The 56,374-nt window shown below is 40.8% G+C and overlaps 1 protein-coding gene across 1 annotated transcript; it reads right to left on the bottom strand.

Moving 5' to 3' along the window:
• Positions 1–31,517: 31,517 nt before the first annotated feature.
• TRHR (thyrotropin-releasing hormone receptor) lies at positions 31,518–46,096 on the bottom strand. The gene is made up of 3 exons (XM_009869873.1): positions 45,302–46,096; positions 32,320–32,706; positions 31,518–31,523 (listed from the first exon to the last, which is right to left on the bottom strand). Exons 1-3 carry the CDS (start codon positions 46,094–46,096, stop codon positions 31,518–31,520), a joined length of 1,188 nt encoding a protein of 395 aa, XP_009868175.1.
• Between the last annotated feature and the right edge of the window lie 10,278 nt (positions 46,097–56,374).

The following is a 56,374-nucleotide window of genomic DNA, read 5'->3' as shown; positions in this document are numbered from 1 at the left end:
CGGCTGCCGCACCAAAGGAGCCCCAAAGAGGAGATACAAGGACTCCCTGAAACAATACCTCGGTTTTGGCCATATTGACTACCATCAGTGGTCCACTCTGGCCTCCAGTCGGGAGACGCGGAGACACACCATCCATAACGCTGCTGCCTCCTTTGAGAACGCTCATAGAATCAGTCTCAAGGAGAAAAGACAACACAGAAAGAACCGTGCCTCGCCAATACCGCCTAAGGAGACTTTCCGCTGTGCCTTTTGCAACCGGACTTGCCTATCCCACATCAGCCTTTTTAACCATCAGCACACTTGTGGCAAGTGTGGGTAGAGTCCTTCTTATATCTTCATTCACGAAGCCTAGCCATGATGATGATTTGTGCTGCTTTGTAAGTAGTTAGAAAGTATCTCTTTCCTGATGTTCACATTTTTTAGTCTTAGATGTTAAAATATCCTATTAAAATCAATATTAACTTCTTTCATTACTGAAGGTAAAGTTCCTCCGGGCTCTGTTCTGGGTCCAGTGCTGTTCAATACCTTTGTCAGTGACATGGACAATGGCATCGACCGCACCCTCAGCAAGTTTAACGACGACACCAAACTGCAGAGGAAGCGATGCCATCCAGAGGGAACTTGATAGGCTTGAGAAATGGGCCAGTTCAAACTGCATGAGATTCAACAAGTCAAAGTGCAAGGTCCTGCACCTGGGTCAGGCCAGTCCCAGACACAGATATAAACTGGGCAGGTGACATGGACAATGGCATCGACCGCACCCTCAGCAAGTTTAACGACGACACCAAACTGCAGAGGAAGCGATGCCATCCAGAGGGAACTTGATAGGCTTGAGAAATGGGCCAGTTCAAACTGCATGAGATTCAACAAGTCAAAGTGCAAGGTCCTGCACCTGGGTCAGGCCAGTCCCAGACACAGATATAAACTGGGCAGGAGTGGGTTGAAAGTAGCCCTAAAGAGAAGGACTTGGGGGTGTTGATAGATGAGAAGCTCAACATGAGCCGGCAGTGTGCTCATGCAGCTCAGAAGGCCAACTGTGTCCTGGGAGGCATCAAGAGGAGTGTGTCCAGCAAGCCAAGAGAGGTGATTCTCCTCCTTTACTCTGCTCTTGGGATACTTCATCTCGAATACTGTGTCCAGTTCTGGTGTCCCCACCATAAGAGGGATATGGATCTGTTGGAACAAGTTCAGAGGAGGGCCAGAAACATGGTTCAGGGCATGGAGCACCTCTGCTGTGAGGACAGGCTGAGGGAGCTAGGATTGTTCAGCCTGGAAAAGACTCAGGAGGGACCTTATAACTGCCTTCCAGTACCTGAAAGGAATCTACTGGAAGGCTGGAGAGGGACTTTTTACAAGAGTGTCCAGCATTAGGACAAGGGAAAATGGATTTAAGTTAAAAGAAAACATATTTAGTTTGGGTCTCAGGAGAAAATTCTTCAGTATGAGAGTGGCAAGACTCTGGAATAGATTGCCTGGAGAGGTTGTGGATGCCCTCTCCCTGGAGATGTTCAAGGCCAGATTGGATGAGGCCTTGAGCAACCTGGTCTAGTTGAGAGGTGTCCCTGCCCATGGCATTGAGGGTGGATTAGATGATCCTTAAGGTCCCTTCCAACCTAAGACATTCTATAATGCTATGAAGCAGAGTCATTAAAAAATTCCTTTAGAGCCATCAATCGCTCTTACTCATGGACTTGAAAATACATACTTTCTCCTTTTGTAAAAGCGAGGTTTTTGTACAAGAGTCCTTTCCTTTCTTCTGTGTCTTTTCTTTGGCCAAAAAAACTGTCAGAAAACATATGCACTGGAAACTGCACAAAGGTGAGTTCAAAGCAAATATACATGGAGCTGTGCCTAGCAACAGGGGCATATCAAAAAACCATTGAGATGGGATTTAGGCACAAGCAACATTTTTGTTTCCTCTTTAAACTTGAAAAAAAAAAAAAGGTTGGAAACTTGAATCTTCCTTTTGCCTAATGTGATTTGGGATGGCCCCTTTCCCTGAAATCCCATGACCGGTTAGTCTCTCCAAACATCTTATGAGGGATGTGGATGACTTTACTGTTGGGGCTAGAAGTTCTCCTTGCAGAAAACTGTTGAAACCATTTGTTACAGCTCTGGAGTGGGATCTGTATGAAGAATATTCCAGCTATCACCATAAAGGAATATAAATGACCTGGCAAAGCTGCTGTTTTCATTTCAAGAGAGACTTTGCAAAGCCTGCATGCTCTAACCCACATGAGCTTGACTTCTCAGTACTATGCTTTCCTAGAAAGAAAAGATACATAGTGAACAGTAACAGTGCATCACATTTTTTATTTAGATTTACTCTGACTGAATATTAATCATATTCATGTGAGAGTACTATCACTAAACTTATAAAGAAATGTAATCATATTTTAGCTGTAAATGGAATTGACAACTAGCAGCATTCAATGTCTCCAGTAACCCAAACAAACACCTTTACTAAGTGTCTTGATAAGATATCAGTGAGATTATTCTTCATGGGTAGCATGGCAGGACCGATGTTGGTTTAGCTGAATGTGTGGATAGGCTCTGCAGAGGCCTGACCCTGGCCCAGGTTGCCTCGCAGGCCTCAGGCAGAGCAGCAGCCTGGAGGGTTCTCTCAGGGCTGATGGGCAGCCTGAAAGCAACCACAGAGCCACCTCCAGTCAGGCAGCTCCTATCATACCTCTGACAGCAACACTCAGCTGATGCATTTATCAACTCCTGGCTCTACCAACATTCTTCATCAAGAGTGAAGCACCTGTAAGTGTCCTGTCTGAGCATCTGTGTGTTTCTTTCCTAAGAAAGGAATAATTTGTTCCTGAGACCCTTCAAAAGAATCATAGAATGGCTTGAGTTGGAAAGGACTTTAAAGATCATCTAATTCCAACCCGTCCTGCCAGGGTCAGGGACACCTCCCACTAGATCAGGTTGCTCAAAGTCTCAGCCAGCCTGGCCTTGGATACTTCCAGGGATGAGGCATCCACAACTTCTCCAGGCAACTCATTCCAGTGTCTCAACACCTTCATAGCAAAGAACTTCTTCCCAATGTCTAATCTAAATCTACACTGCTCTAGTTTAAAACCGTTGCCCTTCGTCCTATCACTACATGCCCTCACTAGAAGTCCCTCTCCAGCTTTCCTGTAGGCCCCCTTCAGGTACTGGAAGGGTACTACAAGGTCTCCCTGGAGCCTTCTCTTTTCCAGGCTGAACAGACCCAACTCCCTCAGCTTGTAGTGGTAGGAAAGATGTTACAGCCCTCTGATTATCTTTATGGCTTGCCTCTGGACCCTCTCCAACAGATCCATCTTCTTGTGCTGGGAGCTCTAGAGCTGGATGCAGTACTCCAGATGGGGTCTCACAAGAGCAAAATAGAGTGGCAGAATCACCTCCCTTGACCTGCTGGCCAGTCCAGGACATGGTTGGCTTTTTGGGCTGCCAGCGCATGGTGGTGTCTCATGTTAAGCATTTCATCAATCAGCACACCCAAGACCTTCTCTGCAGGCCTGCTCTCAATCCACTCGTTGCCTGGTCTGTATTTATGCTTGGCGTTGCCTTGACTCAGATGTAGGACCTTGCGCTTAGCCTTGTCAAACTTCATGAGGTTGGCATGGGCTCACCTGTCCAACCCGTCAGGATAAGCACTGCCTGGGTGCTAGTGAGTCATATGGAGAAATGGAAGTATGAGTTGCCTTTTCCCTTACACATGCTGGTTTAGCTGCAAAGATTATAGCACTTTGCAGCTGCTAAGGTTTCTCCTTCCTGGAAGGGATTCAGACTTACTCATCAGATTTACTCTTTCTAGGATGAGGCAAAAGAAAAGCTGAGGACAGCTATAGGCCAGTATCATTAATGAATAAGCTCTGGAGTTCATCACTGCAGCCATATATGAAAGAAAGAGGAAGGGCTGTTTGACAAATGACATGAGAAATAAGTTAGTGGTTTTCTTTCCCAGTAAACTACATTTTAAAAAGCATTTGATTTATCATACTAAACAAGTCTTAGTGAAGAAGTTTTTTTGTGAAGAATGCCCAACTCCTCTCTAACTGAAAACGTACTAAAATTTACTCCGTAAATGGGGGCTGAAGACTCTCCATCCCACCTAGCTCCCCTTTTGAGGCTTAGATTTAGATATTTCTTTACAGTTACTCTTCAGTGAAGTAGCTGAGAAGAAATGGTGGTGTTCTTATAGAAAGCCCTGGAGGCTCACGTCTAAGGTCTCCTGCGAGGTGAGGCCAGGTTGCTGTGAGACAAGGCCAGGTTGGAGGGAGCTTTGAGTGACCTGGTTTAGTGGGAGGTGTCCCTGCCCCCAGGAGGGAAGGTGAAACTAGATGATCTTTAAGATCCCTTCCAGCCTGAACCGTTCTGTGAAAAGTGAAAATGCAGTTCTTCTGGAAATCTCATTTTTTCAGTATATTAGGCTCTATGCATGGACCTTACCTGTCCCTACTGCCATTTTCTATGGAGCCAGAGACATCCCTCCCAGCTCTGTCCTGCTCCTAAGACTCCCACCCAGAAACCATCAGGAATGGATTAATTCAGAGAGATAATTCTCTGGTAGGAGAGAATTTTCCTTTGCTGCTTCCAGAGCAGAAAATATTGAAGATAATCAAAACAAAGGCAATTTTGGGGAAGGGGGGGGGGGTGTACATTTATTGGCAGCAAACCATCTCATGAGATCTCACTTTCAGCTCACCCAAATAGCTTTGTCTGCCTGGGAAATTTTGCATCTGAGGTGGGATACTAGAAAGACCTGAGGGGAAAAGGAAAAATAAAAGATCAATCTGAACACCTGAGAAGAAGCACAAAAGAAGGATCTTTTATGTATAGAAGCATCACGTCTTTAGGAATAAAACCTATTACCCCTCTCTCTCTGACTCTTCTAAAGGCTCAAGTTAACAGACTTTTTTGATGTCTTGCTACATCAAAAAACATACATCTCAGGAACCCAGGTTTTTTTCTCTCTTTTTCATCTTTTTATTCCAAAAAGAAAAAATTATGTATTTTCTGTGGTATACTCAGTGATACAAAGGCTATACCTAGAATGTTGCACACTGGCCGTTTGTTCTCCCTGAAAGGTATCTTTGATCCTTTGATATAACATGGCTTTCAAGTACCATTTGCAATTGTTCTTATTAAATTTTTGGAAGATCAATATTTTTCAAGAAGTGTAAAGGATGCTCTCAGCTTGATTATGCTCTCAGCTAAATTTAAAAACATACATTCTTACTGAATGAAAGTCAGTTTACTTCCTGCCTGTTTTTTATGTTGGCTGATTTCAACAGAGACATGAAGGACTCCATAAAATAAGAGTCACATGAATTTTATTAAAGCGAGCTGCTGGGAAAAGGAAAGAAACCCTAGAAATATAGCTGAGACAAAGGCATCAGTCAGGCTACTTTACTTTCCCATCAGCATCAGGAAGTCCTTCAAAGGAATTTCTAAGAAATAAGACTGATTTCCTTATTCTTCATATCCGTGGAAGATTTTTTTTCCAAGACTATGTGTGTATCATTAACTAAATCCTTAAAAAAAAAGAGGCACAGTCTATGTCCGGTCCTGAGTGCAACTGAATTGCAGAGACCATGTGGAAGTGCGTGAGGAAAGGCTATCAGGCTGCTGAGCAGTGTGGATCTATACTCAAGGAGAGTTTTAAAAAAGATCCTGATACAGTTTACCTATAACTGGCCTTGAACATCAGCTTCATCAGACAGATGCCACTCTGTCCCTCCTTTGTATATGCTGGCTCATCTGGAATGCAAGAGGATTTTCAGGTGAGGTAAGGGCAAGAGTACTTCTGCTGTGATTATGAAGAAAAAAGGCATGCTGGAGTTCCCGAGCACTCTTTGCTCATTTAGATGGCTTGCCTTTATTTACGGAGAGAGTGGGTTTGTTCAGCCTCCACTTTCAGCAGTGATGACAGGAAGACATCACAAATTATGGCTAAAAATCTAGCTAATTATGTAGGTCTGGAACTAATTAAACCTCTGTCTTTTCTGATCCTGACCCAGTTGCCTGTTGATGGGTTGGTTTGTTTTTTATTTTATTTCCTTCCCTGCTGCTCATATCTGTTTTCTGTCACTTCATTTCTGGATATCGTCTGCTTTCCCCTGCAAGTCTTGAGTGATGCAACAATCTGCTTTAATCTGGTCTTTCCTGGAGGTCCCACTTCCCATGCATCTCCACCCTGCCTGGTTTGGGTCTGAAGTGCCTGAGAGTGACAGGTCACGTGCTAATCACAAAGCTGCCTTAACATGTCCAGAGATGACAGCAAATTTTTCAGGACTATTTCCCTGGTGTCCAGTACAAGGTTGGTCACCACAACAAACAAAACATGCACTGTGGCTTGAAATGCTAACCTAACGTCACTCCTGTGCATTTATTTATTCTGACCTGTGAAGGAATGCAGCGGTGAAAACTATGCAGTGCTACTGTGTCATGGGATAGGGCTCAGCTGGCCACTAGACAATGAGAGATGCTCTCTATTAACCTCTCCCTTCCCAAAAGGGAAGAGAAAGGGCATATGAGAGAGAGACTTATGGATTGGAAAAGAACTAAACCAGCTTAAATGAAAAGGTAACAACAGAAGGAAAAGATAATACTATTCATAAGAAAATAATGAAATATATACAAATGTACGTAAAACCAATACCAAAACTCCCCTGAAAAGTCACCACTGACATTGCAGGGCAGACACTAGGGAAGTCTCAGCCTGGACTCAGCAGCAGATGAGAACTGCATTCAGGAGATGGATTCAGGACAAAAAAACCCGCAAAACCAAAAGCCATGCATGAATCTGGATCAAGGACAGAAGAAAGGACAGATTTCTCCTTGGATACTGGCCAAAGAAGAGGGGAGCTTGACCCTTGTGATCCCTCAACTTTCTACTGAATATGATATATACAGAATGGAATACTTTGTTGGTCAGTTGTGTGACACCTGTCCTGTCCTGTCCTCCCTGGAGATATGACTTTTTACTCCCTTTCAACCCTTTTATTTTATGGCTCCCCAACATGGGGCACAAGATTTAGCAGTGACCTTGATTTCTACAGGAAGCAAGAGCCTTTCTGCATACCAATCCCTGGTAGTAACTATAAATATCAAATGTTATTACTTCTAGTAGCAGACACTCTCTGAAAAAAATACCGTGTTGTTAGCCAGAAAGTGCAGTCTCTTAGAGGAGACTTAGCTGAAAAGTAAGATCACTGAACAGAACTGGTTCTGTTCTAGCTCAAACCAGGAGAGAGTACCTGTCAGCTTGCTCTCAGGGGCAGATCTTGCCCCTCAGGAGAAATGTGGGGAGCCCAGGCTGGCTGTACCATCCCCCTGCCCAGCTGCTGCCCGAGGATGCACACCAGAGGAGCTGGTAGCTCCTGAGGGCTGCACAAAATGTAGGGCCCAGCAGCTTGGGGGCAGTTTCATACTGAAACAAGAGTGTTGCAGATTGCAGGATCAAGCTCCATTGACAGAGGTTTCTACTGTCAGAGGGTGAAGCTGCATGGTCCCAAACCCCTTCACCAAGGGTCCTACACTTCAGTGGTGGGTGAAGCAACTGATGTGCAACATAACCTATCGTGTTCATAGGGCACCTGAGGGACAGTGTAGCTGAAGGGCTTTAAGGTTGAAGAGTAGCTCTAAAGTGGAGCTTCCCATTTCTATTAGATATTCCCATCCTTATTATAAAGAGAAGAAAGATAGCTCTTAATTGTTTTTGTTTTCTGCCTGTTGTTTTTGCTTTCCTTGTGTAATGTGAAGGAAAGGATGAGAAATCCATTTGAGGAGAGAACAGGCAACATTTGGTAACAAAAATTCCAGCTTGACAGCAAGCTACCAGAGAAGAAATTATCCTAAATAACGGTGCCAGATAACAGAACATACTTAAAAGTAAAAGTTATTAAGAATATGTTGTTTTCTCTTCCAAAGTTAAGATGTGATGCTGCCTAGCTCAGAAAATAAGATTGCTAGGAGATAAATGAGAGTTTTAGAAAGATATTTGTCAGTAAAGGTGCAGCTACACAGTGGAAGTTCTGCTAATACCGTGCAGAACTAGATGATAGGGAGGCATGCCAAATAGCCGACTGTCATGCACAAACTTAATTTTAAGGCAAATGGATAGCAAAATCCACTCTCTGCGAAGTAAATGGCAGTTGAGTTAGGAAATCTGAAGAGCTACCACCCATCTGTTTTAAAATGTTTTTACTGGTTTTGTTTGCAAGTGTTTCAAATAAGAAAATTCCAGTTTTCTTAAAACAACGAGATTAGTTTTCAAGCCTTAGACATAAAAAAGTTTGTAAAATTCTAGGCAGATGATAAATTTCTCCGCGCATGTCCTCCCTGGGTAATAACCTCTTTAGATGCTGGGTCAGTGTGCACCTGTCCTAGGTGAAAAGATTTTCCTGATTCCAGGGGGAATAAATTTGGCTCCTACTGCTCAGGCAACTATAGTACTTCCTTACAAACTGCATAGTTCTTCTTAAATAACAACAAAAAAGTATTTTGAAATGATATGCAGATGTCACACCTTGGGACATTTGATGAAACTGGGATTTAACGGATCCCAAATTTTCCCTGATTTAGGGAAATCAGGAGGAATTAAAGTTACCTTTAGAGTAACTAGGCCCTAACTGTGTGTGTATGTAAATGTTCTATGCAAAATGTATGCATGTTATGCATTGTATGTATAAAATGTAGAATAATCTGTAATGCTAGATCTTACTGGCCTTCAATCTCCATTTGTAATTTATTATGCAAACTGATACAGCATGAAATCAGGCTCATAAAGGTTCTGTGCTAATTAATATACAATAACCACTTCCAAATCACCATCTGTTCTTTACTTTGCTAAAATCACACAGAGTGATTTCCTTTAAAGCATTTCTTTGTGACTGATTTTTAAGCTTTTGGAGATTTTCCTTGCAGTGCCATGTGGGATATCCAGCTGAAAATAGCTGGAAGTTGTTGACTTTCTTTTCTAGATGTTTAGTTCAGAATCCATGGGATTATCTGTACATTTGTCTACTTCTTGGATAAATGACCTCGACTTCTTGTTGGAGTCTTCCATGATTGTATCAAGTATATTCTTACTTTTTCCTTTTTTTAACTTTACCCTCAGACTCATTGTGTTTTAAGCATGTGGCAGTGGTAGTTAAGTGGAGAACACCACAGATGCAAATTTGCAGAAAATATTGCAAGCATGTGTGGTTTATTGTTCAAATAACAGGCAAATACGCCGAGAAGTCTTAGGAACTAACGCGGTTTAATTTCCTGTTGTGCATGACTGCTGAGGGTGAGAAAAATATTGCTTACAATAAAGACACTGTTACAAACTACATTACAAGGTCATAATGTATTTGCAATAAATAATATCATGTTAATGCTATATTACACTTGGCATTGGCTGATCCAGCAGCAGTGTCACCCAACATAATCCCAACATATTTCTTACGCACTGTGATAAGACTTGAACCCCAAACTTCCAGTGTTTCAAATATAATTGACAGCATCTGTTTCACAGGTTCCTGTTGTGTTGTGCTTCAAAGATGCTTTGATCTAGATGCAGCTGCTCAGTTAACAGGACACCAGCTGTGTTCTTCTGCATCTTCTATCAGCAGCACATTTCAATAAGCACCTCAGTTTGCAAAGTACTTGGATGTGATGTACCAAGTACATGAATGCAACTTGAATAATAAAAGACTTTGCAGATTGCACTTCTTGTTAAGGCACCAACTGAAATGCTAAAACCCTGTGCGGATTGTATAGATCTAAATTAGATCTTCAGAATTGATATTTTAGGATTATTTCTGCTGATGTGTGAGGTTCCTTTTGTATTGAAATAAAAAAAGCCTTTTTTGACCTGAATTAATTAATAAACAAACAAAAGTATATTAATTAATAAACAAATAAAAGTATATTAATTAATTGTAGAATAATTAAATCAGAGAACAACTTCAGTTGGAAGAGACCTTCAAGATCATCAGGTCCAACTTTGTCTCAGCCCTGTCAACATCACTAAACTAAGTCCGTCAGCACAACATCCACCCATCTCTTAAACACTTCTAGGGACAGGGAGTCTACCCCCTACCTGAGCAGCCTGTTCCAATGGCTGACAACCTTCTCAGTAAAGAAATTCTTCCCAATTCTACCTGAACTTCCCCTGATTCAACTTAAGGCCATTTCCCCTTGTCCTATCACTCGCCACTAGGGAGAACAGACCAACCCCCACCTCGTTGCAACCTACTTTCAGGCAGTTGTAGGGAGTGATAAGGTCTCCCCTCAATCTCCTCTTCTCTACACTAAACAGCCCCAGATCTCTCAGCTGTTCCTCACATGACACATGCTCCAAATCCTTTACTAACTTAGTAGCCCACCTCTCTGTCCTCTCTAGCACCTCAATGTCCCTCTTGTAGTGAGGGGCCCAAAATGACACAGTACTTGAGGTACAGGCTCTCCAAGGCTGCACTTGGAGTACTATTATTTTGGACTACCTCTTCCAGCAGCCTTGGGTCAAACCAGTAGTGCAGTTAATTAGGATTGCTACCGAAGCTCAGTTTCCAGATTAGTTTTATCCAGAAAGGATCTACATTGCACTCCTCCATGGTTTTAGCTGGTAAATTTTGGTGTCCAACCAAATAAAAATTACTTCTACTTTTAGCTGAGCTATTGTGATCATACTTATGCTCATAGTATTAATGAAAGTGACTTGGGGAATAACCTTAACATTAAATATGTCAAGTATGTGCGTGTCAAATATGTACATCAATCCGACATGGAGCAGTTTCAAAGCTAGCAGATTTCGTGAATCTTTACCAGTGTCTGTACACTACAGAGGTTCACAGACTAGAGACAGCCTGAATTAATGAACGTGCAACTACATTAATGTCTTGGGTCTCCTGAAGTGAATCTCTTGGTTAGCCCCGTTTACTACAGCCTGGTTCGCACCATGAAGTGATTTTGAAAAAGGCAAAATTGGTTCAGATCTGTAGCACATCTGTGCTACAGGAGCTCATGTGATGTGCTCTCACTGCTACAAGGCATTCAGTTCACAGGACCAGACAAGAGCTAGTCCAAATAGACCTCTCATGCAATATGAATGTCAGGTCCTCAGCAGCTCCTGTTATTTCAAAATGCTTAATAATGAAGACACAAAGTCAGCTCAGAGCATTATAGCTAGGCTGATTCCCAAGCCAAATAAGGCTGCTTGGTGCCACATGTGAAGAAACATAAATGTCGGGGGGGAAAAAAAAGGAAAAAAAAAGAAAAATAAATGCAAACACCCTTCCTTCAGAGTAACTTCATCTATTTCAATAAATTCTCTAGAGCTCATGCCACAGGATATCACATTAAACCTACAGCTGAAAAACCCTATAATATAAGACTGAGTGTAGCTACTCCAGAGTATATGTACGGTCTCCTGCAAATGCATGTTTAATCTCTAATGTGGGAGATTTAAAACCCTCCTTGCTGGTCTGTTCCAGTGTTTTGCCAACTTAAGGATTATGCTCCAAAATAACTCTCTAAGAGCATCTCTGATGCAAATGATCTGATCCTGGCCTTCTATAGACTTGGATCAGATCCCTATGAATAGAAAGATAATTGTCTTGTCACATTTCAGTCTAACTTTTTCTACACCAAATCTCAAATCCTGCAACCTCCCCTTATGAGTCCCTGTTTTTTTATGCTCTTGTCATTGCTAACAATCTACTTCAGGTTCTTAGTTTGTCTGAATCTTTCTTGAAGTTCAGCATCCAAAACCAAACACAGTGTTTTAGCTGAGGCATTCCTAATGTCACTGAGACATTGATGGTTACTCACTAGAGAAGACGTTTTTCAATGAAATTTGTATTATATTAAATTGTTTTTTTCTAGAATTTAATTCCTTGTCTGGTTGATGAGGATATTATTCTAGACAATGGCAAAATCCCTCAGCTTCAGATATCAGTGTAACTCTTTTTGATTCCTGTTTTGTTAGCTGCTGAATCTATAATTTCCAATGCTGCTTTCTTCCCTTCTAGTAAAAGATAGGCATTGGATCTAGTTTTCCTGTTCCTACTGGACCTTCTTACAGTAGAAATTCTTAATCAACGCAGATTGAAACAGAGAGGAAGCAGTAAAAGTGCTGTCTTCTAAAAGTGATGAAGAGTTTGTTGCAAAGTAACAGTTCTCTATAGAGGGATCCTTATAGTTGCATTTGATGGAAAAATTGTATTCATAGTTGTAAATTCTACTACCTTGCTATTCATTCATAAATCCATAGAACCTGTTGTTCTCATTCCATCAAAAGTTAAATGACACTGCTACAATTCTGAGAGAAAAGGGATTTTATTTTAAATTACTGTGTTTGTGTCAACAGCAATATGAATGCCAGGTGTAAATAGCCAAGCTAACTTCAACCAACCAGCTCTAGAACTGAAGGTACCATAGGTATACACACGGTGTATCATCTGTGTAAGTCTACGTGCAGTTCTTCCAAAAGAACTTGCCTGAAACTACTGTAGCTGAATGGCATTTGCCACCTGTTTGGGTATTTTAGCACTGTGCCCTAGTATTATTTGACTCTGTGCAGGCTACGCCATTATTCAGATTATATGGAAATGTTAAATGGTAGCTGTACCAATTTCCCTGTGTAATTCTGGGAGTCAGACATTTTAGGTATCTACTTTAAATACCACTTAATTTTTTGACATGTCAAGCAAGATGCTTGTACTTAAAGCTGGAGAATCAGAGGGAGATCACTCTGGAGTCATACATTCCTAGACTCTAAAAGGAAGCCACCTGTAGAGCCTAGTCTGTAGCATATCCTTAATGCTTGCCTCCCAATGGTGATATATTATTCTTGCAGAAGAGTCAGAACTGAAAAGCACTCCACAAGTACTAGGCATTGATGATAAAAATTATCAAGTCCTCCTTTAATCTGCTATTCACTGTGACTGAAGCAGTTGTACCTGATCTCATAGATTTATTTTTAATCTTTCCTATCTGAAACAAATGGAAACTCTGAGGAGCACAACCACTGCTTAAGAGACTTTTTCCCCCAACTTGGATTATTTTGAAAACCAAAACTTCTGATAGGAGAAAACAAATCCTAATTCAAAGCCTAGATACATGAGTCTCTTTAGTTCCTTCTCTCTAGCTTGACAGAGTCTTCAAGATGCTAATACTTAAATATTTTGCAAATTAGGTCCTGAGTATCTCATTTTCCAGAGGAAAACATGTAATTTTAGTTATTCAGCTGAACATGAAAATGTGTCTAGCTCTAAGCAACGAGACAGTCTGCAACTCTGATTAGCCATACAAGCATAAGCATTTTGCAACTTTGATTACTCATCCTGTTAGGAATAGCTTCTAGTTCTAATGCAGAAAGATGATATTTGCAGTAAAATTAAGGGAAAAGTTTGATTTGAAAATCACAGAGATGAAGTCTTATTTCCTCTTCTCATATGAGGCATGATGTGCTCTGGCACATTTGATGCTACAACATGGAGAATTAAATGTATTGGCTTTATTATAGAGAAAGCTACAGCAGGTTTTTTCTGTAGGAGATGCATCTGTTGAGGTTGAATTTGTTATAGTCAACTTCACCATAATTCTCAAAGTTCTAGAACTTACACCAGAAATTTTAGTTGGTGTGACGGGCTAAAAGGCACAGACTCAGCTCTTGAGAGAAGCTAAGACAAAGTTTATTAGCAAAAGCACTATTTATGGGTTACAAGAAGCAGAGCAGACTATGCAGCCAGGGTTGTTGTTAGCTCATGTACTGCTTCAGTCAGTCTCTTATCACACAGAGAAAACAGATGTTCCCAGGTCTGTTTTGATCATACTCTCCCATTTACTCCCTCTTGCATCTTGTGTGCAAGAAGTGTCTTGTCTGTCCATTCTCACAAGCAAACTCTCAACGTGAGCTATACTTGGCTGGTCACCATCTCTTTTGATTATAAGCTAGCAAGAGTTATATACTTGCTTAGAAAAATCTCAAGGATGAATGTCTTAATTTGGCAATGCAAAGTTGCCAGCATAACTACCTGTAAAATGTAGGGTATCTGCAATTTCAGATTTACTTAAAGAGATTTTTTTTTCAGACATGTTGGACTATTAAACACAGCCTATTGAACACAAGCTTCTACTTTTCTGTGGGAGGATCTGGGATCTGATCTATTGAGCTCCATGACTGCACAGGGGCAGTTTGAGATCCAGCACATCACCTTGTGTCAGTTCTTCTCCATGAAGTTCTGTTGGGCCTGCTTCAGCCTCTCAGCTTCTATCCTGGGATGCAGTGGGGAAATGTGTGCAGCTCTGCATGCCAGGCCCCTAGTCCAGGAAGAACATGCAAGTGAGTCCCAGGATGCCCCATGTGAGTCTCCATCAGGAGTAAAGGCTACATCATTAGACTATGTCTTCCCTGTAGTATACATCTTCCAAGAGACTCCTTGTTGGAAGACAAGCCTCGTAGTGGCATGACGCTTCAGTGTCTCTGCTGCATGGCTCCATATCTTGGACAAGCTCATCACTTGTAGATGGCCATAAATCACTGCAGCTGGGAGAAGTTGAAGTACTTTGAGAGGAGGAGATATGCAAGAAAGATGAACTGAATGAATTTCATGCATAATATGTAAGACTTAATATAGTTTGTTGTGTCCTCAGGGATTGCAGTACCAGAAGGTGATTGTTTCAAATGAGTGATGTGCTCTTTATATTCATCATCTTTCTTTATCATTCTATTTGAAAGCAAAATTCTTATTTAGCAAAGCACTAACATTAACTTAAAGGACTGAGCAACTCATAGATCGTTATCCACAACAGCTTTCAGGGAGCACTGAAACAGCCACATAGAACTAGATCTGAAATAAAACACCTTTTTCTCAATGTGACCTTGAGGTGTAATTAGCATAAAAATTGTAATGTGAAGCTATGTAAAAATTGTAATGCGAAGATAGAATATATCCTTCCTCAGTATCATCATAAAACATGGAACTACTGCAAGTATGCAATAGCGTTCCTCACTTACGTAGTCTTTATTTTTTTTTACTCACTGGGAGTTATTCTTTTATAGTGAGTAATGCTTTTAAGTCCTGAGGCTAAAGCCACCTACTAGCAGGTCTAACACTCACTCCCTAGCTACATCCATTTAGTCATTCATCACTGCACTTCACTTGGATGCAAGTACAGGATCTGACATTGCAGATGGCAATAATGACTGGATTTTCAATTAATTTTGGTATTTTACATTTTTGAGATGCTAAGATGTGTTACTTGAAGAAAGTGATTTCTGAACTATTTAGATGTTTTACTCAGAGCACATCCGCTGTTTATCTGATGTGAAAGAGTCTGTAACAGAAATGGCCTGTTTATAATCCTTGACCAGCCCTCATGCTGAGCGATTGAAGAAGTGATGGCAGCTGAAGGGAAGCAATGGGAGCTGGAAGTGGTGCATGCGATGATGGATGCTGTTATCTTTAAGGCTTTGGGGAGCTACGTCTAGAGACTTGTTTCCTCTAAGTTTGCAAGTTCAGAAACATATTCTTGATATAAAATCTGATTTAAAAATATTTCTTATCACATTTTCAATTATCTGATTTCTTACGACATTATGAAAGGAGACAAATATAGCATAGTCTTCTTGTTTCCCTTGCTCCAACCCTTTGCATTTCTGAAACTACCCATCTCAAAAAGCAATTGCTGTGCTACACAAACCTTTCACTGCTTTGTTTCATTTCTACTACCATCTGGATCAACTGTAGGAATAATTGCTTTATGCATAAGTAATTAATGCTGTATCTTTCAACCAAGTTCTGAAACTCAGAAAATCTCAAACCAGTTTTTGACCTATTTCTATTTATTGATGGAATTGATGGTAACAGATGTAGAAGCAGAAGGTGTTTTGTCTTGCCCTTCCATTCCTGATTAGTAAGACATGCCTCTAATTTTCAGTTAATTTCCATTAATTTTCAATTAATTTCCTCAAATGAGGGACTGTGAAAAATCAGATTCTGACAAAATATGGCAATGATGTATTAGGTCGGTAGAGCTCCTAGTCCTGCTGGTGGGCAATGATTAATGTGATATTCTCTCTTCATGTAACAAAAATAAGGTTTAAATCCCTTAGTCATTCTGTGAAAGATGACACAGTAACACACCACTTTGGCCTTTACAGTGGTTTATAATGCAGTTAGAGAGAAATGTCCCCCTTCTTCCCCACAATACTCATCTCTTTTTTTACAGACTTGCTACCTGGGGAAAATAAGCAGCAGGAGTAGCTGTACTGATGATCAGCATTTCTATTACTCCTTTCCCAAAGGAGCTTTGCAAACCTTAAGAACTGGAACTGCATAGAGACATTAATGCAAAGCACTTGTTGATTATCCATATGCTTTGCAATGCAAACCTTTGCCTGTTCCAGGCATGTTTTAGAGGAAACAACAAATAAACAATTCAAGAAAATAAGCGAGGTAAAATCTAGGACAGATTAATAAATACACAGCGTTTTTCAGTATTGGAAACTTTCTGGAAAATGAATGTACAAACTGGGAGAAATTTTCTGTTGGGCACCGTGGCAGTTGCATCTTCCCAGACACCCGGGCCTGCAAAAGATCTGACTCCAAGGACCTGGCAAGGATGGCCATTGAGGCCTGATGACTTTGCTTACCTGAGGACTGTTTTACTGGCTCCTGAGCTAATTGGAAATTGAACACAGCCAAACTCGATTCAGGTGTAAATGGGGCCCTGCCCGAGAGCCAATTTGAGTCGGTCCCCCTCAGAGCAGTGGGTTTGCAGTCAGGGACTGTCCCCTTGGATTGGGATCCCAAGGAAACTTTTCCCAGGATTGAAAGCACCCACCACCTGTCACTGGAGAGAGAATAAGAAAGTCTTTCAAATGAATGATAAAACAAGAAGGGGAGCGTGTGGGGTTTTCATGTTAGTGATGGAACAAAGAGGAGAGTGTCCTTCATGAAAGAGAGAGTCACAGGATGCAGTCTGTAAGGAGAAGATAATGAGACACCTTGACTATTAGGGCTATTAATTAAGTCAACAGGAAGGATGCTCTAAACTTTTGAACTTTGAAAAAGGCTTAAGAGGCCTATGAATATTAAATTCTCTGCCCTGGGTGGCATAAAGCTGGAGTTAATGAAACATGTGATGTATGTTGTTAAGGGGGTACATGTTAAGGGGGAACATGGAATAGGTGGATCGGGAAGTCTCTACCTTCTGAGTACCTCAGCCAATGGGGAAAGGAAGAGGGTTTCACACAGCTGGGAAATTAGGATAAAAGAAAGCCGCATCCTCACCAATTTGAGAGACCTCACTGGGACTTGGCAATCCTGGTGAACTCTCACTTTATTCAAATAAAGTTAAGACTCCTCTGCCTTTGTGAACACTGACCTCTGGCAACGTGATTTTCCGTACACAGGTGAACGAGACTTCTGGATGCACCCTTGAGAGAGCTCTTGCTCCCCTGTGGATGATGATTTGCTGGGTACCCACGAGGGAGAGGTTTTTCCCCCTTTTAGTGAGTGAGTGAGTGAGTGAGTGCACGTTTTTGGTCATATTTCTAGAAGAATAATGCCAAATTCCTAAATTCGGTTGTATAGTGGTAATTCCCAACTTGCATCCAAATCTGTAATATACTTTGACTGTTGGAATGTGTGGTGGTTTGGGGGTTAGAATAATTTTATTTTTTTTTTAGCAGCCCTGTCTATTTTGTGGGTGCATCTGCAATATGCACTAAGAAGACTGGAATCTTTAACCAAAAGAAGAATTTGCATGCAATTACAACTACCTCATCTGGCACCCATAAAATCCTTGGAGAAGATGATTTCTTCAGTATCTTTGCACAGAGAGCGTTCCCCTGACATGTCCCCCAACCTGGGAGCCTGCAGCAATGCCTTGAAGGCAGACACTGCCCTGCAGTGTGGGGCCAAGGAATATGAGGCAGTTCCTTGTGCTGGCATCTCCAGTTCGGGGCTGAGGGTGGATGCAGTGTAATGCAGAATAACACAATAACAATTTACCAAAGATATCTACCTGCCAAATATAGGCCTTATACAAAGTCCACCTCTTCAAACAGCAGCTTCACAAAGGAGCGATTTTCTGGAGAGCTGAAGGCACACTTAGCTTGTGGGGGCTTGCACTGGTTTTTGTGTGCTTTGAGAGTTTCAGTAGTGAACCAGGGAAACCAACCTAAATCAGGAGTCAAATTCCAATTCTCTACCAGCCCCAAACCATCAAATGGCATTTACAGCTTGAGCAGCACAGGCAGGGGATAATAAATGGCCTAGAGCAAAATGGAAAGCATTTTGCTTTTGAGGAGGAACTAAAATAAAAATCTTTCTGATGGGATACTAGAGGAAAGAAACTACCCTTCACTCAGAAGTCTGTTTTCCTGCTGCAGAGTTTGGAGGTTACCTGTTGTTCATTTTTCTTACAGATGTCAATGTGTGCAGATTAAACCCACTGTTAAACACAGGTTTTAGTGGTTAGCCTTACAAGATATACATTACAAACTTGCATTTAACTGCCTTGCTGATGGCAGCTTTCCTACATATCCAGTCTGTTCACTTGAGTTTACTGAGGGATGTTGCTTCAAAGAGTCTCTTTTAAGTACTGAAATAGAGGGAATTAAAATAATTCATTTCCCATCTGAAATATTTTTTGATGCAGTCTTTCATTTCCCACTGTGTATCTGATACATGAATGTAGATTTACTGGTTCTGGCACAGTCTTAGAGATGAGATTTCTGAACTACTAACAAACATCCAGCTTTTCTGCTAAAACCATAATCAGAAAAATCTGATTTCTTACAGCTCTCATTAACTGGAAATAGAGAATTCTTCCCAGTGTCTTCTTTTACTGTGACAGTTGTCCCCAGAACGGGATTACTGTTTAGGACTAAGATCCCATCAGGCTTGACAAGTCTGTGATGCCTTATTGCGAGGTAAAAGCAGAAAATAACCCCTTCTTCCAGATTTAGACTTACATTTTAACAAAAGATGAGGTTTATTTTATCAGAGGATGGAATTTATGTGCTGTTCTGCTATAGGCATCCGAGGAATGGTGCTACCATTTCTGGTAGCATCGCAGCTCCTCTTTCATCAAGGTATGCTGCAGTACACTCATGACAAGTGGGATGGAAGAGCAGGAAGAAGGGGGATGAGCTCTCTGCAGAGGTGCTGTCTCCATGTGGGAGGTGGTAACGCTCGCCCGGTGCAGTGAGAGGTCTCAGGCAGAGGTCGAGAGCTGACGTGCATGGCCAGGGAGGAGCTGTGCTGTGCTCTCTTTGGCAGAGAATGGGACATCAGCAGTAGGGTTTTTGTGCCGGAGGCAGCAACTGGAGTCATGAGCTTGACCTACAGGGTTGCAAAGGGATTCATCTCCCTGAAATGAGAGTGCTTATATATGCTTTCTTATTTAAAAAGAAAGTTCCAGTTCATTAGCTAATGGTGTCCTGCAAAGCTTTTAAGCCCATAGAGGTCACTAAGCATGTGCTTGTTTGATGTATTTGGTGGTAGGAAGAAATTTTATAGCATTTCAACACGAACTTGGAATCTTTGAGAAATGCACTTACAAAGCTGTAATTAGTTCCTGGCATTTACCCTTTCTATAGTGTTTTTAACCATGTTCAGTTGGTCTTCTTTCTTTGCATTGTGCTGCTTATTTCTCTTATCTTTTTATTATCTTCTGGTGAACAATACAATCGGCAGATGGCATAGAACACTTATTTTATGAAAAATATAACTCCATGTTATAGTAAAGGGTTTTTTTTTACGGAGAAATAATACCCAGCCAAAGTACTTATTTGGAATATAGACAGGTCAGGCTAATTTCTGCCCTTTTCATGAGAGTGTTACTTGCCATGGGGCTAGACGTGCTCCAGAGACTGTACAACAGTTTAACGCTGTTGGTGGCAGCAGAACAGTGCCCATGCTGAGATGCTGCTTAATTCACTACTGTTCACGACATGCACTTACCACCTGCAGAAGAGTTTTCCTTAATACCTAAATATTTAATTTAAGAAATGAAAATAAGAAGTAGCCTATTGAACTTCAGTCTGATGCTCCAGAATGTCTTATCACTGGGGAAATTAAACTACAGTCTGTAATTTAGAAAAATACAATCTTCTTATTTGAGCTCACTCCATGCTTCCTCCTGTTTTAGCACACCAGACACAACAGTCTCTTTCAAGCAGCTCGGCGCATCCTATTTTAAGTGTAACAGCAGTGACTTTTGAAATTTCTTTGACGTGCAACTTGTTGCTAGACGTGACCTCTAAAAAGTTAGACTAGCCTGTCCTCACTGGAGAAGAAAGAGACACTGCCATCTGCCTCTTGCACACATCCACTCTATCCTTTCACAATGTTGCTTGTTCTTTTAATTGTTGTTCTCTGTAAACAAGATAGGCTCCAGTATTACATTTAAAGATTTCGTGTTTACATTACAAAGTGTCAATTTTTGAAGATCTTTTCCCATTTAATATCTAAACATGCGTCTTATGTGCTGAATAACTCACTGACCCTTTGTAATTTCTTCTCTTTGTCCTACTGACAGTCTGCCCAAACAGCCTGTGCTTCAAGAAACCATAAATCTTCTCATAATTTCCTTCTATATGTGCTTTGCTGTATTTCAGATGTAAATTGGTGGCATATGAGACTGATCTGTCTTGAATTGCTATTTCTAGTTCCTCCAGACACTGGGAGCTGTCTCATAATTTGTGTTCTTACACGTAGTTATTGTCCAGTACTTGAAAGAATGACCTCTCTGTGAACAAAAGAGATTTGTTTCATTGTTACAGGATCTCTTTCTGCTGTGGAGCTAGCAGGAGACTTACATCATTACGTTGTGAAATTTATATAAACTCAGGGTATGCCCATCATAGACAAGGATAGATCTCTCACCTTACAAACAATCCTTGTTGGATGGATGCCACTTAGGGCCACAAGGATGATCCAAGGACTGGAGCACCTCTGCTATGAGGACAGGCTATGGGAGCTGGGATTGTTCAGTCTTGAAATGAGAAGACTTCGGGGCAACCTGGTAGCTGCCTTCCAATACCTGAAGGGAACCTACAGGATGGCTGGGGAAGGACTTTTTACAAGAGTGTCCAAGGATAGGACAAGGGGAAATGGGTTTAAGTTGAAGGAGGAAAGATTTAGATTGGACCTTAGGAAGAAATTCTTCAGTACGAGGGTGGCAAGACTTTGGAATAAATTGCCCAGAGATGTTGTGACTGCCCCCTCCCTGGAGGTGTTCAAGGCCAAGCTGGACAGAGCCATGAGTAGCCTGATCTAGTTGAGAGGTGTCCCTGCCCATGACAGGGAGGTTGGATTAGGTGATCTCTAAGGTCCCTTCCAGCCTATGCCATTCTATGATTTTAGACTCTACCTGTTTTCCGTACTTTTTTTATTGGAAGCTGTGAATCGAAGCTTTTAATCTTAATTTCGTGATTCCCTATTTGCATATATCCAAGGATATAAATGGTTGTTACCTATAAGAAAGAGCATTCATCCACCCTACACTCAACAGAAATTTATGAGACTATGATTATTTTCCATGGCTTCTTGCACTCTGTCTTTGCCTCATGCTTTGGTCTTGGCAGACTGAGAGTTTTTCTTGCCTGCCCATTTGGATCCCAAACCTGTACAGAGAAGAAATATGTTGCTATCTGATGGACCACCATGCACTCAGGGTACAGATCTGCCAGCAAAGATGCAGCTTTGCTTTTCCCTAATTTTTCCCTGCTGAAATCAGGTGCTGAATGAAACTCCAAAGGCCAGCATGAGCCCAAGAGCTCTCCGGACAGCGGGAGATTGGATTCTGCACAAAAGAGAAAAGCTCCATCAGCCACTTTTAATCTGTGTAGCTCAGTGCCACTGTAGTGCGTTTCTGCAGAGTGCCTGGGGGTGTATTATACCATGGTGTTGTGTTTGGGAATAAGGTCCAAAGCAGGGTGTAAGCTCACGTGTTTCAGGAGGGAAACTCGGCAAGGTGTAAGCTTTGACTTGGAGATCATGTGGCTGAAGGATGCTGAGGTTCTTGGGACCCTGGGTGCAACTGGTCCTCTGCCAGACACTAATGCCCTGCCCTACACTGCTGAGCACTCCCTCCCCACCAGCAGCTCAGCACTCTGAGATCAGGACATGTTCCCATGTCTGAGCTGTCACCAGACAATGACCGTGAGGGACAAGTTAGTTTGAAGCTTAAACAGGTATCAGTGACTTTGCTGGATCAAAGTTCACAGGGGAATTGCCTCCAAAGTTTAATGTATTTAGCTACTCTGTTCATTTTATATTACCTAATGTAAAATTTTGCAAGAAAAAAAATGAATTTCAAAAAGGGTTAATTTTTAAAGTGATTTGGTCTCTTTCTAGTTCAGTACAACCGAAATTAGCTACTGATTTTGCTGCTTATTGCAATTACAGATAATCCTATTTTTCTATTAACCACTAAATTTGCAAAGTTACCTAGAAATTGTATCCCTCTGATGAAGAAAGATTCCACATGATTTCACATTAGGTCAATCAAAACTGTTTAAATTTTGAATGTAAGTGGCTCATGAAAAAATCTACATAAGCTGCAAATCAAAAAGTTTTTTGTTTTGTCTTTATTAAACTCGTGAACAAAATTTGACCAAATTCTTTCTTTATGACTTTAATCAATGTCTGTGTGGTTTATAACCAATAATTTTCTGTTCTTTCTGGTGTCTACTTCCTGGAAAGTTATTAAATCTCTGGTAACAGCTATGATTACTAGGGAAAACTAAAATATTTTTGATGCTCTGTTTCCTATTACGTAGGAGAAATTGTTACATTTGTACTAGAAGTGAGACTGTGTCGTATCTTCTCTTTCTTCCCTTGAGGCCCTGGCATTTATACACAGTCTGGACAGGGTCATTCTCTTGTCCTTTAGCTGAGAAGTTCTTTAAGTTCCCAACTTAGGAGCACGATTTTCTCATGCTCTGTGCTAAGTGTCTGACCAGCATTCATTCCCCTGAGAAGCAGGTAAGAAAAAGAAGCAGTTTAACTTGAAATAATGGAGCAAGCCTACAAAATAATTCATAGATGCTGAATAGTCTTGTTACAGGGCAGAGAAACACCTGCAGTAGCACTGGAAATAGAGGCTTCCTATAGGAGCTTATAACTGGGATAGACTCAGAGCCTAAACATGTTTCTCTGCAAATATTCCTGATACAGATTATTGCTCAGAAAGTCTGCGAATGGGAGCTGCTGGTCCAGAAGGAGGAAATTTTTCTTCCATTTCTGTTTCTTGCATCTTGTAACAGCTGTTGAATTATTATCAGTCATAAAAAAATATTTGAAAAATCAAACTAAGGTTTGGGTAATAATAGTTTTTCTTCCATTTCTAGCTGTTAATGTCTTTCTGAAGAAAACACATTAACTTATACTGGACTTAAACTAGCCAGTAGAAATATGTTTGATTTAGTTCCAAAATGATGCTCTTCTCTTTTTTCCCCACTGTTTTCTTTGTTACATCTGTATCTTATTTACAAATGTCTAGTGATTCACCACTTCCATATTAATTAAGGTGATTCATAATTAATTCAGGTGATAAAGTGTATATCTTTTGCTATCTGAAAGTGCAGTCTCAGAATGGGCTTGAGTCTGTCTCTGCCTCTTATCATCCTCTGAATAATTTAAAAATCGTAATAGCATTTGTAATTAACTGCCTTTTCAAATTACATTAAAACCAAACTAAAATAGATTTTACAAGTAAAAATTAAGTTAAAGAGAGAAGTCAGGCTGTTCAACTCTTACAATATTTGGTACTTAGAACTTGTCCTCTTTTAGAAGTTCTGCTGATGTTTTAATGGAGACAACTGAAGTTCTCATTGTACATTACTTGCTTTTCAGGGCAGATTTGGTGACCATGTGTGAAGCTAATTGTTGTCGATATTCTTTTCTTTTCTTTGTTTGTATGGATGTCCTCCCAAATGTTCCTTCCAACAGTGCTTTCTTGACACTGGCCACCTCCAGCATAGCAGGAGAAATGTACTAGGAGCAAAGAAATCAACAAACTAAAAACAGTAACATAATTTATATTTCGTGCTTTGTGAGTCTCTTGTGGAGCCAGCACATGACCAGTTTGTACATAAAAGGAGAAAATATGTGGAAAACCCCAATACACTGAATGTTCTGCTGTGTTTCTCAGAATGCACCACAACCCCTGCAAGCTATTAACTCCAATTTTCCAGGTGACCTGAGACAGGTTCTAAGTGGTTTCCCCAAGGCAAGGTAACAAAATCTATGGTAGAACTCAGTGTAGTGAGAGGATCAGAGGTTACTTTTGCATTGAGTTCCTTTCCAGACTAGTAGATTTGCCCATCAGAATGACTATGAGAAACAGCATTGCTGTGTTCATGCCTCTGAAACACCTCACAGGTCAAATCCCTTTCCTGACGTTTCTTGAGGGCCAGGCACCTTGAATATCCATCTCCTAGGCTCCCCTAAAACTGAAAGTTCGAATAACCAGCTCTGAGGCTTTCTTTTTTTTCCAGCTCTGTCCCTATGGAAGCAGACCAGAGGTGGATGAGATGTTGGGAGGGGAAGCAGCCAGGAGAATTGACCCAAACTGACTAAAGGGATATCCCATACTGTAGAATGTCATGCCCCATGATAAAGATGAGGTTGAGTTTTTGGTTTCCAGGATGGCTGTTGCTCAGGCATTGGTCTGCTTGTGGGGCGGGAGGAGTGACCAATTCTTCGTCAGTTGGTTTCCCCTGTCACCTTTTAAATTGACTTTATCTCAATCTGCAAGTTTTTTTTGCTTTTGCTCTTCATTTTCTCTCTACCATTCTGCTGGGGTTGTGGGGAGAAGGAAGCGAGCAGCTCTGTGGAGATTTAGATGCTGGCTGAGGTCAACCCATCATGGTGCATCACCACCATAGAAATTGGTTGTGGTACTGTGAAATTTACCTCTGTGTCTCTACAGTTGCTCAAGCAAATGCCACCCCAGATTAATATGTCAGGCTACATATGGATCCTCATTCAGACCTTCACTGAAACTATTCTTCTCACTGCAGTCTTATTCATCGAGTGAGTTTGGTTAGAGCAGATTTACAGCTTGCAGATCTCTGCATCTTTTACGAGCCCATTCATGCTCATTGACTTCCTAGGTCTGAAAATATTCATGTGCCTTTTCAGGAGATTATTTGAGATCATATCAATGATCTTGAAGTAGCAAAAGGGACTTGCCTACAGTGTATATTGGTGCATCTCATAACTTATTTTCTATATCCTGGACAGGGGTTATTACAGTATTTGGGTTTGTCTTTCAAACAAGTATTTGATGAGGCACAACTTGGTGATGGGGCTATCTAAGTTTTATCCCCATGCTGGATCTTGTGACCTCAAACTGCATTCTTGCACTTGTGCCACCTTCTTGAAAGGGATTTCAAGTTTATTGACATTCCTACACAGTCCATAAGCTCTGTAAGGTCTTACCCATATTTTTTGTTCTGATGAGACCCGTCATATGAATAATACTAACCTATGGCCAGCAGATAGTTTACTTAAGCACATCCCTTTTCTTTAAGCTATTGGTTGTTCTGTTTTTTGGGGAGGAGAGGTTTGGTTTGGGGTTTTTTTGTGGGTTTTTTTAATGTATTTTTTTAGATGTCCATTCCTCTACTTCATCTGCTTTTATTAAGTCATGACAAAATCCGTCTGGCTAGCTGGCCTGTCATCAGCCTGCTAAGATCTATCTGATATCCCTCAGCAGCTTTATACAGTTGTTATAAAAGATTACAAGCAAGGATTTTATTTTATGTTCTTTTCTGAATACTAACTTTAAACTGAGAGCTCAAAAAACTCACCATGTTTATGCAAATATGTGCAATAATTGCAGGTTTAAAAAGAAATAATTTGACAAATACAAATAATTCTTGGTAGCAGCACTTTTTATTACAGAAGATTTGAGAGCAACACCACTGGTCTCGGAGTCTTCAGTGCTAGTACTTTAGCCTCTTCTCCATCTGTGCAACCAGTAATAGCTGAAGTATCATGAACCTCAATAAGTGTGTGTGTATGTCACAGAATCCCTAGGGAGTTGGAATGGACCTCTAGAGATCATCTAGTCCAACCCCTCTGCTAAAGCAGGATTGCCTAGAACACATCACACAGGACCACAAACAGGTGGGTTTTGAAAGTCTCCAGAGATGGAGACTCCACAACCTCTCTGGGCAGCCTGTGCCAGTGCTCCGTCACCCTCACAATAAACAAGTTTTTCCTCATATTTACATGGGATTTCCTGTGTTGTAGCTTTTGTCCATTGCCCCTTGTCCTGTCACTGGACACGACAAAAGAGTCTGGCTCCATCCCCCCTGCACTCACCCTTTAGATATTAATAGACATTGATAATGTCTCTTCTCAGTCTTCTCCTCTCCAGGCTAAATAGTCCTCACTTGCCCAACCTTTCCTCACGAGAAAGATGCTCCAATCCCCCAGTCATCTTCGTTGCCCTTTGCTGGACTCTCTCCAGTAGTTCCCTGTCTCTCTTGAACTGGGGATTCCAGGACTGGACACAGTATTCCAGGTGTGGCCTCACCAGGGCAGAATAGAGCACTTCCCATGGCATGTTGATAAGCCATGTACATGAGGGAAGATCTCCTCTCAGGAGTTATTTTCCTGCCCAGAGGAGTCCATCTCAATGACTTCTTAGAAATCTCGGAGCCATGCAGGCATGTTCTTTTGACACAAAAGCATAAAAAAGCAAGTTATGATATCAAATATTGTGATATTTTCCTCTTACTCAAAAATTGTGGCAACAGCTGATACTGAAATAAAACTAAAATGTCTCTCAGGAAAAATATTTTATAGACCTATGTGCAAAAGTGGCAATAAATGGGAACTTGAATCTTCTGAAGTAGCACACATCATTATGCCTTAGATAGTAACAAAATATACCAAATGACTCTTTCCTCCTTGTTTAGCTCTATACATCAAATCATCAGTAAAAGCACTTGTATGGTAAACTTCACAAATTCAAGTGATTATTCAAAAATTAAAGCTGCAGTATGATTATCTTGCTCAACATTTTATTAGATTAGCAACAAAAATCCATTGCAAATTAATTTCCATAGTGGCATGCATCAAAGAATTACAAAATGCTTCTTTTGAACAAAAATTGTTCTTCATTTGTAGAAGGACTACATTTATCACCAGTACATTTCTCTGAACAATTTCACAATTGTATTAATGAACAAATTTATGAAGCACATGCAGTGACAGAATAAGATGAGATGTGAATTTGTATTTCCAGGTTTCAGCTCCCAAATGACGTGATTTTTGAGTCCCAATCACTTTGGTTTAACCAATTCACTGGTGTTTGCTGTATCATTGTATCCCAGTAGTAGAGAAATTATCAGGAGGAAACAATCTCTTATTGAAAAGAACAAAACAAAGAAACAATTCTGTCTGAAGAAGAGATAACAAAATACTGAAACATCGTTTTGAAATTTCACTGCAATTTGTAACAACTAAGACAACTGTACATAGTAGTATTCATACAATAGTGGAGAAATGAGTAATCATATATGGCATTGTGGAAAGAACAATTTAGCTTTGCACATTCTTGAAATAATATTTTTTCCATGCTGACAATGTTTAGATCTTGGTTGGTTTTTTTAGAACAGCTTTCTGAAAAACAGCCAAGAAATATTTGTCTACTTCCAGAGACCAAGTAACTGATCTGAATGTTCACTGTGTAGCAGGGGAGATACAGTAGCAGCTCCTGAATTAGGATCAATCATTTGGCTGGTTGTATGGGATAACTGATTTTGAAGGGAAGCTAGTGAGAGCTTTATTGTTTGACTTGTGTGGTTCGCCTCCACAGGAGCATCATAAACCCCTTCACAATACATTGGAGCTCCTTAGGTGTATCCTTAAGTCTGACCTCAAAGAGGTCATGCACTAATTTGAGCCAAAGTGTGTTTTAAAGTACACCTAACCTTTCTCAGCTGTACAATTTACCACCACTGGAGCTTCCAACATCACAGAATATCACACGGGAAGCAGTGCAGCTCCAAAAGCCAGATACTACAGCAGCATCTCTTCTGTTACATGCAGGAGTGGTTCCAAATAAAAATGCAATAAGAATGCAATCTCTCACATCAAAGCCATTAAATGAAGATATAGGCATGGATTTCAATGTAGCTACCAATCAAACAATTCTTTCAAACTAATATTGCAAAGGAATTTGTTATCCACAAAATAAGTATATAAATAGTTATATTACTACAGTATGTAGTTGACATACAGTCAGTTTCACTTCTAGCAAAAAGAGTTTACTATATTAATAAACTTATTATCACACATTTGTTTAAATAAATACATGCCCGCTTATCAAATCTACAACATCAAGGCACAGTGAAAAGGGTTTGTTGCTGTTATAAACGGAAGGACAAACACAGAAATAGATGTAAAACCACACTAGCAAGATACCTAGCAAGGTTTCAGAGTGTTAGCTGTAGGAATCAGTTCAAAATGAGCGTGGATTTAACGAAGAACATCTATAAACACATAGTTATGGCCCATTACTAGTTAAAATCACAACTTGAATCTGTGATTTTAGATACTGCATTTGTGTACACAATTTTGCATGTATAATCATTTCTGTTTGCACAAACAAATATCTGCATGAAATAATTCTCTTTCATTTGTTATTCCAAGTGATGGTGCATACAAAATCACATAGATTTTACATAGATTTTAGCCCTTGATGAAAGCTTACTATTGAATGTGGGCTTAAATACCTCACCTGAGCATCTGAAAAAAAAAAAAAGAACTATGGAGACAGGCTGAGAAAGCAGGAAGTTACTTTTTGAGCAAAAAGGCAAATAAAGCAGAGAATTTACTTCTCATATTCTTAGTCTGTAAGAATTGTAGTAAGGTCTGCATTCTGAAAATGGTCAAGACAAAAGGCATGAGTTTGTGTTTTTGTTACTGCAGAAACACTTATCTCAGTTCTCAGCCCAACCAGCTGTGCTCCTAACGTTATAACCAGGTTTCCACTGCAGGCGTTCGCTTTGCCCACTGCTTGTTCTGGAGGTCTGCTCGTTTTTTAAGTAAGAAAAGGACCTCGTTCTGGCTCCTCTTTGGAAAGTCTGGGAAGTAAGTCACGGCCTGAAAGCACTAGTTTTGCTGGCATGTGCTGGCTCCAATGGCAGCCTCCTCTGCACCCTCTCCCTCCAGTATCAACCCAGGGATCTTCTTCAATCAACTGTGAGTGTTGCTGGCTGACTGCACCCCAAGGCTTTGGTTAGTCAGATACAGGAGCTTGCTTTTACTTTGAATATGCTTTTTGACTAAGTAAGTGTACATGCCTGTGTAAGACTTCCTAGATAATTTCATTTTACTGTGATGGTTGCTTTTGAGGAAACGTTACACAAATTGTGGTACCTCTCCTTGACCTCCACTTCCGCTGGCAAAATAGCTTTAAGCAAGTGTGAGCAGAAAAATGCCATAGAATTCTGTAATTTCACATCACAGAATCATAGAATCATAGAATATTTTGGGTTGGAAAAGACCTTTAGGATCATCAAGTCCAACCATTAACCTAACAATGCCAGGTCCACCCTAAACCATGTCCCTAAGCACCACACCTACATGTCTTGAACACCTCCAGGGATGGAGACTCAACTGCTTTCCTGGGAAGCTTGTTCTGGTGCTTGAAAACCCTTTTGGTAAGGAAATTTTTCCTATTGTCCAATCTAAAGCACCCCTGGTGCAACTTGAGGCCATTTCCTCTTATAACAATTTGAGGTAAAATTCTCAAGAAGCAGGATACCCCTGTGGTCTTGCCCCCTCTGCTTGCCAAAATGAAAAGGCAAGTGCTGATGGAAATAAAAGATAGAAAGAGCTTTCTGGAGGGAGTTTATCATGTCTGTACTACTGGTTAAAAACCTCCTGGTGTTGGTCCCTTCCATGCTCTGCCATCATTCTGCTGAGCCAGAAAGTGCCTGGGGAGCTAAAGCAAGGATACAGATGGAGCAGGATCTGGGCTGCTTGCTTCCTCCTGGCCATCCAGAGAACACTGAATGGAGGTTTTGGCTGCAGCAGACATGAGTTCACATTAGATTTAAATCTGAAACCTCTCAGGCTTTTTTTAGTTCTCTTTAAGTTTGCAAATACAACTGAATGTAAGTTAAAGTGTTTTGAACTGGGGAAACAACTGTATATGCAAAGGGAAGCCTTACATTCTTAGTGAGGCCACATCTTTCATCCCACACCAGACAGGTTTTTTAATAGAAATGTTAGGGGGTTTAGAGCTTTTTCAAGGTCATTTACAAAAGCTGTGCAAAATGTTTACAGCAAGAATACATGGGCATCTTCCTCGGTTTCTGTTACTGCTGCACAGGAATTGGAACATATAATTCTGGCAAGAATCCAAGCTGGTCTAGAACAAAGCCCAAGTGCTAAGTTATGTTTTAACTGCAACTACAGGGATCATGGCCCTGGACTGCTTGTCACAGACCCATGCAGGAAGAACGTGCAAGCGGCCACACTGGCAAGTGAGAAACCATGGTGACATCTCTTCTGACAACACTTTTTATGTCCTGAAGTACTCTAACCGATAACCTTTGAGATGAAAGATGGAAGAAGTGACATTTTTTATTGAATTTTTCTCTTTTTCCCTAGACATTATCTATATTGAAGCTCTAAACCCCCTGTAGCAGTCTGAGCCACAATTACTATTGAACCAAGATAAAATTGCCAGGAAAAACCCTGTTCAATACTCTTTAATACCTGTCAACTTCTGACAAGGTTCAATATTAGCTGAGAGCTACATTTGAAGTGGTACATATATAAACTAGCTTGCTGAAAAATAAAAGAGATTTTTTTAAAGCTTGCTAGTGATGTTTTGTTTATTCCCTACTGCAGATTCATTGAATGCTCTTCCTATTTCATGCTGTTCAAGGTAAAAAAAAACCACCAAAAAGTAAAGGAAAAAAATAATTTTGTGGTCTTTGCCATCAGGTATCTGCTTATTGAAGCATGTTATGATGCCTGCAATTAGAGGTGCGCTGCTGTGGGTTGAGGGAGTTGATGGCAGGTAACTACTGTAATCAGCATTGGTTCTGGTTGCCCTCGGAGGGTCCCTGCTGGTGCTGCCCAGGGTAGCTCTACCGGAGGGCAGCTGCTCGCCGAATGTCTCACTGTCAGTGGGAGCATCATCCACTGCCTCACTCTGCCTCCATGGAGATGTGCTGGGCATCCTTACTCTTTCTGAGAATGCAGACCACCCTTTGGCCAACACATGGGATGAAGGATTTGGGTATTCCACTGACACCAACTCACCTGCTTAAAGTTAAGTGCTTCGTTCAGTCAGACTCGGTAGTGTATTATTTCCACTCCCCAAGAGGCTTCTTTTTCTTCTAGGATGCAGACAGATGTGTAGATATATGGTGACTCCTGCAATTCTGTGAGTGGAAATTCCTTTATATTTTGTACAAGTTAGTGGGAACAGAGCACCCAAAGGTTTTCTCTGACTGCATACTTACAACAAGGTGAGCCTCACGCCTGAAAATGAAGAGAGAAGCAGCAAACTGAGAAATAAATCTTTTTCATTCTCTTATCATCAGCAAAATGAAGTGAAAAACTAAGCCCCTCTGTAGATCGTCTATGTTGTAAGATCTAAAGTGTATGGGTTTGTGAACAGCATTTAAGTAGTACTGTGTAAAAATTGCATCATGAAAAGAGTAACAAGGATCATCATTTAGAAGAGGGATGTGCTACACACAGGGATGGTGCAGGTAACATGATAATGGATGTGACTTTCAGCACTCTTAGAATCAGTTGTAGGGAAGATGCGTGTCTTCTCTTAGCACCAACTGCATGGTGGCACTGGGCTAGTTAACACCAAGCTGGAGCCAGGGGTTGAGGCACAAGAGAATGCCCCATCACCCTCCTGCAGGCAGCCAGAAAATGCCCTGGAGGTTTCACTGAGCCTGGACACCAATGCCCAGCCCTCCTGCCAGACACATCTGCGAGGCACTATGACCAAGCACCACGCTCTGACGCTCCACCATTGCCCTCTGCTCCTCAGGGAGTAAGGCTTAGCCCACATGCTTCCCCTCATCCTTCCCCATACCCCAGATCCTCCCAGTCAAGTCATGCTCAGCACAAGGCACTCTGAGAGCATCACGTTCCATAGCTGGGCAGTTCCTCCCCACCATGACCTCTTTGGTGGTACATCATCTATCACCACCAGCTTTCCCATGTCCTTCGCTGTGTTGCCTCAGCTGAAAGCCCCCACAAACATGAACATGCTCTGGTTCATGAGAGCTCTACACCAAATTTTAAAATGTACTATTACCTCAGATGAAAAACACGTATCACCAAGGGACAGTTTTGCAGAGGACAGATAGGTGTTGGTGACCGTAATGTCCTCTAGCTCAGTGCTGAAGTGATCAGACTCTTTGATGACATTATAATTTAGGGCCACGCTGTAATTGGCCGGTTTCTTCTCCCTTTTCTGCTGGCAGTTGCAGAGTTTCCTGAAGGCTGCTCTGAATTTTTGGGACATGAGGTTGTAAATTACAGGATTGATGGCGCTATTTAAATAAATACAGATTCTGCAAAACAGCAGGAACCAGTTTTCTTGGAAGGGGCTGGAGAGAAAGGAGTTGACCACGACCAACGTGCGGTAGGGCATCCACAGAAATGCAAACAGGATCACAACCACAGCCAACATCTTGGTAACCTGGGGGAGCACAGAGGTAGGCAGAAGAGGGACAGAAGGTTAGTACTTGCCTCGGAAGCGACATGTGCGTTCCTACATCTCTAGGCCCACAACTACAGACATACTCTTCAGCTGGAAATTTCTGATCGATGTCTGATTCAGTAGGACAAAGAAATCTGGCTCCAAATTCCTCCTAGTTTTTGTTAAATGACTCTTTCCAGGTGACATCTCAGTAAGCTTAGACTTCGCAACTTCTCAAGCTGGATGGAAGTGTTGTTTCAAATGGTAAAAAGGATATCTAAAGCCATTGTTTTCCAACCACATTAGATATCCTCTGCTAGACTAATGCCGTCTGTAGGGTAATTGAACCTGAAGCCTATTTAGTTTATTTGCTTTGAGCCACCCTAAAACAATTTCCCAAAGCCAAAAATAATGCAAAAGAAAACCCCAAAGAATTAGATTTATTTCTATTCCTATTCCTCAGATCCTCAGTATTTAATTAGATATTCATTATCTGATGTTCACTCTGAAATGTCAGTTAAAGTTTACAGAGACAGGAACAAAATGGATTATCAATAAAACTTGATTATTATAAGAACTTCAATCTACTGTGTAAATATGTGTGAAATAAAGAAAAAAATAACCTTTCAGAATATGCAGGATGGCTGAAATGAACAAGAAATAAGAAAAAATTAGAAAAAACTCCTACAGTAAAAATTCTTTCTCTTGTAAATATTTTGACTCTAGTATATATGGTATTCTTTAATCTCTACATTAAAGAAAGTTTGAAAGATGGTAATCAACAAGGTAGAAAATACAGTGAGATGTGACAGTGGATTAATACATGGCCTGATACAAGCCAGGAGACGAATTGGTTAACTATATATGTGCATGTACAGATTTTGGTGAGCTACAACTTCTTCTTTTGAGTCTCCTTTGTTTTTTTTTTTACTATTTGCCTTTCTTCTTGACAAAACTGCTTTTGCCTTTGACAGATTATTTTAAAAACTTCACCTCCATGAAGCAGCAAGTCCTGTCACCACAGGATACATTCCAACTGTACGGGTTATAATTTCAGTGTTTGCAGAAAGGATAGATGTGGATCAATAAGAGTTTCAGTTGTTTCCAGGAGGACAGACAGATAATTCCACTAAAATCGCTTATAAATACAGGCTAGTCTTACGTACGTTTCTTTTTTGGGTTGAAGTTTTAAGGGAGCATACAATTCTCTTCTGATCATTATACAGAAAGCCTTCCTTCTCATCCCCTAAATACTGTATTTTCTTCCAGCTGTCTAGAAAAATGATAGACATAAACCATTTTGTTGATTTTGTTACAGATATTGTGATAAAGACTGCGGCAAGGGGCAAAGTTACTCTGCAAATTGATCTATGTCTATCTATCTATCTATCTTTAAATGTACATATTCAAAAACTACAATTTTATCCTGTAAATCTCCTCCCTTCACCCTCACTTTTGACTTCTCTACAGCTGTGTTCAATAGAATTAAAAATGAGAAGGAGAAATATTATCTCCTTTTTTGTCACTTGACCGATAAATTTCCTTATGACTTCTAGACTGGTTTCTTGTTCGCTGTGCACAACCAAGAGCCATAAGAGAGCAAAATGCAAACATAAATGTCTCAGGTGGGTAAAAGGATCTTTTTTTCTCTATCTCTGAACCACTTCCAAAAGGACAAGTCCCTGAACTTGGCTGCGAAGAGTGAGGCAACCGGGTACTGACCCGCTCTGGCCGATAAAGACTGAGGACTCCTCACCTGCTGCCCCTCCTCCTTCCAGCTCTGCTCCAGCCTGTGCCTCCAAACTGAGCAAACCCATTCAACTGAGAATAATCATTCATCATGAACAATAATTCACATTTAAAGGAAGAAAGTAACCATTTATGGAGCTTGGCTTAACGATGGGACTGAGTCCAGCTAACAGATGTGTTACATCAGCTCAGGCATTCAGAGAGCTGAGTGGATAATAGTCTACACAGGCATCTGAGTACCTTTCTACCAGAAGCTCAGCAGGGGACTCTGTTATCATACCTACTGATCATTGGCAATTTATGTTTCTTCTGAGGAACTCTTTAACGAACAATTGCTCAGAGAATCACTTACAATGGTGCAGCTGTCAGTTTGAATCCTGGACTTAACTGGAAGTAAATTGATCTTTCTGTCAGGAAGGGGATATTTTAGAGTCATAAAATTAATACTTTACAGAAACAAAAAAAAAGGCTGATATTCATCAAAAGACTGAATCCTATATGACTCAAAGACATATGTGCATGTAGTGTGCAAGCTATTAGCTGAATTTATGTGTACTGGCAGCTTGATGTGCATTTTCCTTCTATCTAACACCACTAGCTTGTACTGCTGTCATGTTCAGCTTACTGAGGCTGTGACTTGACAATATATGCGAACTGGCTCTTAGCGCCCGATAAAAAATATCATGGCCACAACACAACATGCTCTGAGCTGAGATCAATTCAGTCTGCAGGTTTGAAAGTGTTTAAAAATGCAAGAGGTTAGCTTTGCACTGCCAGGCTTTATGCCAAGTAAGACATTGTCTTGCAGCACTCAGACTCCATGATTTTCAGGTCTTGACATAAACCAAAGCCAAAGTAATCTGTGACTACAGCTTAAAAAGCAATCCTGTTCTCCCCTTCTTCCTTGTGCTGGCCTCAAAGATGAGGGTGTGGGTCAGATGTTCAGCTTGCTCAGGTCAGTGATCCAACTCATGCACTCATATGCTGCCACAGAGTCTGCAGTCAGTGCAAGGGATGAAGTAGAAGCATGTGGCCACATATGGCACCTCTTTAGTGGCACCTCTTGGTGGTTCAGTTAGTACAAGACAATGAAGAGAATTAACCATAATTTTAAACTGTCTGCATTGCATGTCTTTCCAAAGCTGCCAAAAATTACAAATCAGACACAAGCTCTCTATTGAGAGGCAGAAATTGAGTTGCTTGATCCATGTGACCAGCAGTGGTTGTGTCTGAGACTCACTGCGAGACCCTGAATTTAAATGGTTATTTGCTTTTTGATGAATTCTCCCTGAACTGGCTCTGGAGGCAGTGTTTTTTCATTCTCAGCTGCCTCAGAGCATGATCTACGTGCAAATGACAGCACCTCCTAGAATGTGCTCTGTCACGACTCACTCTGTCCCCAGCATGGCCAGAGAGCTTGCCATCCCACTGCAGGCTGAGGCACCCCTCAGGGTTCTGGCCCAAAGATGCTGCAAGCATGCCCTGGACTTCTTTTCACACTTGAATTTGCCTTTATGGATGATCCCAGCTTCTAAACACATGATGGGATGGATGGGACTGCACAGAAATAGGCCAAAGTTTAGTCCACTTTGCTTGAGTAAACCACCAGATCCTTTTTCAAATCACTTCATATGAAACATAAGTAAACATCATTGAGGGGAGGGCTAGTTATTTGACATCAGTGGAGTGCTAAGAGTACAAACTTTTTTAAGAACTTGCTTTTATTACCTGTAACTATACACCAGAGCTCACTGAAAGCAGCAGCATTTGCATCCTCATTCATTACTCAGGTGAAGGCAAGTATACATTGATTGCTCTTGTCTTGTGGATGTGCACTGTGTATCCTATACTCAGAGTACAAATTATTCTTAGCTAAGGAGGTTGAAAACATGATTAGAAGGCATTGAGCAAATCCATTTCAGCCCAAATTCCAAGTGTATGTTGAATGGTAGTGAAGTGCTTGAGATTGAATGTGTTCCTGGATTCATGCAACCATTCTTAAATCCCTATCTTTTGGTTTCTGAGAATGTTCTGAAAAATATTTAAAATGTGTTTTACTAAACAGATTCCAAATATTTTCATTCTGAACGAATATTCTTTCGTTTCCCGCTCCAAAACCTCGTCACTTGAAGTGCTTTTATAAGACATATTCATTACTACGGTACTCTCAGTTTGACAGATTCTTCCTTCTCCTTTGAATACTAATCTTTCTTACATTGATAGGTAAAAGTAAGAGTCATACTTGCTAAGTTCCTGTGCCATAGAGTCACACTGGTGTTTTAAAGGCAAATAATAGTATCTTTCTTGATGGCGTTCATTGCAGTGCACTGAGATTGTATGCTCACATTTGTGATTTTGTAATCCAAAAGAAGTTGTAAAATGAGGAGGAGGATTAAATAAATAGAAGGATTAAAGTCTCGATATAATAGCGCTGCAAGTGAAACCAGGTGATATGACTAAGGATTTCATGTAAGCTATACAAATTTATCTTGCATCGTAAGCTGGAATCTGCTTGCTCTTCTGTGAGAGAACAGAGGGATTTCTTTGGGGGCAGGTCATCATGTGCTGCATCAATGTCTCTAAGGTCCCTTCTGGCCTAGACCATTCTATGATTCTATGAATGTCTAAGAAAAGACAATTTTTAGAGGGTATTCTACCTGTTTTAATTGACCATGGAGGGGTCTTAGATGATTTTGTGAGATAAGCAGAATGTTCACTTGGATCCCAACTCAAGCATAAACAAACACATTTGTTATTGAAGGCTGTATTTATTTTTCACAGCCCCCTAGGAAACCAGGAACTTCTTTGAGTAAAGTATGAAATTTACATGTAAATAAGTAATTCAGTGTTCATATTATGGTTGGCCGAGAAAAAAATTTGGAATCTGCTACCTGAGTTAGGTGGGATAAAATGGAAGTGTCAGAGAGATCAACACAGCCAGAACCAGGATTTGATCTGGAGGACTGAATAGATGAGGAGCATATGGGAAAGAGAAAAGGAAGAACACAGCTGGGGTTGTGATTCCATGAGCAGCTCTTAGCTGCTACAAAAAGGGGACTAGATTGCCTCCTTGTCTTCACATCTGCTTTCCCTGGCCTCTTGATCTCTTTTAAATGATAATGAACTGCTTGCCAAGTGTATTGGGTTTGCTTGGCTGGATTTCAGCAGCAAGTGGCTTCTGCAAGAAGCTACTAGAAGCTTCCCCTAAGTGTGATAGAGCCAATGCCAGCTGGCTCCAAAGACCATTGCTGGGCCAAGGCTGAGCCTATTGGTAATGATAGGATATCAGTGCCTCTGTGAAGATACATTTAAGAAATGGGGAAAAAAGAACTGTGCCACACAACGACTGGTGAAGAGACAGAAGAGTGAGCATATGTGAAGACACCAAGGTCAGTGAAGGAGGCCGGGGGGTGGAGATATGCTCCAGGTGCTGAAGCAGAGATTGCCCTGGGTCGTGGTGAAGACCATGGTGAGGTAGGCTGTTGCCCTGCAGCCCATAGGTGTGATGGAGTGATGTCCACCTGCAGCCCACACTGGAGGACCCCACACTGGAGCGGGTGGATGCTTGAAGGGGGCTGTGACCCTGTGGGAAGCCCGTGCTGGAGTAGGTTGCTGCCAGAACCTGTAGCCCATGGAAGGAGAGAAGCCCACGTTGGAGCAGGTTTGCTGGCAGGACTTTTGTGACACCGTGGAAGACTCACACTGGAGAAGTTTCCCCCTGAACAACTGCACCCCATGGAGATACTCATGCTGGATGGATTGCTCCTTGTGAGAAGACTCATGTTGGAGAAAGGTGTGAGAAGATTGTCTCCTGTGAGAGGGACCCCACAACGGCCCAGAGGAAGAGTGAGGAGTCCTCCCCCAGAGCAAGAAGCAGCAGTGAAAATGACATTGGATGAACTGGCCACAACCCCATTCTCTGCCCCTTGCTCTGCTCGGGGGAGGAGATGGATAAACTGGAATTGATGTTAAGCCCAGGAAGAAGAGGGATAGGGAGAAGTTGTTGGTTTTTTTTATCTCCTAAGATCTGTTTTTATTTCTCACTACTCTTCTCTGATTTGTTCTTTAGTAAATTTAACTAATTTCTCCCAAATTGAGTCTATTTTGCCCAGGATAATAGGATGTAGGTAATCTCCTTCTTCTTATCTCAAACCGTGGGCCCTTCATTATATTTTCTCCCCCTGTCTAGCAGAGAAGTTGGGGGTGATGATAGAGTGTCTGTGTGGGCACCTGGCCACTGGCCAGGGTCAAACAACCACACCAAGGTAGCTCACAGTATGTGTACTCTTAGGAAAAAAAGGATTTAATTTTCCTCACATTTTCAAAGTTTGCTCTGTGATGGCAAACCCCTTTTCTATCCTTCAGTTTTAAGTTCTTTCACTTTCTTGTTCTTTTGTGCAATGTCTGTTTCTTCAGGATATTTTCATGCTTGTGAACAGAACAAAATCATTCAAATCTTTAGAAGAAAAAGCATTAACATTTTAGAAATTCTGAGGCATCCTAGTACCTGTGCTGCTAGAAAAAAAAAGCACTATTAACAAAACAAAGCACCTACGGACAGAAAGGAAAAAAACCCCACAACCAGAAATAATTATTCTTCCTCATACTGTGCACTGTAAAGAAACATAATGTTGGTTGGTGTTACTTGTTAGTGAACCTTTGTTTTATTGTGAAAACTGCTCTGAATACTTTGAATATTTGCTAGTTGTTAAATGAACCGTTCTTTCTCTTTTGTTTTTTTAATAAAAGGTTTCAGAATAGAGAGCCTAAAACGCAAAAGAGAGGAAACTGTGTTCAACTTTAAACTCACCATCTACCACCACGTGCACACATCTGCTCTGAATTCATTGTCCTAGACAGTAACTAAAATAAGTGACTAAACCTTCCAAAATTCAAATAGGAACCATTATTTATTTTATTTCCGCAAGTGAACACTGTTTAGAAGTAAGTGGAATTGCAGTGGTGCTGAATATGAAAAAGCAAAGAAGTGTTGAGATTTATTTTGATACTTATGGTATTTTATGATGTAAATATACAGAAAGGAAGACTATGAGTAAAGACTAAAGAGTTATTAGCTTGAATTTCAGGCTGTAACGTGTGAATGTAAGTTGAATATGCAGTGCTGCTTGATAGAGGTGATGAGCTGATTATATTGAATTTGGTTTGTCTGTGATTTTTCGTAATGGATAATCTGGTCAAACATTTGGTATGGCCACTTGTATTTTTACCAGATTGAATTCATGCACACACATTAATATTTATTTTGTGACAAATGCCTGTAACTGCAATTAGTATTTGATTAATTGCTGTTCATTTTTATAAGGATATAGTCAAGCATTTTTGGGAAACAACAATATGGATGGTTTGTAATTATGAATAATAGGTCATTTTGAAACATCAAAGACACAAACTGATAGTCTGATGCAATCATATGCATGCATGAAAAATGAAAGATCTGTTACATCTATTTTTGACAACTGCTATGAAGAAACTAAAATAAAGTGACAGAAGAACCACTACCTAGTAGGCAAAAAAGCCAGATGTCTTCCGCCTATCACAGCACCACTGAAAGTTGTACTACCACCCGGGTTGGACTGGATGATCTCCAGATACACCTGCCAGCCTCAGTGATTCTGTGAAATTGTAAAAAAGGGAGGGAAATTTCTTTAAAGTCCTGAGGCATCTAGGACAAAATTTCTTGTTGGTTCACCATGCTTTGGATCACATTCAGTCTTTCTTGCCATGCAGTTTTAACCCTAGTTCCATGACAGAAATTACTGTTTCCAAGTGCTTCATGAGGTCCAGGATTCCTTAAATGTTTAAAATATGTGTTTAATTGGACAGCTCCAAATTTTACGGTGTTTGAGTAGAAATCACCTTCAATTCACTTCCTTGGAACATGTGATCATCTATCCAAATGATCATATGGTTATTAAATAAATCTTGGCATTGAATTTGCACTGAAGTTCCCTCTTTGGCTCTGAATCTAGTAAATGGGGCTTTGAAGTGTCTGGCCTTAAGAGGTACTCTTTGTCATGTTATCATATTCTAATCATATTAATCTTTCCTCTGTTAAGCTTTGAAGTTTCAGCTACTGTGTCTTGAGTTCAACTGAAGGGTGCTGGAAAATTTTGCTTTCTCAGCTTCCCTTCCATTTAACTTGAGGAAATGTGTACACCCGAGATATCTAATTCTGTTTTCTCAGGTTCAAATTGTGCTAGTCACTCAGCAGAAATACTCTACAGTTCCCCTGTGGTCACTGAAGTTTCACGTTACTCTTCATCACCTTTTCATTTTCTCCTAATCTTCTGTTGCAAAAAAAAAATTATGTCACTGTTTATCATCAAGACTCCCTATTGGCAGTCACCAAATCACAGAATTGCCTAGAATGGAAACGGTCAAATGCCTTGCCACAGTGTTGTTCAGCTATATTTGAACTTCAGTCTAGCAAGGTTATTTTCTTTGCAAAGCATAGCTGAAAGCCCATTCCACACGCTCATCACCAGCTCTATCAGACCCTAATAGATATTTAAGATTTTTCTTTATTTACAAACTAAACACACGCTTGAAGGTTTACCTGTATGTTTCAGTACTAAGCCAAGCGTGACACTAGTTGATTCCTTGGGGCCTAACACCACATAGCCTTGAACACAAACTAATTCCTCTGAAAATGGAGCATACCAATATCTCGCCTTCTTCTGGCAGAGATCTTCCCTCAGGGGAAAGTCAGGTGTTGCCTACCGACTTTGTAGTGACTAATCAAAAGGTCTCCAAGGGCAATAAATGATTCTTACAACTTTCCATTAAGAGAGGATTAAGCTTCTAAAAAAGAAGAAATAGAATGAACTGATTTCCTTCTGGGACACCAGGAGCCTGATGGAAAGTACAAAGCAAGTTGGAAATGTACTCCCTTGTATGAAGGAGTGCCTAACTGTCAAATAAAACTAGTTCTGGTTTTAAAAAACCTTTATAAATTACATCTATCACACCCTACTAGCTGGTACAGTTCCGTAACACAGAGTAAGTATTGCACAAGAGAGATTACTTTAACTCTTCAGAAGTGGATGTAGAATGGAGTTTGACACATCCTAGGGGTATATATTGATGTTCTTTTCCGTGGTAGAACCTTAGCTTGCAGTATAAACAAATAACTCACAATTTCAGTAGTTGTCCAGTATCAGCAGTAACAAGTGTTGTTCAGTGAAAAAAAAACATGTTGGAAATGGAGACACTTTTCAAAGAAAGAAAACTTATTTTGTGCTTTTCCCTCTCTTTTGACATTTAAAAAGAACAATTGATCCTTGTACCTAATTTTAGTTCGAGTTTTTGGGGTTTTTTTGGTTGTCTTCCCTATTCAGTTTTGTCCAGTGGTGCTTTGAATGAAAACTTCTCGGGGCCCTGAAGAGTACTTTGAAGGCTTTGGCCATTAGTGTTTGTTGATACGGGGGTATTGATCCTTTAGTAAATATATCTTGTTAGCTTTCCAAACATTGGAATGAAAAACATATTTACTAGAACTAACATAATGCAGTGACTCTTAAATCATGCAGGTGGGAGGGTGAAGGCAGGGAACGGAATGAGTAAGCAAAGGATCGCTTTCTACCTGCTGGAAAAGCTGATTTTCATTCATTGGAGATGTACTACAGCTCCATTCTGAGTTCCCAGATGAAAAATATGTTAAAATAGGCTTGACTCACCATTTTAAAATATATTCCAGGATTCTTTATAAATCATAGAATGCTCTAAATATTGCCGCTCTGTTTTGAAAACAAAAGTCCTCTGACCACCTTTTTTCTCCTCTAGTGTTGATGTTATGTTTATTTACATCAGAAACTGAAAATACCTGTTCTAATGAAACCGAACGTGGCCTGTCTATTCTTCTTCAGCAGTAGCCACCTGCCTCTCCCTTTTTATCTCACAGCTGAGCTTCCAATCCACCTCTTTCCTCAGCTTAGGTAGCTGTCCTTCATAGTTATAAGGAAATGGTTATTTTACTCTATATTTGCTTCCTCCCTGATCATAGAGCTATTCTAGATGCCATATTAGAGTTGTTCCTCACTTGTCCTGCTTTTTCAACAGATGCCAAGTGTGAAGAAGCATCCTAGGTGCTCAATACAGGATGGTTTACAAGTTGATCTTCATATTTTTACTCCAGCATCTTCTAATTATGGGCTAACTCTTATACTAGAAACCTAAGTGATGTATTGTCATTTTTGAGGAAAATGACTGAATTTCTCTGTTCAAGTTTTGACAGTGGGGATGTTGCAGGGGTGACTTTTCTGAGAAGAGTTTTGGAGCTGTCCATGGCTGAACAAAAATGGGTGCTTCCAGGTTCAACAGACTCACCACAGGACACAGCTGAACCCGTTGGCCAAACTAGTGGTGTCTCTGTGAAAACATGTTTAAGAAATGGCAAAAACACTGGAGAGAGAGAGAAAGAGGGGAGAAGAGAACAAAAGATTGAGAAACAGCAGAGGAAACACTGAAGTCAGAGGAGGAGGAGGTGCTACTTGATGAAGCAGGCACCACGTGAAGGGACTGCAGCCCATGGAGTACCCACACTGAAACAGAAGAAAAGAGTGAGGAGGAAAGAGTGACAAACTTCTGCAACCTGACCACAAACCTCCCTGGCCCTGTGCTGCCGGTGGCCTCATGGAAGGGACTGAGAGTAAGTTGTGGCTATAACAAGGGGCAATAAACTGGCAACAAATAATGTTAGTTTTTCCCAGTTGGGTCTGCATTGCCCATGAAAATAACTGATAAGTTTTCTTCCTGTTTTTATCTTCACCCATGAGCTTTCTTCCTCCTGTTCTTCCCATTTTCTCGCCTATCCTGCCGTGGCAGGGGAATGAGCAAACAGCTGGGTGGGTGTTGGACTGCCAGCTGGAGCCAATCTACTAAAGGAACATGTACAAATCTCATTTTGCAGGAATGTTCTTGGATAAATATGAGAACTGCACAGAAGTAGGAAGTACACATCACCTTTTCAGTCACCTTTTCTACAGATCACGTGCTGGACATCACATGGAACTCCATCACTGTAGTGCAAGCACAGTTCCAAGAAGGCATATAGACAGTTTTACATGACAGCAGATCTTCAGATTGTACAGGCCAAACTGTACAATCAGCTATACATGCCTTTGCTAGCACAGCAGGAAATTTTCATTTCTGTGTCTTACTAACTGTTGAGATTTTATTTTTTTTTTGATTATGCACTTTTTCCCCCCCATTTTACACCACTGCCTGTATTTTGCATACTGATTACATATTAAAAAAGTATTAGTAATAATGCCATGCCATCCTTGCTTTTCTTCCTATGCCGTACTATGAGCAAATGTTAGCTTTACTCATAATGATGCTACTTTAAGCAAACAGGTCACTTTTAGGCTTTTAGAAAAAGTCTGTCTGTCTTTACAAAGCATAAAATACATTACACGATAATACTCACTTTTTTCTTTCATAATATAACAGTATCCACTTTCAGCAATGCTCAATGGAAAAGATTTGTCTATTTTTCATGGGTTACTAAGAACATATAATCAAGCATGTATACAAAAGTGATACTGAGAACTTGAAAAGCAGATTATCTTCTACTAATTAATAGACAAAGAAAAAGAAAATTAAACACTTTTAATCTATTAACTGTAACTGGAGACACATAATTAAATAAAACCTAGCCCACATGTTTCAGTTGTGCATTGCAAAGCACCGAGCTAGTGCTCTGTGAGTGCTGGGGGCTCTAGCAGGCAGCTCAGTTAACTTTTGAGGTCGGAGCTATCTCTGCAATAAGGGAGAACACTCCCTCTCATTAATAGGCAGCAATCTGCACAAACCAGTAAGAATATAAAGTTCAACCTGTCACCCAAGGGGGGATATTCAGCTTGTTTGAAATGATGCACAGCTCAGCTTCATTTCTTGAGGGAGCTGCCCTGCGCAGGGAGCTAGAAGCACCCCACGTGGCAAAGAAACCCTGCGGGTGCCGGGCTGCCACTGCCGAGGGCTGTCAGCCAAGTCACCGAGCATGGGGCATCCCTTCCAGATGCTCACATCAAGCTGCCCGACCCAACCAGGAGCCAGCTGCAAAGTGATGGATGCACCCCGAGTTTCTTTGCATCACACCTGACTGTGCCACCTGATGAGTGCTGTGTGAGTATGAGGCAGTATGGTCAGCTGCAAGTAGCCATAAAGTAATCTGCTAGCTATATTCTACTTGAATAATTACACATTGCAACATATGTACTGACAATGTGAAAAGCAGCTATTCAAACCCATGCCTCAGTTTTGAGCCATCAGTACTAAAAATATTTCACGAGAGAATAACAAAGATACTTAGCATTTACAAAGCACTTTTATATATAGACTTGCTTAAGTAGACTTTTTACAGGAGTATTAGAGACTGGAGAAGTAACAGCTTGACTGTATTTGCAGACTGACACAGTGCCTTAGCCAGGAAAATACCTCAGGTCTCCTAAACTCCGAGGCTAACTCTTCTCTTCATATCTCAGAAATAACTCAACAGTCACTTTGTATATTTGGCAGAATTGCTAACAGGCAGTAATATGAAGAAACTATAGTTAAAAATAATTAATTATTGACACTTTGAAACTGCTTTTTGATATAGGAGATAAAATACTACTTATTTTTCAATCCTTGCAGTAGGTGATAATGAATAGGCAAGAAAAAAATACATATTTATTTGCATGTGTATACATACCACAGAAATTCATCTTGACTACTTAGCAGAAAAAGAGGATATATTTTACTCCCTTACACAGGTTTAGACTAATGATCTCTAAAATAAGTGAGTTTTAGGTTTCAGAAAGCCATTTCAAATTGCTGTTCCTACCTGCCTTCGAGAAGCAATAGTGCTATTGAAACTTCTGTTAGTCGTCTTGGAATTCACAGATTTGCTTTGGTGAGCCACGTCATTCCTCCACATCTTAGTGTTTTCTTTTGGGTCCGAAGGGATGGGGCTCAGGAACAGTATTCTAGCAATCAGGCCATAGAGGACAGTCGCCAATACCATCGGCAGAACATAAAATATACCAAAGTCCATCATGTAGATAGGAGAGTAATAGCTCCTGGACACCTTGTAGCCACAGGACACAACAGTAGTGTCTTTGTAGACCACTGTATTAAGGTCTAGCAAGAAAAACCAGAGCATACAGTATATGGAGGTAAAAGCCCAGACAAAAATAATGATCTTTTTGGCTCTTGAAAAAGTGCATAAGAATTGGGCTTTGATTGGGTGGCAGATAGCTATGTATCTCTCAATGGTGAAGGCAGTGATGGAAAAAGAAGAAGCATTGATCCCTAGGTACTGGAGGTAAGTGATGCAGAGACACCCCACGTAGCCATACACCCAGGATCTATACAGGCTTTCTGTGATATTGGGTAGTCCTGCAGCCACAAGGACCATGAGATCTGCCACAGCCAGACTCACCAGGTAGCAGTTAGTGGGAGTTCTCATGTGTTTGGTTCTGAGGACCACTAAAACCACCATGATGTTGCCCACGATGCCCAGTCCGCAGATGATGAGGATCAAGAGAATGGTAACCACTTGGTATTCAGCTGTAACGACCTCCTGGCTTGAAAGTGGCAGCCCAGTTTGGTTCTGTTCATCCCCTGTGCCATTCTCCATCTTCACTAGCCCACTGGTGTTTTTGCCCAGCGCTCCGTCTCAGCACATGTTCTCCATAGTCACCTGCAAAAGGGCAAATGGAGCAGATCATGGATGAGCCATAGCCCCAGAGTACATTCTCCATGTAATCACAGTCCCATTCCTCTGCCGTCCTCCACCTGGACTCTCAGTCTTTGTAAATTCAGTAACCGAACAGGTTAACAACCCCTGTAAGACTCCGGCTCATTCACATAGGTTAAAAAGCTGTTTCCTATAGCTGGTGTGAGGCATTCATGAAAACACAGCATGTGGAGACGGGAGGTCCCCCCCTGCAAGAGGAGGAGGAGGCAGCAGCAGGGAACGCTGAGCCCTTCTGTGCTGCCAGCTGTCTAAATCACTGCACAAGACTGAGCTGACCCAGTCCAGGCAGACTCCAGCATCATCGCTTTCCAGGAGGAGTCACAATGTACTGAGGGTGGAGACAGCAGAGGGAGTGAAAAGAGAGTGATTTGTAAAGCCCCACAGTTTTTTTCACTTCACGCTGCTTTCCCTTTCTGCTCTCAGACAGCTATGTCGTGTATTGATCATATTGATCCACCCTGGCAAAAAAAGAGGGGATTGACTGGCAACAAAAATGCACTGATTGCTATCTCCCATGTCCCTGTCCTTGTGAAAGTGGTGGTAATTTACATTTGTTTCCTGCTTTGAAGGGAGCTCTAAGAGTCCTTTCAGGGCTGACAGAAAGAAACATAACCCACCTATCGAAAACTGCCGGAAAAATTTGGTTTCTTTACTTCATAGTCAATTCTCTTCAAAACCTCTGTTGCTATTGCTGTCATCTCCCCTGAGCCCTTTCAGCTCTTTTCTGTATTATGGCAGAGCAACAATAAAACCACAAGAGCACAAGTTGCTTCTTAATGACATCAGTCACACACATATGCACACACACACACACACAGTGTTACTAATCCACCTCTTCCTCAATGAAGAGTCTCCTCTGGTTGACTGAACTCCTCCTTGTTCACTCAGGTTGTGTAAAACCACAGACAAATCAAAGACTAGTGGCAATAACTGCTTTGAGGTGCGCTGATGAAAGTCCTACAGAGGCAGCAGCAGTATTCAAGAGCCCATCTGTGTCTGGAGATGGATGCAGAGCTTTTCTGTCTCGCTGACAACTGTAGGTGAGAGAAACAATAGCAAGCCCTTCTACAGAGCTCTGTGAAAGAGTCCTGGTCAACTCCCCACCACAGTCCTTCAACCCATTGATTCTCCTTATAAAGTGTCAAAAGGTTAAAGATTAAAGCCTCATTAAAATCCTTTTTCATTTTTTTTCATTTAATGCAATTGTTTTTCCTCTCTGTTTGGGACACGTTCAAAAAAAAAAAGATGTTGCACAACTGGGGAAAGGCAACATGGATTTCGAAACAGATTTTAGTGTTAAGAGAGGATTAGCATAGGCACACGGTGTAATGTTTGCAAAACTAGGATTTTAAATAGACTGGAAAAACAGGTGGTGACCAAAAGAGGAGAGCAGTTGAATCAGAGATGGAAATTAGACTCCAACAATTGCAGAGGTCTGAAGGCACTCAGTTAAGTTCTTCAGTCATTTTTTTTTCTGCTTGCCTGTTCAGACTTCAAATGTAGACCCCAAACTACAAATGGGGATAGAAAGAATCAGGTTTTTTCCCAGTGGCCTAGCAGTGGCCTGTGGGAAAATTCAGGTTACTGGTTATTTGACCAATGGTAGATCAACAGAATCGTATCGTGGGTCTCATTGAGATTCTGCTCCGTATAATCTGCAGATCCCATTATTCCAGACATAGCTGAAAGAGGAAGCAGGCCAGTGCTAGTGCAATGTCTGGGTGTCATAAAAGGTATTCCTTACAGCCTCCTTCACACTCCACAACATTTTATCCTTAAAGCCAGACGGATTCTCTTTTAGCAATCTAAAGCTATATATCTGTAGTGGATGTAGCCCCAAATGCTCAACCTGATAACATAGAACACCCCAGGAGAGAGCCCAGAAGTGAATTAACACAGATTTAGTGAAAGTAATCAGGGATTAGGTAGGGGTCAAACCTAACAGGCAATTGAATGAGAGTTCAAACTAGGAAACTGAGTTAGCTGACAGTCTGGATACATCCCTAAACCCTCAGTGGCTGCAGCTGAACTGGAAGCTTTTGGCATATCCATAGACTGATTTCTCTTTCACGGATAACTGATGCCTTTCTGCCACACCATCCTACTATTCCTTGTATTCTGCTAGCTTATGTGTTAAATGCGGATAGTCTGAATTGGGGCTGAGCAATCAGTGTAACTGAGAGTCTTTGCAGTGCCAGAAGTAACAGTTGAGTCCATGGGATGCAGAAAAGCTGGAGAATATTTAAAATCCCACGTGACTTTGAGGTCAATACGGGAAGTCTGATAGATGTACAAGAGATATTATCTGATGCTTTCCTCATTCTTTTGCATCTGCTACTGGTCTGTATCAGATAGACCATGTTGTCTCAGCCAGTAGTTCACTTTTTATGACTTTTTGCTAAGTGTTGCATTCTGGTACAGAATAAAATATGGAGTTGTAATTGTAGGGCTCCATACAGAATGCATTCACAGGATTTTGACAGTATTAACATCCTCTATGGAGTATTTCCCTCTTCTTTCCATACAGTATTTCCCCAACCTAAGATGTTTCTGTAAAACCTGCAGCAATTGCAGAATTAATTTCAAGATTGTAAATATATGTTCTATATAATTAAAGCATCTGGTGTCATGGCTTTGGCTCAAATATTGCATGATTTGCATTGCCTGGTACATTCAAATTATCCTTTTAACATGATCATCAGTCAGAGGTCACATACTGAATCTGGGAGTCAGTAAAAGACCTGAAAGAAAGTAAAAGCTTTTTCTCCCACTTAAAGCTTTGTTAATGCAACCATCAAAATACACTGGCTATCTGTAAAAGAAGTTTGCCGTTAATACATGCAAGCCCAGCAGCTGTGCCAAAGAAATTTTAAGAGCAGATGGACCAGGGATCACTGTGAAGCTTCTACTGCGTATCTGTTACTCCATTTTGTACACATACCTGTTGGTCCAGGGCATCAATTGACATTGCATGTACGAATGAGGACAGATGCTGTTAACAAGTCAACAACAACAGGCACAAAAACAAGGACCTGAAATGTGCTTTTTGCAAATACACCTCTGCTGTCACAAATCTTTGGGGAGAAGAGAGAGGAGGAGGCATCAAGTTGATACACCCGGTGCTGTATACTACTTAGCCAACAATATTCTTGTCCAATTTTTTCCTCATTTGTCTCAATTAAAATGTGTCTCTACTCACTTGAGGCACAACAAACCCATAACAAACTGTCTCATAACAGTAAGCACATGCTGAGATGGAACAATGAATCACTATAAACACTTTACCCCACCAGCTACAAACAACTACTCTTGACTCTATTTCTCTAACTCAAATCACTTCCCTAGCTGGCCTCTTCTGTTCTTAAAAATGGCACTGCAAAAATAGCAATTTCATACTCTATTACCCGTCTGCACTCAGAGGTCCTAAAAAATCATAACTAACTTGGATTCTTTGCTCTGTCCACCTCCGAGGGAGCACTGAGCACTTAGTGCTGTACGATGTCTGCAAGGCTGCAGCTGGAAGAGAACAGAAGCCACTGTCAGTGATGTGATTCTAGTACCATCCGAGGTTCACTTTTAAAGTTTGTAACTAGCTACTGGCACAACCAGCTCCAAATGTATTTTGGGGTTTCACGTGACACAGTTAAATATTGTAGTAACTGTGATCAACTAGAATTTATTCTTCTACACCTACTGCTCCACATAGCTGAGGTTTTGTGCCAATGTAGTGAGCCTGTGGCAAAGTTTTTTGTTTGTGGGACTAAGCCGCATCTGGAAAAGCCTTTTATGAGTAATGATTTCATAAAAGATTTTCTGTAAAATAAATCTCATTATCCATGGCAGGTATCATTCTTTCTAAGTAATCTTATACTGCCTGTCACCAGAGAACACCTCCACTGAAGTACTGCTAAAATACTATGAGGATTTTCCAGAAGTACCCAAGCAATTTAGGTCTTGTCATGACTAGGGGATTGCTATGTGTATCTGACTTTAATATCCATGAGAGTGCAAATCCTGTTGCAAATGTGAGGGGGTTTGTGTCACCTTTATTTTCTTTTAATCTTCATGTTGGATTGATGTTGGCTCAAGGCAAGCAATAAGGTATTTTTAACTTATTCTGAAAAAATAATTGTCACAAAATGTGAGAAAAATTGATTTAAGCAATCGGTTGGCCCTGGTGGGATGCACATCTACGTTTCACTGGCATAAATATAAACCAGCATAGGTGCAGAAGAGTAGTAAAAGAAAGAGTCATGATGTAGTAAATTCTCTGTCCTAAGGGTAAATCCTCTGTCCTTCTAAGGGGTTAGTGTTGTCCTGAGAAGCTCTGTGCCCAGTGATGTCAAATACAAGTTACAGATAGTTTATAATTGAGAATAACTATTTTTTTGCAGATCACATTTGTTTCTAGCCTCTTCCAGCCCAAGCCACTTGTCTGAATATGGTTATTAAAAGACTTATTTTCTGAGAAAGCAGTCACCAAAGCAATCAAAAGTAATTCTTCCACTTGAATATTGGCCAGCTCTAGGAGAAAATTTTGAGTAGAGAGATCATCATTAAGTTAATATTACTGGAACTATATTCATTGGAGCAGTCTTAAGTATCTGAACCTGCCTGTTTCTTATCTGCAAAGAAAAAAGATGCAATCGATGTCAAAATGATATTGTGATTCCCAATAATGAGTACACTAGAGACATAAAGAAACTGTCATTTTATGACAGTGAAAAGGGAAAAAAAACCCCCACAAACCCTGGCCTGGGACATCAATTATATAAAGGGTGGTACCTTAAAATGTAGAAGAAAATATTTCCTTTTAATATCTCTAATGTACTGAGTAGTGTATAGATCAATTTTCCTTCCCGGAAAATAAATTAAAGCTGATTGATAACACTTCTATAAATTCGTTCAGTTGTGCTTTGCATAGAAATAAATGCTGAAAGCTTCAATAGTCATTTTATACTATTTTACACTAAGAAGGATACCTAAAATTTCACTGTTATACTTGTATTTGCTACGTGTGTTTAAAAGAGCTATTAGCTACATAGGGTCAACATGCTGGATGCTGATAGAAAGGATTCTGGCATTACTACTACTTTGGCTTTGGCACTCAGCTGTCCTGAGCACTACAAAAGAACATTCACTGCTAAAATTACAGGTTATTTCTATAAGGAAAATACGATCTTGCTCTTTAATATTTTAATGACACATGAAGAGAAGTTGCTCATTAGTTTGGATTTTACTTTTTTTGGATTTTACTTTTTGGATTTTACTTTTTTTACTTTGGAAACATTGTCTCACACTACATTTAAATAAATGCTTTGCACATCTGTCAAGGCAAGCATATATTTTCAGCCTGGAGAAATTTTTTTTTAAGAGATTAATTAGATGATAATGAGCCACACTAAGAACAAGGCATGACTTATGATGTCTAAAATGTGCACATGTCAAATATTGTAGACAAAGCACTCTAACTGTGCAATTTCATGCTCGTTGGGATCACATTTCTTCTCTTACTACTGAGATGAGGTTAGCAGCCATCAATGAAATTCATTCTTGATGAAACGTATACTCAGAGCTCATTGCTACAGAGATAAGCAGCTGTCCTTATTTTAACAGTTCCTTCAGAAATCAGTAAACTGTATACACATGGCATAGCTGGATTATCTTGTTAAGGCCCAGGCAGGTATATGATAACAATTATATTTTGAATAATGCATTCTCTGCTTAAGTTCCATTTTTCTTCCTACTTGCTCACATGCATCTGAGAATCAGCCTACAGAGCAGGAGAACCACCAGTACCTGCTCCCCTTTTACAAAGCAACTGAATAACTACAGAAAGGTTTAAATTTTAACTCACATGCTTCAAATAAAGGAGGAGAAAAAGCCAAATGCATCTGACAATTAGAAAAATCCCAGAAGGAAAAACAAAGAAGAAAATATTTGTTGCTTTTGAAGCAGTACGTCACAAAGACTTATGGTAGTAGAAAAGCATCAATGGAGTTGAGGGGAAAAAAAGTGATAAGATAATGAAAGAGAGAACATCAGTGAAGACACACAAGAGGCTGCAAACCTGAATTTTGAAAGAGAAACACAGAGCAATTGGGAGAGAACCTCGAAGACTTGCATTTGGCACATCAGAAAGGGAATTGAAAGAAACAACCAAGAATTAAGTATTTATATATTTATCTGCCTTGCCTCCCTCTCTGTGTGTTTGCCAGCAAAGGAGTTTTGAGGCATTCCAGACATCACACCAAAGCTCTCTATTTGGAGGAAAGCTCAATGGATTCTGTCCCAGTACGCCATTTGTGACTCTGTGTTCTGCCTGAGCTCAAGGTCCAGTGGTACTTTTGTCTCAGCAGCAGGGAGGTGTAATGGAGTGGCAAATGCCTTATGGAGCATTTTATCTTTGGAAAATTACGCAAGTGATAGCTCATCTTTACATCTCCCTGGGGAGAGAAACAAGAAGATTAGGTGTCCAAGCTTAACCCACATTAGAAGTTTGTGGGAGTAGCTATGCTTAGGATGATTTACTGATCCCCACACCTTTGCATTAACCAGGAGAGAACACCAATGATTCTTGGGATGATTTACTCCAAATGCACATCACTGCAATAATTTCTTGAGTCGGTCCTAACTGCTTTATGGGCATGTAGCAGACACGTGATGGGCCCAGGGCTGCAAGAAATGTGGTACTGGTGGAAGCACCGAGTCAGAAGTCGTGGCTCGGCTGCAAGCTGATCATTGCTCTACCTGATTAGGTAAATGTTTCAGGTCATTTTGGCAAACGTGGAAGGGAAAAAGATGAGTCAATTTACTGAAATTATACTTGAATGCCGAAGTAGCTAGGCAACTGGGTTAGTATTATCTAAAGTTAGTCAAGCACTGGAGATTCCTCATGAATAGTGAGTCCAGAATTTTGGGGTATGTCACTGTCCTTCTTGTCCTAAACACAATTACTTAAAGACAGAAGCCCAATACTTTTGACAGCTGAATCCAGAGGAACAGTCCTGTGCGTTTATGCAGTTTGCAAGCCATATGTGAAAACGTTATTATTTCCTCTGTTTTGCCTGTAAATCTTGTGCACGAAAATGGTGAGAGAAGGAGGAAGGGAAGCAAACAGGAGCAGGTGACCAGTACTTTTAAAACTAAAAAATGTTTGTAAAATTGCATTTGAAATTTTGTGCCATGACTGAAAGGAAAGCTTCCTTGGGAAAATTCTGGTGTAATGGTAGGAGTTCACAAGGGAAGGAATAGGAACATGTGGGGTTGGAGTCAACCTCTGGACATTTTCCTCTACTAAGGGAATTGTGAGCACCACAGAAAACAACAGAATCCACTACTTCTCCCATGTGGGCCCTCTTGAGCTTGCATCCAGAGGCAACATTACAGAAGCTGGGCATTCTTCTGGCTTATATTATGTCTTTTCATTCTTTAAACAACATTTATTATAGCTATTTGATCATGCATAATTTTGAAGATGTATACTGTCATATTCTGTTTTATTTCATATATATACTTTGAATTAAAATTGTTGTCCACATTTGGAAAAACACAGTGGAAAGTTTTTTGTGATTATGGGCAAAATATAGACTATGCTCCCCAAGTCTTGATAAAAATAAAATTATTTTAAAATTATGCTGGAATCTCATTCCATGGGGTTTAGATTCTATAAGCACACATGTACGTTATTGGAACTAAATTTAATTGCCTATACAAGAAATTCAATATTTGAAACAAACAATATAATACTTGCCTGAAAGATCGAAGTAAAAATCTTGTCCTTGTTAGTTATGAGTCTTAGATCTCACAGATCTCACAGTTTTACTTCAGACTTATATCTTCCTAGTTTCTCTGTAAAATCAATTTTCTGTTATCTGCTTTGTGTCTCTAGAGAACCGCAAATCAGGAGGATAAATACTAATTCTACCATGACTCTCGATAGAGCTTTGTTATCGTTGCTTGTCCATTATTCTAGAGGATGAAATAATGAATGATCAGGCAGGATTTCAGGGCATTCATTTAACTTTGCCTGTAGTAGAAAGACTTGTCATAATTCAACACACTACCAGCTTCTTAGGCTCAGAAGAAATGCAACACCAGGATATGAAATCACTCTTTAGTATACTATATTTTGATAGTGTTTAACACAAATTATTCCTTGCTGTGAAAATCACTCGTCTCACCTGAGTACCTTGATTACCAACAGGCAGCTTGGCATATCCATAATGAGATGCTCAGTGGGTTGAAAATGCTAATCTGGTAGTTGAGAAGGAGGTTGACTCATTTGGTCTTGCAAGGCAATTGACAGCTAAGCACTTTACTCCTTGCGGAATAAATAGCTCAACAAAATCTTTGAAGAAAGGCATCAGAAAAATTGCATCTGACAGGGCACCTCTCAGATGGTGTGGCAGCAGGGTGGGTCCAGATGAGGCACAGATCATCAGCTACGCAAGTATGGAGGAAGATCATCAGATTGGTTTGAGGCTTATGGGGCCAGATCTCTGACACAAAGCTTTGTAATTTTTCTTGACTAGCATTGAAAAAATGAATTAAACCAAAAAACATGTAACCATCTGGTGTTTGTCTAACCAGGTGCGTTCAGCTATTTGACACTGACTGATGTGAACACTATAGAAGAGACCCATGTGGAAGATGTGAGTGGTGTATGTCCCGGATTGAGCTAAATAGAGCCAATTCTGTTTAGTGACTTTACTTTTCAGCTCAGTCTCTTCTGAGAGGCTGCGCTTCTTAAAGTCAGCAGCATGTTTTTGCAGACAGAGTTTGCTACCGGCAGTGATAACAGCTGATGTTTACAGTTACTGCCTGGGACTGGGATGCAGAAACGTTCTTGCTGATACTTATTCCTATAGTGCTGATACTTATTCCTGTAGTGACCAAGGCCACTGCTGGCTCTTGTGTGCCACGCTGGGGGTGCCGGGTAGTAAGAGGGGTCACAAGGAAGTAAAAGGTTGCACCACTGGTGAGGAACAGACAGGACAGGTGACCAGCAAGAGTATTCCATTCCCTATAAGTCACATTCAGTATAAAACTGAGGGATCATGGGGGTTAAGGTCTCTTCTTCAATGGCTGTTAACTGAGGAGGACTCTGTCAGATCTTCTGCCTTTGATCCAGATCCTGATCTCCTGAATCCAGCTTCTGTGTTCAGCTCCCCACTGCTGCTGAGCCTGGTACTTCCCTGATGTCACCTGCTCTGCAGCATCAGTGGTGATGTTGCCCGGGGGGAGCTGGATTCGATATTGGTTTTGCCTATATTTGCATATAGTTAATTATTTTTATTATTTCATAATTAGTATTATTATTGTTTTATTAAGACTGTTTGAGTTTTCTTTTCCAATCCATAAGTTTCTCTGCCTCATTCATTTTAGTTTAGAGCACATCTGCCAGTGTTGAGTGCCTGGCCTAGCCCTAACCCTTGACAGGTTTGTTGGTGCCCAATGTGGGACATGAACCAGGCTCTGATATATTACCCAAATAGTTCAAATTCCAGCTTGTGTAGTTAAGAGAATATCAGATCTTTTCTTTGAGAGTCCTGAAGGTTTGGGGAAAAGAAAAAAAAGCTTACATCATGTCGTCATTGAATGCAATATTACATCGTGGAATCATAGAATGGCCTAGGCTGGAAGGGAACTTAGAGATCATCTAGTCCAACCACCCTGTCATGGGCAGGGACGCCTCTCAACTAGATCAGGCTACTCAAGGCTCTGTTCAACCTGGCCTTGAACACCTCCAGGGACAGGCATCCACAACGTCTCTGGGCAATTTATTCCGAAATGTATTGGGTTGGCCTGGCCGGATTTTGGTGGCAGCAGAGGGGGAGCTGCAGGGTGGCTTCTGCAAGAAGCTGCTAGAAACTTCCCAAGTTTGATAGAGCCAATGCCAGCCTGCATCCAGGCTGAGCCTATCAGTAAAGTCATAGAAGAGGAACGCCTCTGTGATAACATATTTAAGAATGGCAAAAAAGAACTGCGCCATTCACAACTGGCACAGAGATGGAGGTGTGAGAACATGTGGACACACCAAGGTCAGTGAAGAAGGAGAGGGGGGAGGATGAGCTCCAGGTGCCAGAGCAGAGGGTCCCCTGGGTCATGGTGCAGACCATGGTGAAGCGGGTTGTCCCCCTGCAGCCCATGAGTGGC

This window comes from Apaloderma vittatum, unplaced genomic scaffold (assembly GCF_000703405.1).
Source record: "Apaloderma vittatum isolate BGI_N311 unplaced genomic scaffold, ASM70340v1 scaffold105, whole genome shotgun sequence".
Lineage (NCBI taxonomy): Eukaryota > Metazoa > Chordata > Aves > Trogoniformes > Trogonidae > Apaloderma > Apaloderma vittatum.
This window is presented reverse-complemented; position numbering and strand designations above follow the sequence as displayed.

Bases quoted from the DNA above. Each gene is read 5' to 3' on its own strand.
- TRHR (XM_009869873.1), bottom strand. From the start codon at position 46,096: ATGGAGAATGGCACAGGGGATGAACAGAACCAAACTGGGCTGCCACTT. The intron at 32,707-45,301 runs GTAGGAACAGCA...GTGCTCCCCCAG, and splicing joins CTATTGCTTCTCGAAGGCAG to GTTACCAAGATGTTGGCTGT.